Consider the following 72089-nt stretch of genomic DNA (forward strand, 5'->3'; position numbering starts at 1 on the left):
GGTATGGGCAACTCTCCACTCTCTCCACAACTGCCCCATCACCGATTGGGAGTTGTGGGGGTGGAGTGTCCGATGGTACAAAATACCCAGGCACACACACACATACACACGCACGGCGTCACGACGGGCAGCACCGAGAGACGGCGCTCGTGTTTTGGCCGAAGTGTACCTAGGGGAGGCTCACACTACGTTTGTATGCTTGCAAAAGACAAAGACCCCCCCGTCTCGTCCCGTATAACCTCAAAAGATTGGTGGGGCAAGTGCTGTTAGCGAGCACCTATGCAGGCCGGCACTGTGGCACACGAGGGGGTCGATTAGCCAGCACCACGTGCGGCCGCCTTTGTCTCACACTCGTAACAGCAGCCGTATTTGGCAGTGACTCACCACAATATTTGTACCAGGCTAGGTGCCTTGTGAGTTGGCAATCCCCCGCGCGCAAACGCACACACATACAACATTAATGTACGGTTAAGCTTCTGTATATGGCATAGAAAGCGGGCACGATATGTTTGGCGACACTAAATTCCCTGAAAAACGCTCACGTCGTGTTGCCAGTGGTTACCGAAGAGCTCGGGCTATCTTCGCCGCGCATCGCGCAAAGCCATCTGTTTAAAACCCTGAAATTAACTATCTGGCTGCTGCAAACCGCATTCGCCGAAGGGAGCGTGCACCGATGCCGTTTGCTGCCTTGATTGGAGAAGGATCGTTGAATAAATATAAATACGCCACCACAGCAGCGGAGGGGGAGGAGAGAGGTAACATACAAAGGACACACAAAGCGCCGTCTTCATAAGTCATCCAACAAGCGCCATGAATATTTAACAGCGGCATTTTCCCGCGCTGTTAGGCCAGCATTACGGTTATCAAGCAGAGTATTTCCCACTGCGCAAGCTTCCTTGTTGATGTTGTTGTTGTGCGCAAGCAAACGCCCACGGTTGTGTTGCACGGGCATCCTGAGCGGCGTGGGCAGGTCGACCGGCCGCTTGCCAAACCCCTGCGCGCCGTCGACCATCAAACACACTCCCCTCATCCAGCGGCATTCATTATTGGCAGGACGATGATGCCATTGATGTGTGCGGGCCACCATTGGTTGTATACAACAATACCGGGTGAAATCAATCGTACGACACGTGCATTATGGTGTCAAGCGCTGCGCCACAATGCCACCGCTAAATTGATACGCTCCGATAATTGTTTGGCGTAACTCAGGGGCGCTTTTTAACATTTCATAATGTGGCGTCTGGCTCCACCGAGGTCATTAAACATACATTGCCAGGAAGTTTTTTGTTGTTGCCACAATTTACATGATGAAACATTTTCCCTGAGAGAGTGATGAGTTTTTTTTGGGCGCTTTATATATTTATTTATTTCCTTCCAGGGATAAAAGAGACCGACAAAATATTCAGTCAATTCCATCCGTTAGCCATTTAATGTCTCGTGGCAGTTTGACCAAGAAGGAATTATCATAGGTGATCATAAAATGCTTCTATATTCAATCGGGCATGGTAAGAAATGACCAACATTATTAATTAAAATGCTACTATATATGTATACTGTATATATATACATATTTTAATATTTTAAAGAACAAAAAAAAACATTTTAATCTAATGCATATTTTTAATGGCCTAAATAAATATGGAAAGAGAAAACACAATCTGCGGAAATAATGAATGAAAGCCAGGGATAAAATTGCTTTTCTACAAGAAGCTGGAAGCAGAGATGGGTTAAAATGCAGAGAGGAGCTGTAATAAGCAGCGGAGGAGAAGGTCCGCCGGGTTCACCTCCTTAGCATATTAATGCAGAGGACAATTTTACGATTCACAGAGCCGCGCAGCGGGATACAGTGTGTGCCGATCAGAAACACAAGTGGGAGAGCAGCGGAGGGGCCGCAAAACAGATTAGTGCAATATCAGCGACGAGCCCACGGTAAGACAACGCAGCCTCGAAAATAGACGAATTTTCCACTGCAAAACGGCGACGTAAAAACAAAAAACGAATTTACGCGGATACTCACAAATCGAGTTCGGTTGCAGCCACTCCTCTCGGCCGTACTATACACAGCTACGCATGCACGTACGTTGAACTTCTTTCGCACCGTACGTAGCCCACCGTGCCGGTACTGGATGTGGAAATCCATTGAGGGCTACGTACTCTTAGCTCAAATTCTGCAATGTATCGTTTTTTATCTTCCAACGTAAAAAGAACATTTTTAAAAAACGACCGCAGAATAGGTGTAATAGTTAAAGAGGATGCTTCCTTTTCATTTTGGGCAGCGCAGCAAAATATTTGTGGGGTTTAAGCCTTCGGAAGATCACTGTCCCCAGGATGATATTTTAAAAAATCTATAGAATAGATCTTAATACCCCCTATGAACAGTTTTACTGCTGTCAGTACGCTATACATCAGTCTGTATTCACAAAGCTTTTTGATATGCTATTCTATATGCAAACTATCAATGAAGTGTTCATCAGTTTGTCAGCTTTTTGTTGTTTTCATTTTTTCGCAATAGATGTCCGTCTCATTGTTTCCATGCACATTGAGCGTCCGTGCTTTAATGAATGGTGCCGCTAACCGGTCATTGCCCACCAGTGACGTGTTGGCGGCTCCTCGTGCATCTCGGGCATTGGGCCCCTGTGGACAATGTCTGGAATTAGAGAAGTGAACACTGCACTGCATTACATTACACCGCTGCATTGATATGAAAAATATATGTTCCACATTAGCGGTGAACAGTTTAGAGTCTGATTGGTCTCAATCGCATTGTATACAATCAGGCTCTTAATTTCACCACAAACCAATCAAATTTCATCTTCATTTTTTCCTGAGCCGATTGGCCCGATAGCAGAATAAGCAAGCGATTTTTGTATAAGACTCTAGAGCAGAGCACTGCATGAATGAAATAGCAACCAAAAAAACCGTGGCAATTACATTTTTGTTTAAGTTTCATCAACACAAACCTGACCTGACTGAAAAGTTACAATTTGTCTCTCAGCAGACTCCATTCAGAATTGTGCAAAATAACAGTGTGTGTGGCTCTTTCTCGGCCATTATCCATGTTGGAGTTAATTGAGATTCGGTGAGGACGCATCACCAGACGGGATGACGATCGATGGTCAAGAATAATTATGGCGTGGCGGCCAAGAAACGCAATCGGTTGAAGAAGACGTCCGCCGAAAAGATGGAGCAATGGAATGAGCTCAGGCGCAAGGTGCCAGGTGGGTGACTGCATTGTGGGGTTGAGAGAGACGGTGGCAGCTTGGTAATGGGGCCCTCATCTAAAAGTGGGGTGATCATGGCTGATAACGATGAATCAAACACAAATGTTACTGCAAAGGAATATATTAAAATGCATTCCCTTTACGGCATAAATTTGTGGAAATGTGACAAATTACGCGATGTCAATGATAACCAACATTAACACGTTTAAAATTACGTGCACTTCAGGAAACTGTTTAACACGCAGGAGGTTTTTTGGGTACTATCGCGTAAATATAAATGTGTTGTGATTTCGAAACGTTGTACTCATTTTGTAAATGTTGTGGATTTACTCTCTAACACACTGGTGTGCTGTACTAGTAACAAATTGTCATGTTCTGTTTAGGTGACAAACGTTACTAATTGGCTGTGTTGGGTGGTGATGGGTTTAACGACACATTTATATTCACGTTATCTAACCCAAAAAACCTCTATTGAACTTAAGTAAACTATTAATCTTGTGTACGACAGCGAGTGGGGCAGTAGTTTTGTCACTGCACTAAGAACCCGATGACCAGCCACAACTGACAGAATATATTTCATAATTAAAGTATTTATTTACATTGGAGGAATCCGATGAGCTATCAAGCTTTTTCACAGATCTCCAGTAGGTCACAGCTATCCAGTAGGGTCTGTGGGCACTCTTTTAATCGGCACTGACCAGCATGGTGAAGTATGGTCAAACAACCCCCATGACTTATACGGCATGGGGAGGCCTTCATCCAGCTGTGTATCATTCATATTACAATTACCTTATATTATGACATACCATTCATAGTTTTTTTAGTATAAAAAATACTTCAAGGGGCCATTCAGAATATCATCCTGACAATCTGATCCAACACGATTTTTTCGTGCAAAAAATCAGTTGGGATCTGATTTCAATTAAATCCGACGATGCCCTCGCTGTGTAACAGCCACGTCAGCTTCAGATTTCTCGTTTCGTTCCAGAGATTATTTTTAGATTAACAGCGAGGAACAGCATGAGAGTTATTAAAATGAAATGTAACTTGCATAATCGTATGCAAGGGTTAAAGTTAACCACGCTGGGAGTTTATTCCCACCTTCTCCATTGCAGATGAGACCACGTCTCAGCAGACTTCTCACCTGGGTCACGATGAGCTAAATGACTCATTCATTCATTAATTTCCTCAGAGCTGAAGAACATGCTCTGCTACGTTGTTTTACAGGACAAAATAAAAATCACTTGACTTTAAATATACGAATAACGTGTGCACTTATCAAACATCCCTTTGTCATGCCCCTGATGGATGAACGCCTCTTGACACAGTGCTGGTCAGTTAAGATAGAATTGACCATACGTCACTAAACTGGAAAGTGTGGGATGGCGAAGGTGGCGGTGGGGGAGTGCGGGTGGGGGGGGGACGCAAGACCAGTTCAGATGTCACTCACCATTGATGCTGGTCATGACCGGTAATCAAACTCTGGTTGCTTGGCTGCATAGCGCAGTGAGCTCATCACTGTTCCACCCATCCATCCAGCTATTAACCGCGTAAAGAAGAGCACCACAGCGGTCCTCGTACTCGAGTCGTTGTCAGGAGGATCCTTGTTTTTGCCATTTCCTGCTTGGAGTATTTTTTTGCGTGGCAGGAAATCATACTATCTGCCGAAGACCAGTCTGTCCAAACCTACTTGCTGTACTCCCCTCCCGGCCTCCCTATGGGCACCTCGTCTTGTAAGTGGAGGTCTCAAGCACCTCCGATCAGCACGGTTAGCTACGTAAGGTGCGAAAGAAGTTCAACATACATAAATACAGACAAGCAGGCTCTATCTTTGCACACACGACTAACGCTTCATCCGAGTGTGCATTACACAAAGCGTGCCCCCTCCCCCCTCCCCGAACTCGGTCCTTTGTATACCACACTGCTCGATACGGCACGACGGAATGTCCCATCGGCAGGTGGGGTAAAGCGTGAGCATTCCCACCTCTTCCAATGTGTCTCGTTAGCGTGGAAAAGTAGGCCAGCATAGCTTCGATAGGGGATCTCGAGAGCTCTCTCTAGCAGGTGCCCTTTCACGGGAGCAATCAATTTCCATCACTGTACAGTATTTATGATAATCTAACATTTTGTGAAGAACATCGGTGTGACGGTGTATGCATTGTCCTCCAATCACAGTTGTCCGAGGGTTGATTACTGGCCGTGTTTATCAGCCGAAAGTTGGTATAATTATCCAGACAGGGTCTTCCGCAGCTTAAAATCCAGCCAGGACCGTTTGCAAGGTCTAAATAGCAGCTATGACAGGGCCCAGTCAACACATGCTGATAAATTCGTGCAAAATAAAATAAAAAATTAGAGACTGTATTTCTTGAATTGTAAAAGAGGCATTATGTTCAGCCAGCAAGCCTCTGGGATCTATATTTTGAATTTACAACTGTGCAACAAAATCTCAGAGCAGCATTCTTTGTACTCATCACCATGCCACTGTCATTTACAAAACTGCCAAATGTCACGCAATACAGTTACAGGTGAGATCTGCCGTGAATAAACGCAGAGTAAGCATATAGCTGTCAGGTATAGCTATCACATAACGCTGCAGATTCGGTAAGTAAAACACCGTATAATTGGCACGTCTTCCAGATATAACATAACCTTAATTTAAAATTGTGTTTTTAAATTCTTTGTTTTTGATTTAATGAAGTAACAATTTTATATTAAATGCAAGTGTATATTTCACACTCACGTTTCTAGAATTAAAATATCAGATGTGGCTTTTAGAACGTAAAGCAGACACTTTATTAAGCAACAGAAACACACATCCCAGTATCAAGAGTTTAAACAAGGCTACGTGACATTTGCTGAATGTGAATCTTTAAAGTACTGCATAGGATTAAAAAGATCTGCTCGTCAAATGTCACTCCCAAGTGCATTGCCACGCATTTTCAGAACCACCCAGAAAAACCCGTACATTCTATCGCAGAGATGATAATAATAGAGTAATCATGAGAGTCAAAAATCAAAAGTCGGCGTACCTCTGCATAAATGAGCAGTGGATGCCACCCATCAACAACGGCAGCTGTGACCCCGAACAAAAATGACGGGCCAAGGTGACCCTGAATTCACAACCTTCTGATCGTCAGCTAAGCCCTCTGGTCCACTGCAGCCACCTATGCAATACTTGGGCGTGAGTCACAAAGCACCCAGTTCAAACTTTGATGAAATAGGCAATTCTGTCAAAGGTGTAGAAATTAGGTCAAATGGTTGATATTCCTGGATGATAAATTATCTTCCCACCGACTCCTTCAACGAGGCACCAAGTCTATTCTGCAAAAGAGAGGAATGATTATTGAGTATAAAAAAATATAAATCCTAATAATAGAAAAGTAAACTCATATTTTGGAAAGTACAATGCAGATAACCCATGAATTGTGCAAACATACTGATAGAGTAAACAAATAGAACAATTAAATAATCATGAACACAACATGCGAACACAACATTGAAAGGGGTTAAACATGATGAAAGATCCCAAGTAATTAAAATTAGGCGCCATATGCATAAACTAATTGCATAAATTAATTGGGAAAATATATAGGAAAAAAGGGATTAAGGTCTAAACCTTTTTTTCCAGAAGCATTTTATTAAGGACATAACATGGACACATGTACACACAGACAGCAGTTAAATGTGTGTGAAAAAGGAAATAAAACATTACACCCACATCATTAGGTACTAACCACATTACAGACAAGCACCGATGTTAAGCATTGCAATCCTGCCTTCACTTTAACGCATCGAGTTCATGGTGAACCCTCAACGTTTGCATTGTTCCCCGTAAGGCCTAAAATAGACCAAAATATCAAGTTCGTGCCAAGAAAAACCATGTCGTTTTCACGGCGCTTCACCTGTGCAGATGCTGCAAAAATATATAACCTGTATACGTACACTGTACATACGGTCGTAAAGCGAATTATGCACGCACATTTTCTGTGCAAAATATAGACCCGAGGCAACCTGAAGACGTGTGTGTATTTCTTCCACACGCACATCCGTGCACATCGAGATGAGAACAGAATTTATAAAAACAGGTTGATTCTGGTTATTTTAGATAACAATGGCAGGGAGTACTCTCCAATCTGTACATTTTGAAGTATATTTTCACATAATTGAAGGTCAGTTGGCCAGCATGTAAACTCTTTCACTTACAATTTACTGAAACTACAATTAAACAGTGTCTCAGGACAACAATACAATCGCATTATTTCTCTCTGGTGAGTAAAGTAAAAATATCTCCTGTATCGATCCTATATAAAACCTTACAATTTCATCAAGAAATCGAATTTTAATTTTACGTGTCAATACCGCCCTCAACAAAGTTGGTATCAGTCAGTGCACATCACAACGGTACTAGACGCGCACAAAAAACCACATACACCAGCCAAGTCTGGATGTTACGTTTTGCCCTAATCTCGCCAAGGCGGTCCACATTGCTCCCCGGTACAGAGTGTGTCCGCAAATGTTCGGCATCGGAGTAACTAAAGTGTTAATCGTCGTGCAAATTATTGATGATGCCAGCAGCGGCGGCAGCACGGGGCTGAAACGCGCTTCGCACGGCCTCCGCCGCTGATTAATTGCAAATTGGCGAGGGCCCGTAGCGGAGGGGAGAGTATCATTACACGATACGTCTACATTTCCTGCATGCAGACGCCTCGTGTAACATTTATCAAAATTGCTTCTCCGGCTCGCCGCCATTTTGTGCGCAGCAAGGGGGGCCAGAAAGAAGATTTCAGCAAAAGTCGGAGGATGCGTCCAGAAATGTCTCGCTCGGAAGATGCCACAACACAAGCATCCAGTTATTATCATTAACAATATTATATATAAATTCAGACGGAGCATGTTGTTTTATTGTAATGACAAGACAATACAGCATATATTAAGAATTTTAAAGCGTGACAGTTATTGTCAGCCTTTTCAAGCAAATTGGCACTGTTGATGAATGTTGTTATTATTATTGTGACGTTATGAAAGTGAGATTTGTTTGCACCGAAATTGTATTTTGAAATAAATAAATTCCACCAGGACACAATTTGCTAATTTAAAAATAAAAATTCAGACTGTCAAACAAGGTCAATGTGAAATTGCCTAACCTTTAATAATTAAAATTTAAATTCACACTTGCCGATATGAACAATTACTGCTGACAGACAGATAAAAATCCTCTGCCTCTTGCATGCCCAGCCCTTTATCATAAAAGGATGATTGCAGCTAGGGTTCACCGATAAACGCGCTTTCTTCAAGTGCAATGACTCAATAATGGGCACAATTAAAGTAATCCATTATTCATTAGGATTGCCGTTAATCATATGGGTAGATAATTGTCCAAGAATAAGACACTACCTAGGCCACTGCAAAACGCTTGCATTAAAGTACAGCGTATAATTTTTTACAAGAAAAAAAATACAATAAATATACTTACTTTAATTGCAAGCAGATTTGAGCAGTTATGCACTTTTGTATTCCATTACCTGTCATTTTTCGTTTCCATTTTTTGAGACATTCTATTCAGTCGACTGCTAATAAAATAAATTACCGCTAGAGAAATGCCATTCTTTTGTTCAGCAAAAATAAGTAAGCTATATTTTCACAAAAGGAAGCCTTAAATAGAATAGGACAGCAAGACAGATATGATTGAGCGATTCCAAGAGAAACCCCCTTTGCATTTCCGGAGATAACGACAAAAGGGCAAGAGTTTTCTTTTTTCTGCTGGGCTCCGGCAGGCAGTCTCGCTCGGTGCTGAGCGGAGGTTAGATGAAGCGCCCCCCCCACTTAAAATGCCGCCCCATTTGGGGACAGCGTAGCGGGCGCCTATTCACCGCTAAAGGTTATGGCAGCCGACAAAAAAAAAGCAGAGCCCAAGACGTCAGCCCACAGCTTATCTCCAGACAGAGCGTGCCTGCGCCACGTAGCTTGCACTGCTGAAGAATTTGACAAGAGAATTAGCAAGGCAATCATTTTTCAGCACGATCTAGTGGCTTCCCCCCCTCCCCATCGGCTTTAACAATACTGAATGTCCGTCATGCATTTTAAATACTTGTGACTTTTTAATGGCATTCGAAAATCCGGCGTCTGGAAAAAATGGCATTTTAAAGTGCTACGTTCAATCAGCCAACAATTTTTCTGTTAAATCCTATATTTATTCATGACTGTTGGATAATCTGCAACCCAGTAGGCCTGGCTTTTAAATCCTTTGTGGACGAAATGTCTTAGCTGCCACATTTCCTGCTTTCTCCATGGCCATTGTTAGCAATGGCCAAGTGCGGAAGTAATCCCGCATTTCACACTCAACAGATTTCGTTCTCTGTCAGCTGATAATAGTTTTTTTAGGTTTTCCTGTTAATCAGCGGCATCCACACCACCGTGAGCCATTGAAGAGGAGCCACCAGCCTATCAAATACGGTGCGTACCTTTCTCTCGGGGTCACACATCAATCACCTCAAGTCCCACTGAAGAATTGTGCAATCACTGATAATGTTTGTACTGTTCACACTGCCCATCGCAGGCGGTCCTTCCTTAATTGTTTTACACACACACACGTACATAGCATGAGCACACACACAAGACCTCCGATTAGCACGGTCGGCTACATGCGGTACGCACGTGCACTAACATCAATGAGGTTGTGAAGAATACACGAGACTTGACACAAAAATGCAGCAACAACCGAATGTTACGCTTGCTCTAAATCCATATAAATAAACAATATACCATACCTGTGTAGTGACATCGCGGATGTCACTGTGTAATGCCGGCTCTAGTGAGGCACGGCGTGCGATGTATTGACATCGTGGGCCCCACGTATATGTGGGTGCAGTACCGGCCCTAGAGGGGCTCGGTGAGCGCTGACCGACAGTGCTGAGTGGCACCACGCTCTGCGTGCAGTGCCGACCCCTACAGGATGGGGTGTGAGAGTGCCGGCCATGGGAATGGGGTTAATAAGGGCCATGGCACTCTGGTTGATCCCGAAGGACACGTGACCAGTAAAGTATACACAGGAGCCCCAGGTGGGGGCTAGGGGTGGTCACGTGTCAGGGCCGAAATGCTGCTCGAGGATTCTAGAAGGTGATCGTGGCTAAGGGCGGAGCCAGCCCTACCACGGAGGATATAAGCCAGGTCTCCGAGCGGGACCGTCTGCTGTTGTTCATCCTGAACAATGTACGTTCCACGTTCTACGTCCTTCAAGAGTCACCAACACGTGGACCGGGACCCAGGCCAGGGTCCGGTCCGTCGTAGCCAACTCCAGTGTAATTAGTGTAGATAGCCTGGTGGTCCACCACCATAGGTTGTTGATGTATTAAGGGGTAGTACCCCGTGTGTTGGTTTTAATAAATGCGTTGCCTCCAAAAAGTGTCTGCGACTCGGTTGAACTCACTACACCTGTAATAACACAAGAAACAGTATACCAAACCTGTAATTTACTAAAAGCTTTTTTGCCCGTCCAAGGACGGGTGTATATTGCAGTAAATCTAAAATATTCAATAGAAAAAGTGAAGCTCATGATTATTAATGAGGGGGGGGGGGGGTTGCCCCATGTGGAGTGACATCACCCACTAATGGTTACTGGGGAGGGGTGGGGCATGTGGAGTGACGTCACCCGCTCATAATTTTAATGAGGGGTGCGGCATGTTTCAGTTTAATTTATTCGGTATAGCCCTGTGAGCCATGAAGCTCTTGACTCAGGTGCAACTGCAACAAACAAAACATGAAGAACATCTTAAAGTGACGACGCGCAACAGAAACATCTAGGAAAAAACAGTAAAATCTTCCAGAAAAAAACACCCCATGTGGAATGTGCTACCTTGTATGTTCGTGTAAATTTCCACGCGGAATATTCATGAAGGGGGGCCTGTTTTGCAGTGACGTCACGCACGAATGTAGCACTGTGCTGCGTAGATTTATTTTTTACCGTCACTTTCTGTAAAGAAACGTCCTATTTGAAGCGACTTTGCGTAATAAATTATTTAATCAGCTCGACCTTCCTCTGCGCGAGTGTAAAAATACACCCACTCATGAATATTAATGAGGGGGGTGGGCCTCATGTGGAGTGACGTCATGCAGGGGTGGGCCTCATGTGGAGTGACGTAACGTGCAGGACGGACACACATTTCTGGGTGATTATAGTAGGTAATGAGCCAAGAACGGCTGCGAGTCCCACGCGTGACGTCACTCCACGTCGACCAGCCCCCCTCATTAATAATCATGAACAGGTGACGTCCTTCACATGGACCCCCCCTCATTAATAATCATGAGCGGGTGACGTCACTCCACATGGAGAATCCCCCCCCTAATGAATAATTATGAGGTGACATCCTCCAAATGGACACCCCCTCATTAATAATATTTAGCGGGTGACGTCACTCCATATGGGGGGCGAGGTGCCTCCTCCCCCCTCCTCAGCGTTAACTTACAACCGTCACTACAAAGGCAGAACCCTCACGTCACGCGATCACCGTCATGCTGTTGAGACATCAAAGTAAAAAGGACGTCATGATGAACATGGGATTATAACCTTAAAATGAAATAAGTCTGTCACCGCGGCCTTACAAATTTCACACGAATGGATGCAATGAATATCACGTCACGGTCTGCTTTTCGCTTGCAAGTTTCAGATTTACTGCAATACACCCGTCCTTGGACGGGCAAAAGGCGAGTAGCACAATAAACAGTATACCATACCTTTAATAGCACGATAAATGGTAAACCATACCTGCAATAACACAATAGAATACCTTACCTATGTAGTGGATTCAACTGAGTCGCAGACGTACTTCTTTGGAGGCAACACATTTATTGATACCAACACAAAGGGGTAACTGCCCCTTCACCAGGTAACATCCTATGGTGGTGGACCACCAGGCTAACTACCCTAATTACACTGGGTGTAGCTGTAACGGACCAGACCCCGGCTTGGGTCCAGGTCCACATGTTGGTGACTCTTCTCGGACATCGAACGTAGATTCTTCAGGATGACAACAGCAACGCTGAACCCCGGTCCCCCTGGGGACCCGGCTTATAGCCTCACTGGACGTGGCTGGCTCCGCCCTTGGCCACGACGACCTTCTCGAACCTTCTATCAGGATCTCCCCCCGACATGTGACCACCCCTAGCCCCCACTTGGGGCCCCTGTGTAGACTTTACCCGTCATGTGCCTTCCAGGGTCAACCAGAGTGCCATGCCCTTTATTAACTCCATTCATGGCCTGGCACCCTCACACCCCCTCCTAAAGGGGACAGCACTGCACGCCGAGCGTGGTGCCACTCAGTGCTCTGTCAGTGCTCACCGAGCCCCTCTAGGGCTGGTACTACACACAGCACTGCACGCCGTGCCTCGCTAGAGCCGGCATTACCCAGTGATAACACAATAAACAGCAGACAATACCTGTAATAACACAATAAACAATACACCATACCTGCAATAAAACGATTAACGGTATACTGTACCTATAATAACACATCAAACTGTATACCATACCTGAAATAATAAAATAAATGGGATACCATATCTGCAACAACACACATACACACACATATATAATTTAAGTGAAATTTTTAAAGATGAAAACATGTAAGCACCTAATTATTATAGTTTAAAGAGCAGCTCCACCCCCACCTCCCCCAAATTGGATTTTGCAAGCTTTCATAAATGAGACATTCGTATTACTTGACATCCCTGCAGAGGTAGGCCAAGACAAAGGAAGCACGTTCTTGCCAGTGTTCTGTGTTGCAGCAATCAACTGATTGGTCCAATTTCCATCACCCACGTATACGAAGCCACCCTTCCCTACCCTCATTATTGGGCCGATGATGACAACAAAAATGAAAGTATAATATTGGCGACACAGAGAAAAAACAATATATAAATGCACACATGCCACCGTTGCCATTGACGGTCAGATTCCTATCACTATTAAATGTGAAATGCATTGACGTTTATCAGCACGCTCTTCCACGTCCCTAGCGAGCGGAAGGCGGTGGTGCTGCTGCATGGGGTCCCCTTCGCTCTTCACCGCTGCTGCAGCGGTGCAGCTGCTAGTGCTGCACTGGGTGTAACTGTGCAGCGTAGCGGTGACCAGCTGCATCACAGCCATCAGCACCGCGTGCACCGTTTATGTCATTGACCTCCGCGGGCCTTCGTAATGATGATGCATGGTTTACGTATCATACAGGCCAAAAATGTGGATTTGCATTTTCTTAAAGGTTTAACCCCTTCCGTGACATCTGTGAGATATATAATGAAAACATGAGGCTTTTCTCGAATTAAATGTATCTCAGTAAAAAATATGTCCACGGGAATTTACTGTATATGCTCATTTTATATGTAAAACCTTCGTATTTCCTACAGATAGTATTACTTTCTTGTATATATGTAACCGAGGCTTTCACTCGTATCTAATATAAGTGGGTTAAATCTTCACATTTTTTAATCTCCTTTACATGTTGTTTGGGGAGTGTACCCGTCTATTAGTATTAAAAGTTGTATTTTATAAAATAAACACTAGGCACTTTATCTTATTGAAAGAGAACATGTAAACTTTGCTTTGAGTTGGCTTTTTCAAAAAAAAATAAGTTGGTCGTAGTGCCGAGTTAAAATCTATATATTAGTCATTGCTAGTAATTGCATAAGACTAGGAAAGAGTCAACAAATGCTCCAGCTGACCAAATCACACTCAAATGTCCCTCCGTGATATACATTCAATACGCCTGTCCACTTTGTCTTGAGCAATCATATCATCAGAACCCAATGCTGCTGCATATCAATCTTTACAAATAGCAGTTGTTATATATTTTTTTTACACAGCATAATAGCTGACACAGATAGAAATACATTCGCTCACAAAAACACATAAAAACAAAAACATCCCCCCCACCATTTAACCTTTCGGCTGATGGACTGATGGGACAATTGCTGCTAAAATGCACACCTCTTAAGTCCATCATACCCACACAAGGGGGAGTTGGGCATGGCCAGAAACTTGCTCAGCCACCTTTGTCTTCCCATTGCTGATGTCAAAAAAATCACCAACGGCTGATTTTAGGCTGAGACAAATGAGCGGAGGCCTGGGCCTACAAGATATACTACCGGTGGCCCCAGGCACAGGTAACGAACCAAGGTCACTGTCAGCACAATACGTGCTATTCACCATGGCCCCACTCGTCCCTCCACTACCCCTCGACACACACTTTAGAAAAAGATCCCCCGTGTAGCCTTTAACAGACTGTTAGGAAAAGTGCTGTTATCGAGCACCTATGGAGGCCGGCATGGCACACAAAGGGGTGGGAGGCCAACACCACGTTCCGGCCGCCTTTGTCTCTCCAGTGGTGATGTTTCCACACCACACCAGGTACTCATTTGAGGCTGAGTCGACCTAGGGGAAGTCCAGGATCAGTTTGGATAATCATAATTTGTGTTTGCCATTAGCGGGAATTGAACTTGGGTCACGGGGTTTGTTGCGCAGCACGCTAACAACTCCGCCACCGCTCCCCCACCAACACACACTTTATACACACTCTTGCAGACACACACGTCTATGCATCCCTGCTTTCACAAAATTACAATCCTGCTTTCACATGTTTACATGTGGGTAATTTCCAATTACACAAGTAAACTCAAGTTCACGCTTACACACATTCATACATCAATGTGTGTGTACGCACACGTACAAAGATATCTACACAACTGCAGACATGCTGACCTATTACAATATGCAACGGTGCATGCTTTCACACATTCAGTCACCCTTCCTGATATTTGTACACACACACACGTTTACTACAAAAATGCTTCTTATAGCTCGCAGAAAGTTTTGTTCGTGAGCAGCTATTAGGACAACCTCAACACACAAGAGGTCAGCATTATACCCAGCCACCTTCACCATCAACAGTTTTAGGCTGAGTTAATCTAGGTGAGGCACTAATCGGATTCCGATACCATTTTTGAGGCAAGGATATGACACAATCCCATGTGTCTGGGTTTATAATACAGCAACGCATACAACAAAGCCGACATTTATCCTACACATGTACTCGTGCTCACAATGAGAGACACATTCTCACACGTTCACACATTAACAAAAATGCATGGGCTGCCAGGACAAGTGCTGTTAAGGACAGAGCACCTGTTAGCGAGTAAATCCCCCCCCCCTATCACACACACAAAGCAATCATGATACACTCGTTAACACTCATTCACACACTCACGCACTATACGATGCCTTATTAAATTAATGCAATAAGTAAAATTGCTCTGATGCTCAACCACAGATTCCCCCAAACACCCGAATTTTTTTTTTTACTGTGCCCTTTCAATGCTTAAAATCGGAGGACATGCACACAACGACCGACTGCACGGCTCATCACAAATACGTGACTAGGAACACCTTTGCACACCTTTACACATATACATGTACACAGCTTTACACGGACACATCTGACTCACAATGTACTCTATCTGCTCCCATGTTCACTCTTCAAAAACAAGTATTTACTTATCCATAACAGAGGTCTTTTTGTAACATCGAAACAAGATAATTTCTCTACAACTCTGGCTGTCGCCTGATGATGCTGGTAGTAATTCGCAGGGAAATGTTGTGCTCAAATTGTATATGTTGTGGATTTACTCTCAAATACACCGGTGTGCTGAACTAGTAAGGAATTGGCATGTTTTGTTTACGTGATCCAACCAAAAAAACCCTCGATTATGGATATTGGTCTTAAAAGCCTGCACGTTAAATTGCATTTATTTAGACCAATTTAGGCAAACGAGACAAAGATCCCCCGTAGAGCCCTGAACAGACTGTTGGGGCAAGTGCTGTTAGCGAGCACCTATGAAGGCCAGCACAGGACATGAGTGATGGATGGGTCGCCAACACCAGTCATTTTAAGATGGGGTGCCATGGTGGCTAGGAGATGTTAACTACCTCGCCTGGTATACAGGAGGTTGTGGGTTCCATCCTGACCTGAAACCTGTATATTTGGAGTTTGAATGTTCTCCCTGTGGCCGCGTGGATTTTTCTTCGGGTCCTCCAATTTTTCGCTCCACAATTAGTAACATGCGTTTTGAGCGGCTATAAATGTCCACATAAGCCACTTCTTTGAGCCTTACCTGGTAAAATAAAAAAAAAGTTGTTTTAATAGATGTTTTCAATTACTCTTAATTACAGTCTGAAGATCGATAACGAATTTAGATACATATTTTAAACTCTCCATTTCCCTTAATATATTGCAGATTTAAGGCTGCTTTACAGTGGAAAACTTCTAAGAAAAACTCATCATAATTAGGAAAACCGATTACTGAAACAAATGTATAACAGATGAATACATTTTAATTAGTAATATCGTATAGTATAGAATTACCAACATGCACTGTTATATAAGCATAACTCACATCGCATTATAATTATCACTGTAATGAGCAGTGCAATAGACATGGCATGGCAATCGGCCAGTGGAACCCACTTGCCACCCAGACACGTGCAGCAGGTGCAGCCCTGACAATCAGAGGTGGGAAAGTGGCAATCGCTGCTGGACTTTTCAAAACGCTCGATTGACAACTACACGGCTACAGCGGAACTGCAATCATTTAGAGACATGAAGGTGCAATTACGTGCTAAAACATTAATTTGAAAAACAAATCTCTTCATACGTGGCTTCGTCTATTAATATTGCAAAAATCAAAAGGGGCTTAATACATTAATACGGTTTTAAGTTTATCAATTAAATAATTTAGTCGATGCCTCCTTCAACATTCAAGTTATCAAAAGTGCACAGGGTACTGTTTGCACAGTACAATGAGAATACGTGTAATATTATAAAACGTAAATCTTAAACGCTGCGGAAATGCAGTGTGCTATCAGACAGGCCACTTGCCTGAAATGTGACCGAAGAAATATTTCATTCTTTTTAAGACCACGGAGGTATTGACGACGGGTGTGTAGAAAGACAATACTTAAAATAAAGTTTCTGCTGACAAACAAAATAAAAAATACACCGCGTACATACGATGTACTATATAATCCATTATTGTATTGCAATAATTACACGACTTCAATAAGGCTGATGTTTTTGTCAAACATTGCTGATATCATTTTTTAAGTACAAGAGTGAAGCAAACACTACGAAAACGTTATAATTGATTAACTTCTGAATGTACCTTGAATGACTATGGACATGAGCTTTAACTGATCACAACGTGGAACCTCCCGTGGCACCTCGTTACATTGGGGCTGAAGTGTGAGGATATAAAGTGAGACTCCTTCAGGGCACGCCACAGTCCACCATCTTCCAATTAAAGTACTCAACACACACACACACGCATGCATAATCCTGCAAGTGATTTGTTGAAGACTGGTGGGGCATGATAACACAGTCCGTGATCACCAACAGCACTCGCACCTCACAACTATATCACGCCTGAAGAAATAGATTTCAAATGTGAAACCACTGAGATGCGACTGACCTGGGTCGCCTACCAGACTGTGTGGGAGGCTTCGATGATTGGACTCTCACTGCCCACTGATGCGTGCAGGTAAGCGCCACAGCTGCAAGCACAATTACCATCGTTTTGACACATCTTTAATTAGTGTTCTTTGTTCACACATGAACAACTATGATTATGTCCACAGCTGCGCGACCAAATAAAAAGTCATTAATGCATAATAAAGCTGTGACCCGGTCAGACACAGCCGCATCATGTGGCCAGTTTGCACGGACATTTATAAACGCTAACCACAAACCAACATTAACCCCCCAAACTCCAATTACAGTGGGAGGAATACTCAATCTCATCCTCTTCTCTGTTCATCATCAACCGTGGTTGATCCACTACTGGACGAAGACCTCGTCAACCGGCCACCACTTCTCACGATCCCAAAATGTAACACAGAAGCACTTGCACACCGCTTGATTTCAATGCTCCATCTCCTAGATGAACGTCCTCTTGGATGCTATCCATGACTGTTATTACATTATAAATTAAATGTATGGAATTAACATAGAAGTTGTCGATACACGCCAGTGGTTATAAACGCTTGACACTTGACGGCTACTGTAGTGTATATATAGTGTGTTTCAATTAAGACATCAGGCTGCTGGAGCATGGGGTAGTGGGTTAAGAGATTAATGTATTAATCAATATGAAGTTGTCATGTACGATATTAACTTTGGTGGAGAGGTGGCACAGTGCTTACCACACCGCGCTATGAAATCGGCGACCTGAGTTTGATGCCTGGCTAAGGTGAGTGATATCTCAGTGAAAAAGACTTAAATGTCTGAATGAATTTCTGTTCTCATTGTTGATTGATAAAAAGTTTACGTGTATGAAAAGCATGAACAGCAACTGGGAGAAAGGGGTAAGGCAACAGATAGGTAGTCCTGTATTAACTTATAATATAGGTTTTCATAGCCCAGACAATGATCCATGTGTTTTTGGGTTAAGCCACATGGTAATTTAATGACAAAATGACAATTATTACAGATATTTTGGCATCAAACTAGTCCTGTATTATTATTAACTTCTCAAAATCGCATTCAAGTTACTTAGCTTGTACCAGTTAATTATTTTAACAAACACTTTAATTTCGAAATACAACTAAAATGAGGAAATGATCATATCATTGGTTTGTAGTCAAGCAGGAAATGCACGGAGATTTTGTGACAAAGCCTTCGACCCTAGCACAGTGTTGGGGAACTCCTTTTGTCCAATACACTATGACCCACGATTCATCTTATCCATGCGATCTAACCTAAAACACCTGTATTATGGATAAATGTGTCTTTAAACCACCCACCAACCGACACTGCCAATTAGTAAGGTTTATCACGTAAACAAAAGATGGCAACTCGTAACTAGTTCAGCACACCGGTGTGTTGGAGAGTAACTCAAATTGTAAATGTTGTGGGTTTCCTCTCCAACACACCGGTGTGCTGATCTAGTAACGAATTGCCATGTTTTGTTTACGTGAAAAAACGTACTAATTGGCTGTGTCGGGTGGTGGCGGGTTTAACGACACATTTATATTTATGCGATCTAACCCAAAAAATCTTTATTATGGATTCCAAGTACAGTCCTGAATATACAGCTTGGGCAAGTGCCCTTAGCTGTGAAGGCCGGTACGGCACACAAAGCGGTGAGTGGTCAACACCACACCCAGCCACTCATGTCTTCCTAGTGCTGATGTTTTATACATCGCACTCGGTATTCATTCAGGGCTAAGTCAACCTAGGGGAGCGCCCAGGACCGGTTAAAATATTCTCTGATGTTGGCAACGAGCAGGAATCGAACTTGGATCGCCGGGTTCCTAACGTAGTGGCGCTATCCGCAAAGTGATATCACACAAACGCGCGCACAGACCCCACACACTTAAGCATTCAGTTTCACTCATTGTTTCCACTATACATGCACATATAAAAAACACACATATCGAATTACCCAAAAACAAAGACCTCCTATATAGCTTGGTTAGTGCCATTAGTGAGCACCTATTAATCGCACACATCTATACTCATGTGCACACAGCTTAAATTAATTTGGCTAAAAAAGCAAGCAGGGATATACTTGCTTTCCCATTGTGGGTCTTGATATCCTGATCCCCATAAGTTGTCTGGACAAATAATTCAGACACCCTCCAAACCATTTCCATGCATTTACAAAACAGGCTTTTAAATGCTTGTCATTTTACTCTATAAAATAAACTTTTATTTTGGCAGGTAAGGCCCACTGAGCTACATAGCTCTTTATCAGAAGCCATCATGGCCATAAATGACAGCTCAACGAAGTGGCTTATGTGTAAATTTATAGCAGCCATATACTCAAAACGCATGTTACTAATTGTGGAGCGAAAAATCGGAGGACCCGAAGACAAATCCACGTGACCACGGGGAGCATATCCAAACTCCAAATATACAGGTATCAGGGTCGGGATAACATCTCGCCATCGCGAGAGTACCGTATTTTCCCGCATATAACCCGCGAGGTAGACCACTTTTTACAAACAAAACAAGACCCTGCGGGGTATATGGAGGTGCGGGCTATCCCAAAAATATTTTACACGTGTGACATGGTAAGACTATCCACTATGCAACACTTACCTTTGACTAAAGCACTGCTGAATAAACCACTAACACTAAAATTGCATATGTTATCACGTTTTAAATTATTCAAATTGTTTGTACAATGAAACGACACTGTTTGAAGTGGGTGCACTTTGTTTACCGTAATACTTTCAGTGGCTGTAGGGAGGTACAAAAGTTTCAGCTGAGGCTATGGATTGCACAATGGGAAGGGCCTTAACAAGCGTCTACCAGACGCAGAATCATAATTGCTGAGTCCCTTAGGCCGCTTTCATTAGCTGAGCACTATACAGTCGCGACCATGAGCTTTGTTTCAAACTTCCAATGGCTTTGTTGCCAGGAGGCAATGGCGTTACCGTAGTGCCGCTATTGTCTGCGCAGTGCGCAATCTACCAGTGCTAAAACTGTACTGTAATATGATGAGGTCGAATGCTGGTAAGCCTAACAGTACGCTTACGGTACTTATCTACCAGTTATGTGTTACTTATTTATTGGATATTTACTTTTGTTACTTATTTACTGTTTTAAGTTCACTCGTTTCCGGTGAGTTTGTTTTCTTTGTGCACGTTATGATTTTAATGTAAAAAATTGATAGTGGAATGTATTACAAATGTAAACTTCGTATTAATATGATGGAATTAAGCTGCGGTAACGACGTTAAAGATATGAATGCATGCGGGGTAAATGGAGGTGCGGGCTATCTGAAATTTGTTTCACACAAAACGCTATTTTTGCGGGGTATATGCATCTGCGGGTTATATGCATATGCAGGCTATATGCGGGAAAATACGGTATAATCGTTGACTGCAAACGGCACCGACACATTTCGCATGTACTCTATACACTTACACATTCAAGAAAATGAATACGCACCCCAACAAAAGCATCCGCACGTTAAAACACACACACATTCAAGTACTCACTCGTATTCGCATGCAATGCAGATATAGAAGAGATAACGTTATAAAAATCCTCCATTAAGTGACAAAAACTGTTTTGGGAAAATGTAATTACCCAACATCTATTTACTGGCAATGCATGGACATCCAGTATCGCTACCGTAGCCCTACAGACTGTTAGGCATAGTCCCCTTCGCAAGCCTATAAAGCAGGGGGGGGGAACGTCCGGCCCGCAGGCCGTATAAGGCCCGCAAATTATTTGGTCTGGCCCTGCCAAGGCAAACGCAGGCGGGACTCGAAATTCAATAAATCTAGGAGCAAACCTGGAAAAGCAGTTGCGAGTAGAGGCCGACCGAAACTGAATTTCTGGTTTCGGACAAAACCGAAACCAGACCAAAAGTAAAAAATTGACATTCGGCCAAAACCGAAGCCGAAACCGAAAGTTTAGCTACACTTTCGACCGAGACCGAAACAGAAAGGTATATAACCGAAGTTACCGAACACAAGATTTATGAAATATGTCATGATGCAATGCTACTTTAATTAAAAATAAATCTAGAACTAATCATTCAGAGCCTGCATTAAGAGTCGCCAAATATCAAATCTTTAGGTGTTACTTACTTAGTAATTATAATCCAAACAAACGAATGTTGTCGTTAAGAAACAACAGTTTTTCCGTATTAAGCCAGACTGGCTGCCGTCTGTTGACCGGTCGTATCTACATTAGCAGACCATGGTTGCGGCTGTAACCTCGCTTCCAAGCTGCTGCTGCTGCTGTGTGTGTGTGTTTGCAGACTATCGCATAGGATTGCCTAGCACCGACTGACCGGCCGATAGGCAGTGATAGATGTAGCACTAGCGTTATATTAAAAAAATAGCTCTTCGGTTGACGAATGACGACCGAAAGTCAATATCAGTTTCGGCCGAAACCGAAACCAGACCGAAAGTTAAAAATTTACTTTCGGCAAAAACCGAAACTATGCCGAAAGAGGCCATTTGCCAACTTTCGGCGCCGAAACCAAAACCGAATTTCGGTCGGCCTCTAGTTGCGAGTAGCAACATCATCAATACCAGCTAACATCACACGCCTCACCAAAGAGAAACAGTTCCAGCCATCACATTAGGGGCGAGTTAATTAAATGTTTGACCAAATATAACAGGCACATTTTTAAGTTGATAATTTTGTATGGCCCGCGAATGATGTTATAAATATCAAAATGGCCCTTGGCAGAAAAAAGGTTCCCCACCCCTGCTATAAGGTGTGGCACACCCCACAAAGGGTTGGCGTGGCTAGGCACCGCTCCGAGCTGCTTTGTCTTTCCATTGCTGACATTTGCATGTGATATCGGCTCTCCGATGTGTTGCAGGTTGTGCCCGCGGTGTTTGTTCGGCAGAGTCTCCAATGTTTCGCTCCCTGTGCGCTGGGAGCTTCTTCGAGGAACTAAACTGGAATGTTTGGCGTCGCGCTATACAGCCCGCAGTAACCATCGCAAAAGCTCATCGGAGAGTAATACAGCACAACCGCGAAAGTCTACGAAGTGGCGCACTGGCGACTGGTTTCGTCTGCATCTAGGGGAGATCAGCTCGACATTTGCATCTCTGTTGCTACTAATGTTGTGAATGGACAAGAATGGAACCAGAGCAGTCAGGAGTGTGATACAGTGCACCAAGCACATTCCAAATGCTCCCCACGCAAAGAGACAAATATCCTAAATCCAATTTGATAGACTGAAGACAAATGCTTCTAAGAGCACACCTATTACGTTTAGCAAGACACATGAGCGGGTCGTGTAGCCAGCACCAACACCTGGCCAGTCTTTATCTCCATACCAGGTATAGGCATATTTAAGGCTAAGTCAACCTAGGGGAGGCCTAAAAAAGGTTCAGATACCGTTTAACTACTGACGTTACACGTGGCAGGGAATCAAACCCAGGTTTCCCGGATAGCAGTATCGTGCACAAGCAACTTTTTCACCACTTCCAACAAAAAGACAAGGATCCTCCATGCAGCCTACAGAAGCAAGTAGAGCAAGTTCTCTGAGGGGACACCTATTAAATGTGGCATGGCACACAAAAAAGGATAGTGTGGTTCGCACCAGGCCCAAGCCATCTGTCTCATCACCGCTGATGTTTTCACACCGCAGCAGGTACTCGTTTAAGGCTGCGCCGACCTTGAGGAGGCCCAGAACGAGTTTAGAAAATCACCATTAACAGTTGGCCGGGTGCCAGGAATTGAACTCGGGGGGCCATCGGGTTTGCGGCACGGCGCCACTAACCACTGCGCCACCGCTCCCGACACGCACACGTACAGACACACACGCTCCCTCACTTTTCTTGCGGCCTGCTGTGAGCCACGGAGCTGTGTAAGATTCATTGCCAGACAGTCGTGTTGGGAGCTATGGTGGGACGGTGACAGGCAGACGTGAGAGGAGGCTCAGATGCCTCATTACATGGCCGCAATGGCTGCCAGGCAGTGGTGCTGCTCCATGCCTCTCGTTTTGTTCCCTCTCCCATGCACTGATTTTTTTGCACCTCAGATTTGTACACCAAGACAGAGAGAATCACTGTTACATAATGATGAAGCCAGTTTTAACCCACAATACTTGTATACAGAAATGTAAATTTTCCAATTTATCACCGTCAATTAATGCCACAACAAAGCCTCGATTTGGCCGACTAAATTTCACTCAAATGAATTACCCACATGCCCTTTAAAACGCATGACAATATTTTGCGTGGAGAACATTTGTTAAAATTGCTCACCGTGCGGGGTGGACATTTTGAGCGTGTTTATTCGTAATGTCACTGCTATTACTGCATTGTTATTTTTCATTACTCGTACCCACCAGACAGTATTTGCGAAACACAGTCGCATTCATCTGCACGCAATAGTCTTCATCTCACGGGCGCAATCCAACGTATTTTAATTTAGCCACGAACAATGCCGCTACATTTCAAATAGGCATACGTACAGTGTTCATAAAGGTGCCATGATACGTGTACGTTCAGCATTAACCGAGATATTTATTTTACTCCCTTATTTTAAAAAAATTCTCTAATTTCTGTGACCGTGTCACTTTTTCTTCTTCCCCCCACCGTTCGCGTCCCGCTAGTTGGCACGTAGCGTGCATGTTCATTCAGTCAAGAAGGATGGGGGTTTCATTGTGAGCGCCGCAGACGGAATTAATGAACCATTAATCCGACCGATTCATCAGGCTGATGACCTGATGGGGTTAATTAAAGAAAGACAATTATTTCTGTTAGGCACACAGCAGCGTCCGTTTTTTGTCGTGTTTGTGTTCTCGGGCTGGTTTCACTGCCTACACAAAACGCTCCCTTGCAGATACAGCCATATCACTTCCCCGAAAGGTTGCCTTCCTTTTGCTTCGTCAGAAAACGTGGCATAAAAAAATGGCATTTCAACTTTGTTCAGAAAGGTGAAATATGGAAATCTCTACAACGTGCCGTTTAAAACATTCATAAGGCGCGGTGTGGCTGTAACATGTTTATACAGTGTCTGAATTAATGAGAAATGGCCAGAGTGCTCAGAGGCATGCACAGATTGTATGATGAGATCGAGAGATCTGAAAACCGCTCACAACTGCTAATGTATTTCCTGCCCAAGCACAACGCATAAATGGCGCCTGCACTGTAACGCCGACGTGCAATGGGCGCGTTATAGTCTGGGCACAAGGGTGCGTTTGTAATTCGTACGACGGTTGTAGTCGCTCGCTTTCACCTGACAGCGATGCTACAGCGAATGCTACTAAGAATCTGCACATTCACTTAATTCAACATATTGCGCACGCAAATGCAAGTAAATTCGTTAGATCATGCGTAGATAGGAAAATAAAACTGAGCATTACAAAATTTGTTCAATTGACAATTATTTTTCTGCAAAGTGCAACGAAAGAGCTGACAATTCATGGCGAGAGACCTTGCTAAGGATAAAAAAAATAGTCTACTTGGATCATACACAGAATCCTCGAGCCAAAAGTGTCCTGTTAATATTTACATCCTACATGTCTCATGAACGCTGCGCATCCTGCATCACCTACATTATACACACCATGCAAACTCGCAGCCAGACTTAATTAATCTGTCTTATGCAGATGTAAGAACACAACTGTAAATGCTCCGGAACACACTGTCCCACTTAAGTCCTAGTTAAAACGTGACAGCATAAATGTACGCACTTATTTTTACACGGACAAGTAAAATCACGCATATATACCAGTTAAAGGCGTAAAGGCGTTTGCAATAGATGAAGTAATAGACAGCCATACAGACGTCGGCTGAATAATAATGAACGTATCAGCAAGGTAAAACAAATAATAATGTATTCTATTTGATGTATTTTCTACCTTCTCATCTCTATTTCAATGTACTACATGACAGGTCTTGGGCCCACTAAATAAATGAAAGACAAATAACTGACAACAGTCTTTTTATTCTCATTCACTTGGATTATATTGTCCCTTTTTAGGTAAACTATTGACATCGTGAATCTAATTCTCCTCGCACACCCCCCCCAAAAAAGTGCGCACAGCATGCAAAACAAATCCTCCATTTACGAGCATTTAGGCCAAATCGGCATCGCAAAGACCTACAAGTGCAACACAGGAACACATCACCTTGAGCGTGAAATGTTTTAAAGTGCTATCGTGGCCACGCATGCGCACAGCTAAAGCCGTTGCCTGATTTTTTTTTACACGTTGCTCTGACATTTCAGCAGAGCGCCCACCGAGGGCGGTTACGCAGCGCGCACGATCGCAGGCGCAATGCGGCAAATCGCAAAAAAAATTAGGACGGGTGAGAGCGCGGAAAAGAGAAGATGGAAAGAATCCCTCCCAGAGAATTAAACGGCCCCGCGTTCGTAATTGTACATCGGAGCACGGCGCGCGCGACCAAAATATAAAGGAAAACATTCAAACACCTGGATTTCCCATTCTCTCGCTCACTTTTACACAGCGGGACGTCGGGTCCCCCGTGATCAACGCTGGGGAACGGAGTGCTGCCTCTACCCGGACACCGAGCAGGCCGCGTTCACCAACCAGGCCTGCCGATACCAGCAGCCCTTAGCAGCAGCAGAGGCTGAGCACTGTGGGTAGATTCCCCTCCCCCCCCCGCTTAATTAGCTGTAATCCAATTTTCGATCGCTAATTCCTCCGTGATTTAATGTCTTCTCCTTTCATCCGCAAAATATTGTGCAGCTGCTATAATTATTGCCTTCTAATAGTTGGAGAAGAGGCCCATTCCGGCACGCGCATATGCACGAACATCACGATATTTTCCAAACGGTGCACAAATACTTCCATACGTTGGCGTGGTCAACTCTGTAATCCTTCGGTCGCCTTGCCAGAAGTGTAGCCATGTTGGATCCACGCGGCGCGCACAGTTCCAATGGAGATTTTTATAAAAACGGTCGATATTGCGGTTGTATTCCCAAATAATTCCAGAGCTGCGGCTTCAAACCAACATCCGAGCGCTTTCTCTTTTCTACAGCTGGCGTGGATGCGCTGCCAACACGCTCTCCAATTGTTTCCTCCGCGAGGGCACCGAGCGCACAGAAAACGCGCCGCCCGCCCGCCCTTGCCCGCCATTACGGGTGGGCATCGCTTTTCCGCAATTTTCCTTCGTTGTCTTTTCTGGGCGTATTCCATCTTCGTTCATGCCATCCACGGTGGGGCCGGTGCCATCTCCGCGAAGAAAATCTCACTTTTTTTTACACCTCTTTTCGCTCGTGCCCAACCGCCGAACATTGTACCTACGCGGAGCGATCGTGACTGGTATCCGAAAGCGCGATCGCAATGGCGCTCGCCGCTGCCGCCGCCGCCGTCGTCGTCACCGTCGTCGCTTGGCATGCCCCCGTGTCTTTGTCGGGGCGTCCCCGGCACCAGACAAAGACGGCGGGCGAGAACGATGCCAGGCTGTTGTCCGTGTCGCCAGCCCTGGGAGGGGTAAGGGGCGAAGGGGGGGGGGGGTTGGGGGTGGCGGCAATACAGTGGGCAGCGGCGAACCGGGCTGACAAGAGACGCGCAAACAAGGCGAAGTGAGAAATCCGCGGTTCAACCGCGATCAGTTGCGAGCGCGGTGGCACAGGCTGGCACACCGCAGAGACGCCACCCTTTTATACCGCCCCGCCGCATCGCGCAACTGCGAATACAGGAAGAGGGTCCGCCCGACGCACCAGAAGGCTGCGGGCATCGCAAATCCAGATTCGCTCGGGGGGGCAGGATCGGTGCCAACGGGGGTTTTTTTCTTGATCGTTTTGCCCCCCTCCCTCCGCTCTATCCCGGAGCGCCAAATGGCACTGCCAGCCGCTTTACGCGCCTCCACCTGGCGGGCGCAAAACAAAAAAAAGCAAAACGGCGCGACGCTCTAAACAAGGTTCGTTACGCAAACGAAGCAACTCGGAAGCGGGCGCGGGAAGGCTGCGTTTTTCACAGCGCGGGCCGGCAACGGCGGTCTTGCGTGCCCGCGTACGTGGCGCTTTCCTACAGTGTAGCGATTTCGCCAAAGCAAGCGGGCGGGCGGGCGCTGTGACACTCGGCGGCGAGCCAGTGACAGCTGTTCCCGGCCCCGGCGCGCAAGAATCCAAGGCGAGCCGAGCGAAAAAGAAAGAGACGCCCCAAGCCATTCCTGCTTCTTTCTGTCGTCGCCCTCCCTCTCGCCGTTTCGGATGGCACGGTGCCAGCGTGTGCCCCCTCTGCTCCCGGCCTGCTGCACTGACTGCTAATTAACAAGCAAGCTAATTGTTCTCCCCGGCGCCGTGAGCAGGAGCACGTTGGCCGATGTTCCCAGAGGGTACGGAGCGCATTCGCGGCGGCAGGCAACGAGAGGATCCTTGGCAGTGAGTTTTTTAAAAGAGCAGGCTGCAGTGATAAGAGTCTCACATATACATGGAACGCACATGCATACGCACGCGCACACGCACGCCCGCTTTTCGGCCTCGTGACCGACTCTGACGTCATTCTCATATTTCTTTTTTTTGTGTGCAAATAATCAATGAATTTTTTTATACGCTAAATTGTTTGCAACGTTGTCTCCGAACTCGGGACGCTAAACGAACGAAATCGGTCGCTAATTATGCAACGGGCAGTAATGGAATGTTTGCATGGCTTCATGCGCGGCTATTTATTTCGTATCGGGGAAAACGCTACATCCAAGCTCGCCGCGAAAGAAAGGCAGGTCGTCTATTTTGTGGCCGAAAACGGCCAAGCGAAATGCAATGGGCGCGATGCCATATAAGCATTTGAAAAGTTTTTCTCTGTCAATGTGCTTCATTAAATTAACTTACATTTCGAGGTGTGCCCAATCCTCATATTGCCGCTTTGTTCAAGTTTTCATTTGTTGCTCGCTCGGATCGCACTTAAGAAAGTTCCATTGTGCTGTGGGAAAAAGTAACTTTAAATGTGCCCATAAAAGTTTACTGAACTTTAAACAGAGGGTCTTTTGCATAATAAATAGGTCCTGCTTAGTATGCATAGGCTGATTGCGCATTGTACTGAGTGTGGATAAAGGGATGTCGGGCTCCCACAGACGGTAAAAGAGACAAGCAGACATGCACAACAGCACCACATTGATATACAGCCCTTATAACGTCTGGACAACAGTCTGGATGGCAAATAATTTCAACAAAATGTGTTCAACAGGTTGCAGGTACATATATGCCTTCCCACTCTATAGAGAACACAATCTAAGGTGTTTTTTTTAGCTTGTGCATGAGAAATAATGGGAACTGCTCAAATTTTTACCAAATCATTATCATCATCACAAACCAATTTGTAGCTCATTCCTGTATATAGTTTAACATGAATAATGCTCAGGGGCGTTTGTAGTAATTGTGGTTTCTGGCTTGATGCACATGGCACACGCTGCGTGCGATGTCCAAAGAGACCTAATTCATTTGTGGTTTAATTGGATTATTTATGCACTGCCAAGTTGTTACCTCTAATTGGGAATATATTTCATCTATAATAATTTTAATTGATATTGCAAGTCCCAGCTTGCCCAGGTGTTCCCATAAAGGAGCACATCCATTTAAATGTTATTCGTAGTATTTTAATTTGGGTTAAATCTATATTTGGAGAAACACTGAATTTTATGAGAAGTGTAAATATATTACCAGTTAAAATATTTATCATGTTTTTTGGGTGAAAATGAAATAAATATAATTTATTTTAAATTATGAAAGATTTCTTGTCAATTACAAACTATCCCATTATTTCATATTTGTTAAACTGTTTTACATTAACATATTTATACTAGTGATCTAATCCCATCTGTGAAGGATGTCATTCCTGACATGCAATATCCTGGAGTTGACAAACTAAGTTGCACCTGTGGTGATTGTTACATTGGGGAAACAAAACATGTCTCGAACTGTGTTCGCGAGCACAAGTCAGATCTGAAACACAGCAGAACTAATACCTCCGCTGTGGGCTCTCATGATATTGTTTTTTCCGAGACCAAGGTGCTCTGCAAACCTTCGGGCTACTATCAAAGGTTTGTTCATGAAGCCATCCAGATATATAAATATAGACATAACTTCAACCGAGAAGATGGATACAAATTGAGCAATCATTGGAAGGATGTTATTAACCAGGTAAAACCTTAAATGCTTTATGGTATTGCCTTCATATCCGCATCTCCAGTTTCTCAACCTCCCACTCCCGCCCACTCCCACCCCACTACATTTTGTCGTTCCTCGCCTTTTAATCCCTTCTAGCTGCTCTTCACACGGCAACGCTCCACTCCCCCTACCCCCCTTTGTCTCTCCTCCCTTTTGCCCACTTCAGCAATTGATTCTTGCTGTGGTTGTCCCACCTGATGACGGACGGTTGTGTTGCGCCCGAAACGTCGTGATTTAATTTATTGTTTTATTTTATACCTACGCGACTTTACCGAAAAAACCAAAGAGTATATTATACTAGCTTTTTTGCCCGTCCAAGAATGGGTGTATATTGCAGTAAATCTGAAATATTCAAAAGAAAAATTGTTCAGCTCATGATTATTAATTAGGGGGGGGTTGCCCCATGTGGAGTGACGTCACCCGCTCATGATTATTGAGGGGAGGAATGTAGCATGTGGAATGCTCGACCTTCTTGTGCGAAAGTGTAAATTTTCAGACGGGCATGAATATTAATGAAGGGGGGGGGGGCTTCTTTTGCAGTGACGTCACGCACAGATGTAGCACTGTGCTGCGTAGATACATTTTTTACCGTCACTTTCTGTAAAGAAATGTCATATTTGAAGCGACTTTGCATAATAAATTATTTAACTCAGCTCGACTTTCCTCTGCGTTTGTGTAAACATCCACCCACTCATGGATATTAATGAGGGAGGGTGGGCCTCATGTGGAGTGACGTCACGCGTGGGACGGACAGACATTCCTGGGTGATTATAGTCAGTCATGACAAAAGCAACTTTCAAAGATACAATCAATAAAAATATAATCAATTTATAATTTCAGAACTATTATTGTTTCCTCTAAGCTGAAGTGTTTTTGACTTGTTTTAATATGTGTAATACATTATTTCCATCCCAATGTCGTTTCCATCATAGGGTTGGCTAACCATAGCTCATCACACTGGTCAGTGCTTTAGATTTCACTTCCCACCAACATTAGCTGCATAGCAATGCAGGGGCGTCGTGGTGGTGAGATGTTAACAACCTCGCCTTGTATGCAGGAGGTCGAAGGTTCGATCTCGACCCTGACACCTATATATTTGGAGTTTGCTTGTTCTCCCCGTGGTCGCATTGCTTTTTCTTCGGGTCCTCCGGTTTTTACCTGCACATTTAGAAACGTGCGTTTCGAGTATATGGCTGCTATACATTTCCACATAATAAGTAACTGTGTAGCCAGATCGCTTCTGAAAAAGAGCTCAGTGGGCCTTAGTTTAGCTTTGACCACTGTTTTATGTAAAGTGAATCAATAAACATCCAATGGGTGGTGGCTATTCACAATTCTGGGTGATAAGGTGGCACCTGTGTCATAGCCAGAAAAAATTACATTGCGATTTCATATAATAATTGACACTTCTAAAGCACCTTTCACCCGGATATCACAAGGCCGCTGGATAAAACACACACACAAGCTTACCAATTAAATCCAACTCCAAAATAAAGGATTAAAAAGATAATAAAGGATAAAAAAGATAAAAAAAGTACTTTAAAATAAATGTGTCTTAGGGCGCGATTTATATAAAATGAGGGAGTCAGCAGAGGGAACCTCCAGTTGAAGTGAAAATCTGGATTCGTAATACAAATACGGAGAGTTATAATAAACACAATAATGTTATACCGTGTGCGTATTTTAGGAATCGAACGCAATGTTCGATTGAGAACCCATCAATCCTGGTGATTATCGGGAGATGCCATTACGCTATTTAATGTAAACAGTTTTGCACTTAATCTGGCCCTCCTTTCTCTGCTGGTTTACATCTCAGAAATGTCTGGCAGAGTGAGCTGATAACTTAAGCGTATTGCTTACAAAGTACAACCAAAGGTTGTGGTAAGATAAACCGCTGAAGGACATAACCTTTGAGGTCACTTCCAGATCATTTTTCTGATGTGACCTATGGCTGCTGTCAGAGAGTTCCAAAAACGTCTATACATCCCATCTCTATCTTATCTGATGGCGCACTTGAGATGCATGTAATTTGTAAAAAAAATAAGCCACGTGTACCTATATACAGCAATATAGGGTAAACATCTTGAGAGATTTTGAATAGAATAAGTATTGTACGTGGAAACAGAAGAGACGGTTGTTTATGTGGAACACGCGTGTTGGATGAAGGAGTGCAGGTTACCGCGACAAGCATTGGAGTGGCATCCAGGGTCTGTAAAGGCAAATCCCTGGTGGCTGAGTGTTGACTGCTCAACAGCCGAGGGACATCTCAAAAGCCAGGGAAGTGATGGTGATGAGTAGCGACAACAATTGTATTGACTGCGATGACGTCTTGATCCTGGTGGAAAATTCAAAAACGTAAAATAAAAGTAGAAGCCAATTGTTAAATTTATAATACATACAAAACTGCATTTCTGGAGGCATTTGTTTTGCTCTGTGTTGAAATATTCATACAGAGTTGTAAGACTCAGCAGGTTTGTTATCCTTCCACTAAATACCACTCCTCAAAAGCAATTCCTGCACGGCTGCATCACTACATGAGGGCAGCATTGTGTGCAGGAGGTGGACTCATGACTGCTTAACTTGTCCACTGGGGTTCACCTTGCTCCTCGTTCACTGTGGCACATCTACACGCTCGTGTGTCTGTGCATTAGTGGCTGACGACTCAGTTAATGGCTATGAATTACCGTACACTCTCATTTCCAAGAAGCTATTTTTCGAGCAATACATGCAACAGCTAAGTGCACTTAAATTGCTACTTGAAAGCACGAAGGTTCAGAGCATAGAATAGTATTTTGTAAAGTACAGTAGGTTCATTATTATGGATTGTTGCATATATGCACTATGGAATGATAATGTAATTTCTTTATGGACATGGGCTTCTGTATTTATTTAAAAATCTGAAGTGTAGTAAAAATGCAATTCGTTGCCAATATTTTTTTGTTATTCTGGGATGGAAGATTTCTGAATGCATTTTGGCAGCCTTCACCACACATTCACCTGCGCCGAGCGTTGACAATTTTGGCAAAAAAAGAATCCAAACATAACGCACGGGTCCAACGGTGAAAACAATTTACAGGACCAACGTGTCCAAACATGCAAGTGGACCAGTCTTTTCTATTCCATTTGAGTGCAGTAGCAGCGAAAGTGCAAGGAACCCTCGTTGTACTCTTACTGACAGTACGTGCAATATGCACTTACTGAAACAAAGTCAGATTCCATCCTGGACAAAGTAATTTTTGGGTGTGCATCATTGTTGTCAATTGTGATTACTTTCCTTTGATCACCGAGGGGCTCATTATTTCACTCTAAATAAATAAAACGTGATGTTGAGTGCTTTGGTGTGCCAAGTATGGCCAAAGGGAATTCCAAACTCAAATGTGGCCATGCAGCCTTAATGCAAATTAGTAGGCAGAATGTGAATATGAAAATGAGAATTATAAGGGCCTCTGATTTTCATTCCCCCAATTTCCAATCCAATTTCAGCGTGATTTTGAGTAGCTCTATTTTGTCTCTTCGTGCCACGTGATGAATATAAATGCATCACAGGACGTGTTGTCCGCACCACCTTGTTTGGAGTTCATTGCTTTGAGAGGGGGGAAAAAAGCGCATGGAATGGATAACGCCAGCACGCTTTCATGCAACAGCTAAGCCGCCAACATCGTTGGACCCGTTGGTATAAGGAAGTCTCTTGCAGTGTGCAGCTAAGGTACGGCGTATCACAATTGTGCACAACTATTGCAATAACAAAGTGCCATCGCTGTGGGAAAAGTTCCTATTCCAGGCAGTGCTGTCCCTACTTTGTTGGAAAGAGCCAAAGGCGAATGAGGTGAAGTGCCCACACCCCACCAGTTAGTTACTTGACTTGTTGCAGTGCTAATGCACTCACTACCTTCTCCAGTGGTGAATGGGCAACAGCTATGAGGATGGAGAAAAGTTTGAAATGTTTTTAATCGATAATTAAACATACTAACTTTGGCTTCCAACGCTGATTAACATCAAACGAACTGCAACATTATCAGTGTAGACTTAAAGCTTCGATTTAAAGCTTGCGTGACTGCAGGGATTCATCTTCTTGGTTCTTTCGGTAAAGTCACGTAGAAGGGAAGTAATAAAATAATAAAAATAAAACATAATAAAATAATTCTCACGACGTTTCGGCCACAACGCAAGCAGCCGTCCTCAGGTGAAGAACATGTCCGTCAATAAGACAGAGTCTGAACGGACATGTTCTTCACCTGAGGACGGCTGCTTGCGTTGTGGCCGAAACGTCGTGAGAATTATTTTATTTTTATTACGTCCCTTCTACGTGACTTTACCGAAAGAACCAAGAAGATAGACTTAAAGCTTTCGTGACTGCAGACATTCATACTCTTTGGGTCTTTCGGTAAAGTTACGTAGATAGAAAAATAATAAAAATAATATTTCTCCCTGCCTCAGCAGTCCGTCTGCTGTATTTTTTCACCTGAAGACGATTGCTTGTGTTGCGATCGAAACGTCGTGATTTTATATATATTTAAAAAAATAATTTTTTATATCTACGTGACTTTACCGAAAGACCCAAAGAGTATTATAAATGTATTTCAATTTTTTCTTCCACCGAATATGTATAAATTTTGTTTGCAAATATTTAATGTAAAATGCATTACATGTTGGAATTACATTGTACCTGTCCTAGATTTGCCACATTTTTCCTGCAGATTATGCTTCATATTGTATTACTGATTAACAAAATTATGAGATTGACTTTGTGGAGTAACAAAGTCAATCTCATAATTTTGTTTGTGCAATTCATCCCTACGAATTACATATAAGTCCTCTAAACATCTAACGAATGTAACTTGTATTTAAGATACAGCAGACATTAAATAATTTGCGATTCAATAATCCATGAATCCCTGTAATTCAAAGATTTGCCGGTTTGGGATTGTTCTGGGAATCTACGGTAAACCACGACTTGTAGAAGTGGGAAGGGTTAACGTGGAGGCAATATTTTATAAATGTTTCATCATGCATTTTTTTACGTCACACAGAATAGCTGTGCTGATTTGACTTGTTTAGTCGAAAAAGATGTTGCATTTTGGATATTATGCAAAACCAAATGCCAAAAAAACTCTTTATGGCAGATTTACACCATTGGGTTCATAGAAATACCCATCTCGTATTCCGCAAATTTATTGTGGATTAATGGAGCTGCTACTCACGTGCCGTGTTTCATCTGTAATCTGCTAAATTTGTTCAGACGGAGCCGCATTGTGAATTCCTCCCATAATCCAATGCACATCACTTCGACGCAAATATTTTTGTGCCGATTATAAGTCTAACTTCCATGGAATCAAGAACAAAATGTACTAAATAAATGAATGTCCTTCGCCAATTCAATGCTGAATACGACCTCATGACATTCCAGTAATGGGATTTGTTTCACTAATCTTAGCTACACTGATCGGTACGGAATGGTGACCGGTACAGATATCACTTGCCATTGATAATAAAACTCGCGGTTAATGGGTTGGTGCACTAACCATTGTGCCATTGCTCCACAATATTGTATCATTACAATATTAACGTTTAAATTACCAATTGTTATATTCTCATTTCGATACATTCAATCGTGTTCAAATATATATGTCCCGAAATATTTTTGCAAATATAAAAAAATCCAAATGGCCCGGAAAATAAATTGCTGTTGAATGTTTAGTACATTTAAAACTCACGTTTTTTATGCACTACTTGTGACTAAAATAGTAAGTGTGCAATACACAATAAAGCGAGCTGTGTAACTTATAGAAACTGCACAAACACATATATTTATTTAAAATTTGGGTTTCTTTAATTACATGAAGTCTTATACTAAAGGCTTGCCAAGAGGCGAGTTTGTTTGTCATGCCCTCAAATATACTGTATTGTCATCTGCCCGTGGCGTTGACAGGAATTACTTTCATCTACATAAAAGGCTGGCGTATTTGTATACATTAATTACTATCTGTGCTTCACCTCCACACTCATCATACATTGCCCTTTCATGTCTGTAAAGTGTCCATCAATATACCTGTGCATTATTCGCATTTACAAAATACTATTTCACAAAACATTGGCTCAAAGTGCCTCTTTTGTGGAGGTTGTTTAAAAGCGCCTCTTTGATGTAACTGTTGTGGGTCCTTGTCTGGAGGAAATGCTGCTTGTGGAGTAACACTGGGTGAATTATAAGCTATTGTGTGTTTTGCGGGCCACGGACAATGTAACGTTGCTTAGCATACGATGGCGTTACTCGACAATTCAAATCAGCTGTTCTGCTGCGCATTAATAACGTGAAGTTTGCGTTGGGCCAAATTGTAAAGTTGAAAATCTGCAATGGGTATGGCTTGCACAGATATGCCATCACAAACATTACCGCGCTTAATATTATACAATCTACAGATAGCTCTCGATCACTGCGCGTATACAAGTTGCAATCGAGTGCGATGGTGGTGTGGGAGAGAGCGCCCACATCGCGGATTATGGAACCCGCGGCGAGGTTTTCGTTCTCTCATCTCGTGGGGGAGGAAACAAAACATTTTGTACGTCAAGTGACGAAAAAATCGCCAATTATAGAGGAATCACAGAGCAGCCCCATCACTCCGCGATAAGTTTGAGGACTTTACGAGCTTTTATAAGGCTCTAAAATGGCGCAAACCTGTCGTACGTGTCTTTTAAATGGACAAAAAATACCCAAATCGCGTCATAAAAAGCCGAGTCTGTGCAGACGGTAAACCAATGAAACGAACATTTGTAATTGCCGATGATAATTGTTGTCTTGGTGCCGCACCGTACCTCGCCGTACCTCGCCGCGTGTCCTCCTCCTCCGCGCGCTCCGCGACCCCGCGGGGGGCCCCGGCTACGGGTCGCGGTGCGCGGCCCCTCGAGGCGATTTTCAATCCGCCGCGGTGCGACGCGAATTATTGGATCGTTTCGATTCAGTTTTTTCAGTTCTATTTATTAGGTGTATGACACAGTGAGCCATGCGGCTCTTGACTCGGGTGCAACCTCAACCAAACAAAAACATGAGCAATAAACATCTTAAAGTGACTGCACGCAAACATAAAAATACATGGCAAAAACAGCAAAGTCTTCCAGAAAAAAGCACCTCATTTAAACGCTGTGTGCAGAAATCCCAGTGGGATTCGAGTCAAACAATAACAACCATAAGACAATTTAGATTAAAGTTATCAGGCTAAAAGACAACGCATCATTAATACTTGCCAGTGCATGTTTTTGTTGTTGTCTGCATGTTCATCACGAGAACCGTGTGTGGTTAATGCGCATCACGATTGCTTGCAAAAGGTTTATGTTTGGTGTTTTCACATCTTAACACAACTCTTTTATTGCCAGAAAGGGTAAAACATCACTTTTTTTTATTCTGGCCAGGGAGGTCCCATGATGTATCTGCTCACCCCAAGCTCTCAATGTCCTGAGAGTGGCATTGTCTTTGTGCTGTTCAACTTTTGGCGTTGTCCTCTGGTCTAACACCGCTTGAGACGAGGCTCTCGAGAAAGCTGTCTCTGGTGTGGATCGATCAGTTTCAAAGCCAATGGCATCATATACTATCAGGGCATGTTTGTTTGCATGTTCACCACAAGTATATGTGGGCAATGCAGACATGATTCCTTGCTAAATGTTTCTGTTTGGTGTTTTAACATCTTAACCCACCTGGCTTATTGCCAGAAAGGGGTAAAACCTACACTCGTATTGGATCGTGTGGATCACGGAATTTGGATTTGTGCCGTACGTTTACTACTTTACTTGTGAAACGCCACTGCACCGCGTATACCGCGCTGGGCCACAAAGGAAGGATGAAGCCCTTTCGACGACTGTACCGCAAAAAAAGAAATCTAGGCGAGCGCAACGCAACGTTTGGTTAAAAAAAAACATTCCGAGTGAATGTTCCACAAACTTGCGAAGGTTTCTGTAATAATGCGCATGGATAATCGATGAGTCAAGTACGATGCTTGCTTTTGTTAATATTCGTGTGCTCGGCACTTTACATACTTGTATAACGAGGCTAGTTCTCCGTGAACAGTGTGTGTTGTGGTATCAGCTCGAGTAACCATTGCAGGAACAGTCTACACATACACTGCTTACACGTGGGTGGCTACGAGCCTCGTGGTCAGAGTTTGAATTCCCAGACACGGCGGACATCAGTGGCGAGTTGCAACCCTCAACCTGTCCTGACCCCACTGCCCCCTCTCGGCAATGACCCTCGGAGCTGTCCATCCACACGGTTTACTCCGTATTCTTGTACAGAGAAGTTGAGTTTTCAGGTCCATACGGCGGACAGCCGTTTCAATACGGGCACCAAAAAAAATGTGTCGATTTGTTTGCGTTTCTCTCCCTGTGATGGGACTTTGTAGGATGAACGTTGAGATTTATAAGGGCACGGGGTGACCAATAAGGTGTGGAATGGTTTGTAATAAGGTAGGGCACTGATAAGGGGTTGACAGGTAACGACACTTGTGGGGAAGTATGGTCCAACTACCCCCCATGACCAACGGAGTGATGATGCCCCCCCCATCCAGCAGTATGTAGACAAAAGGGCGTACAATGTAAATTTTTACTTTTATTCGTAATACTGAATAGTATATTCAAGACGTGTTACAGAAAACAAAAGTAAAAAAAAAGTGCATTCTAGAAGAAACTACCTCTCATAGACGCAGGACTCTGTATTCTGGTTGGTATGGCAACTCTGCATTTGACATTGACATTCTTATTAGGACATTTCCATAACACTTGAGGAACTGTAACTGCAATTACTGTGCAATTACCTGGTAGTTACAGTTAAACGCATGCGGTATAGGTAACAATTACTTGGTAATTGTATGGGCTTTCTTTATTCATTATTGGCATTATTTATTTGTTTTTAATGTTTATCGGTGGATGTCCCATTGGGAATCTCAGCGGTGCTTTCAGAGATTATGTTATTTTGCTATATCTGTACTGTACCGTTATTCGGTTAGCTTACGTTGTAAAAGCATTATCAGAATCTTTATTTATCCTGGAGAAATTCGATGAGCTATGAAGCTCTTTTTCACAGATATCCAGTAGGGGTGGGTCAGAAAGTTACAACAATGAACAATACGAGGAGTGATGGGAGTGCAAATTATAGGACACGTAACTAAATCATTAATAATAAATACATAAAATAAAGTATATACGTTCAAATTGCATTAGTACACAAATTCCGAAACTTGGACAAGGCAGCAATCCACAGCAAAAACAGTCCCAAACCATACCAAGACAACACACAGTCCCTCAATAAAATTGCACATATTGTGGAGTAACTGAATAAAGGGCATTTTATATTCAATAATTTAATGCAGTAAACGCATCTCATCCAAACTTATCTCTGACAAAACCTAAAGTATATGGTGCCCGCAGTCCGCTACAACTCTATTTCACCGGGGGAGGGGGGGCATCACTCCTAAAATTCGCGATTTTTCCAAAATTTGACGAGAGATAAATTGCACACTTCCCAAAACCCGCAATTTTACTGTTGACGAAACGAGTCGTGTGGCTAAAAACTCGCTCTTGTGCAAGAATAATGCGAGCGTGACCAGGTGACCATATTTAAATGCACGCACATTTAAACACGTCTCTACGAGTGCCATGCATTGCGCTACCGTCCCGTTGCGATCAGTGTGATTGACTCACCATCGATAGCCACTCCACTGCTAGATGAAGGTTTAGCAGTACTTGGGCCTGGAGCAAGTACATCGATGTGAGTGAGGGTTGCAGTGTGGAGGTGTCGCGGCACCCCCAGGGTGACACCAGTTAGTGTGTGCACCGGATTAACGCCACCTTTTAGCTTCGCCACCAAGCTCCTCCAGCTGTTGTTGTGAAGCAGAGAGTTTGGGTTGTTGCCGTCGGTGTTTGTGCAGAACAATCTATACATAAAGCATCGACAATTTCTACAAGTGGTACACGAACATCATGTGGTCCCCTAAAACAACAGGCGGGGTACAGCATTGGCTAACTAACACACGAACACAACTTTATTCTTGTCGTATGGCTGCTGATGTAGATGCACCGGCTGCGATGTCACATCGAGGTGGTGAAGCCCAGACAGCCGCGTCAGGAGCAGTAGCGGAGTTGAATCATCGCCGCGGTGTCTCCTTCGTGTGTTTGTGCATCGGGACATTGCGTGGTCGTCACACGTTGCCCGGTCTGTTCTGGATGACCACAGTCGCACACTACTACTGGAGAGGTTTACATTTTCAATTCGTGCATCGGGTATCCGCATCTGCCGTGGTCTGTGCAGTGGATGCGATTTAGGGCTGTGTTGGGGTCTTTTAGAACAAGGCGGTGTTTGTCTGTGAGTTCTTCAGAACTCCATTCAGCACTCCAAGCTTCATCGGGGTTGAACTCGCATTGGTGAAGTCGAGACGCGTGGGTCGAAAAGTGTTTTGCGTAACTGCAAGTGCTGATGCAAGCAGCACTCCCTGTGCGAGTCGTGGCAGTGTCAGTACTTGTAGTATTATCATAATCATCAGAACACCCCCCCCCACCTCTCGTGGTCATGCACACATTCTGTATTCTAACATATTCGAGCAAATGTTTCAGTTTAGCACGTTGCCATCTCGTGAAATACTCGACAGCAAGAAATATTCATTTATCTTCGTGGTTAGCGGGAGTGGCTCCAAAATATGCATTGCTATAAGCTCATTTACTCTGGAAACCGATCTATGTTGTAACGGTGACCGTTGAGGCTCACCCAGTTTGCTTACGCCTCACGCAGCTTTCACATGCAGCAATCCGCGACATCACATTACGAGACATCCTGAGCCATGTTTACATCTGTCTCATGCAAAGATATGTGCTTTGCACACCCTGGTGCCCTGTGCATACCGTACATGGTCATGCCAATTCTGCAGTACTGTTTCTCAAAGCTGTTTCGGAACAATGATACCATCCGCTCGTGAGCATCGATAATAACTACACCTTTACACGGGCAACATCAGTGCTGTGCTGAGCATGGTTGCATGCTCCAACACAGTCAACATGCGTGTTGGCCTACTCATTCCTGCGTTTCTTGACTGATGTTCGGCCCATCGCGTTAAGGTGAGATCCAGGTCGTCCTCGGAAAATACACCAGGCTGAACAACGTGTGCGGACGTTTCGTTTTGGCTTTACACATTGCATGCGTTCCACCATACACAGGAGCAGGACCTTTTCGTGGTTCGGGAATGCTTCAGCGTTAATACGAGACAGAGCATCTGCGTTACCATGAAGACTGCCTTCCCTGTGCTGTGGGACCATGCTCGACTCACCGGGCCATTTGGCCAGCGTTGGTCTCGCTCCATCGAGCGCTGTTGCAATTGCGTGGTGAGTTCGGCACAGGAATTCCCTTCCAAACAAACGCGGGCGATTACACTTTAGAAAAATGCACGAAAACACTGATATTCCTTTCCAGTCACAGCAGTAGCCGTTGCTCGGCAGCAGTGAGCACTCTGCTGCCGCACGCGATCGCGACCTCGATTGTCCATCATCTGAAACAACAAAACAGCGCCGATCGTTGACTCGCCAGCATCGGTATCAAGACTGTGTTTCTTTGAAAAATAATGGGAGGCTCACACAGGTGATTCGGTCAATTAGACTTGACACGTATCGGGCGCTTCTTGAGCCTCTCAGGACCAGATGAAGGGTGTATTTTTTATTTAGTCAGCTGATGAAGCAGGCGAGCGATCCTGGCAACACTTTGAACACATCTCCGGTAATTCGTTGCCAGATGCCATGCACTGGCGAACGTGAGTCACATTTTGCGAATGCATGCGCTTTTGGTCACGGTAATTAGCGAAGACGCAATTGCTCGCAACGTGGCCCAGGTATAGCACCTCAGGTCGGAAGACAATTTTCAATTTGCGTTACGCGTAAACTCAAAGACACCTCTTTTGGTCGTGACAAATGCTTCGCCTACATTTCTCCCTAAAACAATGACGTCAAATAGGGCTGGAGTCCCATTGTTGGCCTGATAAGACAATATCCATTAATATTTGAAAGGTAACTGACACATTTTTGTCAGGTCTATCGGGAGTACAATGTGTTCAAATAACACCGAGCGGGTGACTAAGGCAGTTTTCTCTCCAGAGATATCACAACCTCACACTGCCATAATACGCTCTTCAAATAAAGTGTGGAAAGTAACAATGCCACTGACAAGGCATCAATGGATTCATCGATATGTTGGCAATGGAAAAAGCAGCGGCAACGGTGGCCTTAATAGAAGCAAAACGTAAGTGAAACCATCTTTTTTTTTTCTATATTCTTAGGTTTTTTTTCGGTAAAGTCACGTAGGTAAAACATCAAAATTAATAAAAATAAAATAAAATAAAGATCACGACTTTTCGGCGACAACACAAGTCTCCGTCATCAGGTGGGACCGTCACAGCCAGATTAGCTGCATCAAGTGAGGCAACGATTCAAGATGTAATCCCTTAAAAGCGAGTTGAGGGGGGGAGGAGAAGGAGGCGGGAGCTCATCATAATGTGGTAGCCAATGAATGGAACGTATCGGGAGGGAGGGGGAGCGGGGCCAAAAGGGTGGGCGACGGCGTGGAAGCGTGGACTGTCCGATGTGGACATGACACCGGCGTCCAGAAAATGCTGGGCACATTCACGGATCGTGTCCTTTTCCACAGCACTAGTTCCGAACGGATTTTGACACAAAAGGTGGAGCATCACCGGCACGAATGCGCTGCCGAACTGAAACACTCCCCAGATCGGTGCGAGTTTTACTGAAAACGTTCTGAGAGTCATCTAAGGGAGCGTTCAGTTCTTTTGTCGACACGTAGCACCTCATAGGGGCACATTTAAATAACTGTTTCCAATCGGAAACACCGTCAGTCTGTGTCTCCACAGCACCAGCACTCGCACCAAGCGACGTCTCGTGTGCGTTCGAGCTGGCGTTAATGCATTCGTTGGCAAGATACGTGCATTTAGCGATCAAAATATTAGACCCTAACGTTATGCTGTCAAACGCGGGATTGAAATCTTGCATAAATACTGCTTAATGAAGACCCGTAGCGTTACCCTGAGCCCACAAGTCATAACAAGATGAAAGATCATCACAAGGCTGTACAATCCTACTAGCGCTCACGCCGCACACAATCTGTGAGACTGCAGTGACCAGCGGCAAGACGAATGTGACAACGACGTTGCACGTGAGTCTCACCTTGACCTCGCTGCAATAACTATCGCCAATCAGCGGCAGGAATCCCGTGACACCTTGGGGAGTCTCTAGGCATTGTTGGGACATGTTAATCTTGACAGGCGAAATGCTTCATGTGTCTGTGCATATTCCCTTTTTTTGACTGCTGTGATGTCATCGACAGGCCGGCCTCAGAAACTGTCCTGAAACGCTTGGATCTCCACATACTATTCTGCCCTTCATTCTGCACTTAATGCCCCACACAGAACACAACCGGTGATCTGTGCTTAAACGCAAACCTGACTCCTCTTGGCACTCGGAGACAGCGTCATTGGGCATCATTTATACTCCTCGTCAAGGAGCATAAACCATCACCGTGCGAACCCTGGTCATCCTCGCAGCAGCGGCTTTTGTCTAGCGAACGAACAAAGACGGTCACCGCATCGCGCGCTTTCAGATGCGCTTCTGCGGCCGTCTGGAACGTTCCTTCTTCCGATATTAGGAAGCCATTAGATATATGCGCTTTTAAATCATCTACATTGAAAACTAATTTCTGGAGAATTGATTTTTGTGTTTAGTTTGTTGTCCTTTCCCCGCACCTCCAATTAGCGAAGGTGGCTACGTACAATGCGAAATAAATTAATCGTTCATCCTCAAAATATTCCAAAACAAATACTAACGATTTTTATTTTGCCAGGTAAGGCTCACTGAGTAATGTAATCTTTGCTGCAATACATTTCCACATGATAAGTCACTTCGTTGAGCTATCATTGTGGCCAGATCGCTTCTGAAAAAGAAGCTAATAGCTCAGTGGGCTTTACCTGGTAAAATAACATTTTTTTTTGTCTAACTTGCTTTCCTTTTCTATACTTTGCACTCCTATCGTGTCTTGCACTGTTTGTTGCTGTAACGTTCTAACCCGCCCCTACTGGACATCTGTGAAAAAGAGCTTCATAGCTCATTGGATTCCTCCAGCAGCCTAAATAAAAATGCTGAGTCTCTCCTTCACCGTTAACCAGTTACGTTCCAAAAACACCGTCACTCATTTTCCTCACCGCTTTGTCCTTCTACCCCCATTAAAAATGTCACCCTCGCATTCTTCCCTTGGTTGCGTTCGCCAGAGATGGCGTTGTTGTCTCAATTGTCACACGTCACAGTTCAATTCGGTGTGGGTCACGTGGTGGAGACAGCGCCACTGCTCAATCCGCCAAACTAGTTCTCCTTTGAGTTTGTTTTAAAGGCACCCGGAGAATAGACGTACGTGGAGAAACAGAGACACGTGTAGAAAGAAAATCCATTCAGCCATCCCCATGTAAATAATGAGACTTTTGGCTAAGAAGAGGTAAAAACATGTGCTGTTGATTTGTATAAGTTTGCTCTGTGTATTGAGATGCTTAGATATTAAGATGTTGTATAAGCTAAAATTATTACAAAGACAAAGATCCCCCGTATTTTTGGGGCAAGTTCTGTTTGCAAGCGTCTATGAAGGCCGGTAAGGCACGCGAGGGGGTGGGTGGCCAGTTCCACGCCCGGCCGCCTTTGTTTCCCAAGTGACGATGTTTACACATGCGCACCAGGTACTCATTTGAGGCTGAGTCGACCTAGAAGAGGCCCAGAACCGGTTTAGATAATCGTCACTGGTGTTGGCCGTGAGCAGGAATCGAACTCGGGTCGTCGGGATCGCAGCGTAATGCGCTAACCGTTCCGCTAAAAAAAAGTATTACGATAGCAGCTCCACAAACATTTCTGCTTATATGTTATTGTCCACATTTATTTGATTAAACTCGCGGTCAAGAAGGCACTCAAATAGAAAACAGACACTGTCCCTATACACGTATTTTCTTACGTAAGTTTGCAAACTAGTGTGGTTTATCTACTGGTGTGATTGCATAACTTTCCATGAATAACACTGGAACGTTGTCGAGCTGAACAAGCTGTAAATATAACGACAACAAGATGTGGAAACGGATTGATGTAAATGTGCATTCTAAATGACTTCAAAACCAAACTGAGGCATGTGTTCTCACTTGAATATTGGTTTGTTCTCTCTTTTGGAAACTGTAGGCACATGAATGCTTACATGATGCTACTCTGCGACAAGTACAACACAATTATGTAACAGCCACAAAAGGTAATGTTTGCTCGCGTGTTATATACGTTTTTACTGATAGGTAAGTTAGCTACTGCTCAAAATCTCAGTTTCTGCATTTGTAAACAACACTTACCCTTACATCGGCTATTAGCATGGACAGGCAAAGCCCCTCTCTGGGACGAATTATTTGGTAAGGCTGCTGCATTGGGAGCGGTGCACAAAACACAATTGGCAAAAAACCTCAACACATTCGTTAATAAAACTGCCTTGAGAGGAAAACTATTTAATAGGCGACGTTCTGGGCAATGGCCCTTCTTCAAAGCACACAAAGATAGTGCATATTCATGGACTCTGTGGGCCAGCTTATATTTACTGCCATCCCATCAGCAAAGAGGGTGACAGCTTAGCCATTGTCTCACTGTGGTAACCTCATCTAGGCTATTCCAAATGTGTTAATAAACAAGAGAAATCGACCATCACATATGAGAGGCTGCATCTCAACCGTATCTACACAGTTTAACCTACGCAGCTTCAAGAGGATTTGAGCGACTGATGGAATATGAACCATTTACCAACAATAGGTTCTGGCTCATGCTGACGAAGACTGCCTTCCTTTTGGGTCAATATATCCCGAATTGTATCCCTTTCTGCTTTGCACTATGTCTGTGTCTCTGTGTCCATCTCTCCAATGCCTCTGTCTTTGTCCATCTCTGGGAGTGTGTATTTCTCTGTGTCTGTCTCCACCTACAAAGTCACACACTCCTGCACAGTAAACTGTCTGGTTTTTGAGAGGATTACTGCACCACCACAGCTACTATGGATGTATTATTACATTTTCTCTTCAGTAACCTGGATAAAGGCCAGTACTGCTGTGCGCTATTCCTTGACTTCTCAAAAGCCTTTGACACTGCTGACCACGATATTCTATTCACGAGACTTGGTCAATTAAAATATTCAGACAGTGCAATAAAATAGTTTAAGAGTTACCTCTTAGACCGTTTTCAAACGGTAAATAGTAATAACATCTCGTCCACATGTATTACAATAACAAAGGGTGTTCCACAAGGTTCAGTGCTGAGTCCAATTATGTTCTCATGTTTAAACAACAATGGACTAAATTTACTCAGAACTAAATCTCTTTGATTTCGACTTAATTCATGATCAATTGTCATCACTAAAATCTCTCATAAATAAAATAAAAAGATAATGAGATTTATTCAAATACAAATTCAGTTTCATTCCATTGAACGAACGGAGTGCTTCAAATACTTGGGTTTACCGATGGATTTAAAACTTAGGTTCCAACCCCATATTGATCACACCTCATATAAAATCGAATAAAAAGAGGGTTTTTATATTGAAACAAACATTTTTTCTTATATGATTGTACTTTCAAATTGTGGAAGCTATCATTCTACTACTGTTTGGCGACTATGACACTGCTTACAGATCAGCTACTAATGAAACACGAAACAGATTAAACCCATTTTATCATTCGAAACTTCGATTTTCACTGGATGTGCCATACAGGACCCACCATTGTAACCTCTACTTACAATCCAATCTAGACATCACTTGATGCAAGAATACATCTACATTTGGCCCTGTTCAACCATAAAATCCTTATTGGGAAATCTGCACTATACTTAGCGAATTCATTAACCCCGTTGTCAAACCCAATAAACCTAAGACGTTCATCTAATTGCCTTTTAATGATCCCAAAAACAAGAATTGGAATAGGTGACAAAGCCTTTGCCTTTGCAGCACCAACGTTTTGGAACAACCTTGTTTCCTCCCTTGACATCGCAAATCTTTCTTCTAAAAATATCCTGAAACAGAAAATTAGTGCTGGATACAACTGCTGATGAACAAATATCTAGTATTCTTTGGGTCTTTCAGTAAAGCCACGTAGATATTTAAATAATATAAATAATAAAATTATAACAATATCATGACGTTTCGATCGCAACACAAGCAATCGTCATATATCTATTTCCTGCCTCGTAACATTAGCAAAAACGAACGCTCTGAACTCGCGAACCTAAAAAAGAGAGATGATATAGTCATCCTCTCGGCAGACAAGGGCAATGCCACGGGCATCATGGATAAAGACTCATACAACAACAAAATCCTGGACCTACTTAATGATGGGAGTTACTCCAAAATTAAAAACGATCCTACTAACAGCCTAACGACAAAAAACTAACAAGATCATCACGAGTTCGACTTCCCTAATCGAACCAACCAAACGTCCCTCTCTAAAACCATCGGTGGCAAGACCTCCCAGACTCTATGGTCTTCCCAAGATCCATAAAGAAGGCACCCCACTATGACCCATCGTGTCGACGATCAACTCTCCTACCTACAAACTAGCCCGTTTTCTATCAGATAGTCTGCTTCCCTTCACAGGCAAGACCTCTTCGGCAGTACTCAACTCAACCCAATAAGTCTTTATGGTCAAGGACATGGTACTATCTCCTGATTATATCCTCGTCAGTTTTGATGTAGTATCGCTGTTTACCAAAGTCTCAGTGCCTGACACCCTAACAATAATTGAGGACTTGGTCCAACATGGATTTAATTCGGATGCACCTCCGCTGGTTAGGCATTGCCTCACCAACACTTATTTTACCTGGAATTGCACCTTCTACAAACAGAATAAGGGTACCCCTATGGGCTCCCCCTTGTCACCAGTGATAGCCAACATGTTCATGGAAAAGTTTGAATCAGACGCCATCAGACATCCACCCTGCGTCATTCCCTGTGGAAGAGGTATGTGGATGACACTTTCGTCATTTGGCCACATGGCCTCCCAGCATTGAACCACTTTTTGGACCACATCAATTCCAGACACCGATCCATCAGATTCACCATGGAAGTGGAGAAAGATGGCAAACTACCATTCTTAGATATTCTGTTTGAGAGGAGACCTGACGGATCCTTGGGACATTCTGTCTACAGGAAAGCCACCTACACAGATTCCTACTTGAAACATGATTCCCACCACCACCCATCTCAAAATAATTCTCTCATCTAAATGCTATACCACAGAGTTCATGGCATTTCTGACCAACACCACCTGGCCAGTGAATTAAGAGATGTACATCGGGCCCTCCATACATAGCAGGCATGACCAAAAAGATCTCTAAACAAACATAAGATCCAAGTCCGATTCAGCACAGTACATAAAATCCGTGATCTAATTCCATCTGTGAAATATGTCATTCCTGACTTACAATACCCTGGAGTCTAGAAAGTGAGTTGCAGCTGTGGTGATTGTTACATTGGAGAAACGAAACGTCATATCTCTGATCGTGTCCGCGAGCACAAGTCAGATCTGAAACACGGAAAAATTGAGTCTTCCGCCATTGCCGATCATTGCTACAACGCTGTGGGCTCTCATGAGATTGTCTTTTCCGAGACCAAGGTACTCTGCAAACCTCCTGGCTACCATCAAAGGTTTGTACACGAAACCATCCAAATATACAAACACAGACATAATTTCAACCGTGATGATGGGTACAAACTGAGTAATCATTGGAAAGATGTTATTAACCATGCAAAAAAGATTTAACTACACATATTTGGACCATCTTATTTGACAGGCACTATTCTTTAGTTACCGTACAGTTTACTGATAGACAGCCAGTTTTGTTTTATCATGTTTAGCTTTTTTCACACACTGGTTTCCTGCTTTAAGTTTTACCCACCCAGTAACATAGCAAGGGGCTGTTTCTTCCTGACCTGCTTTTCTGCTTCTACCATCTACATAACAAAGGCTCAGTCCCATTAGCAGCAGCCGCACCTTAACAACTCTGGCACCTCCCAGTTCAACCAGTCTAAATAACAAAGGCTCATTCCTAGCAGCAGCCTCAGCTGCACCAACCTTACCATAATAAAAAAAACTCCGATCCAGGGGCCTATCCTGGCTCCTCCCCCCTCAACCAGTATATATACAAGATCGGGTCTCTTGGAATTTCTTTTTACTTGATACAGCAATTGTGTTGTGACGGTTCCACCTGAAGAAGGAAGCTTGTGTTGCCTCCGAAACGTCGTGATTTCTATTTTACTTTAATTAATTTTAATTTTATTTTTTTACCTACGTGACTTTACCGAAAAAAACCTAAGAATATACTTTCGACGTAGTTTCTTTGCTCACCAAAGTGCCAGTGCCCAACACCATTGCAATAATTAAAGATTAAGTCCAACAAGGATTGAATGCTGATGCACCGGCCCAAGTTAGAAACTGCCTCACCAATACATACTTCACCTGGAAATGATTTTTTTTACAAACAAGTTGAAGGCACACCAATGGGTTCTCCCTTATCTCCGGTTGTAGCCAATGTTTTCATGGACAAATTTGAAACATATGCCATTCAGGCATCCACTCTACATCCGTCCTTGTGGAAGAGGTACGTAGATGACACATTCGTCATCTGGCCACATGGTCGACCAGCTCTGAACCAATTCCTCAACCACATTAATTTCATACACCCAGCCATCAAATTCACCATGGAGGTGGAAAACAATGGTGCTACCATTTTTGGATGTTTTAATAGAAAAGAGACCAGATGGCTCAATGGGACACTCTGTCTACAGGAAAGCAACTCATACGGATGCCTACCTAAAACCTGACTCCCACCACCATCCATCCCAGAATAATTCCCTCTACACCATAGAGCTCGATGTATCTCTGACCATCACCACCTAGCCAGTCAACTGAAACACGTGCACCAAGCTCTCAAGACGAATGGATATTTGGACCACACAATCCATAAAGCTATCACCCCAACCGTTGGGAAAGAACCATCTGAGGACCCAATCAAAACCATCACCTAGCCATACATAGCAGGGGTCACCAAAAAGATTTCCAAAATCTTGAGTAAACACAAGATCCAGGCTCGATTTAACATAGTACATAAAATTCGTGATCTGATCCCATCTGTGAAGGATAGGATCCCTGATATGCAATACCCTGGCATCTACAAATTAAGCTGTGTCTGCGGTAGTAGTTACATTGAGGAAATGAAGCAACATGTCTCGGACCGTGTTCGTGAGCATAAGGCAGATTTGAAACGTGGCTGATCATTGTTTTAATGCGGTTGGCTCACACGAAATTAATTTCTCTAAGACGAAGGTACTTTGTAAGCCCACTGGCTATCAACAAAGTTTCGTTCATGAAGCCATCCACATATACAAACACAGACACAATTTCAACCGAGAGGATGGGTACAAACTCAGCAATCCTTGGAAGAACGTTATAACTGGCTGTGATGTTCTCATTCTGCCACCTTCTAATGTTATTTTCCCCGTGGCTTCGGCTCTCTGATTTTATATTAACAGGTTCAAATTTGTTCACACCAACATAGCTACCTCCGCGCGCCGACCTCGACGCGGCGGCGGCTCTGCGATCTTACATTAACATGCTAATCTCTCATAATCAACGTTTTTGGGTTTAGATCGCGTTATTTATAAATGTGTCGTAACCCTCCACCACCCGACACGGCCAATCAGTAAAAAAGTGTCACGTTGACAAAAGACAAATAGTTCACTGCTTTAGCCCACCAGTATGTTGAAGCGTGAAACCACAACATTTACAATTTGAGTACAACGTTTCGCTGGTAATTACATCCAGCATCATCGGGCAATTCGCCAGAATGGTGAGGCTCTGCTCTGTCTCCCGTTCTTATATAGAGCAGCAGCAGGGTGACGTCATCATTAACTCATTAACTCATAAGGTGCAACGATTTGAGGGGGGGGGGGTTATTGTAATTATATACTAGATTAGTAATCAGGCAGTTGTTACGATGCGAGTTGTAGATTAGTAATCAGTTGGAATGTGTTTTATTGTGATTATGCTACGTTAGTAATCAGTTAGTGTTTGTTTCCCCTATAAGGAATTGTAATGTATCTTATTTAATAATACGCTTCCAGGCCGCACTAAGCCTGTAGCTTTCTGAGCGATTAAAGTTATTTCTGTTTCTTTAAATTTCAATGGATTCTCTAATTAGTCTTTGCCAGTGGTAACTAGTTTTACACAACACTTCAACGTTGTCAAAATCAATTGAGTGTCCCTGTTGGCAAGCATGTTCTGCCACTGCCGACAGTTGTGTTTGCGATAGTTTAATATTTCTCTGGTGTTCTTTTAGTCTTACACTAATGTTACGCCCTGTCTGTCCAATATAGCATCTGCCACATAAACAATTAATTAGCCCGTGTTTTGCTTTTGCAAAACACGGGCTAATTTGTCAGTTACTCCTGAGATAAATGGTATTTTTATTGTTTTAATAATGTGATCGCTTTCAGCAGTGTTGCTTTGCGATCGTGATTTGGCATTTCGTGCTCTGTTAATTTGAACATTATTGTAGCCATTCTGTCTTAGTGCTTCTTTAACATGTTGAATCTCTCTCACTAGACTTTCACCATCTGACACTGTTTTAGCCCGATGTATGAGCGTCTTGATAAGAGAGGATTTCTGAGCTGGGTGATGATGCGAATCTGCATTCAGATAGGCATCCGTGTGCGTTTGCTTTCTGTAAATGCTGTGTGTTATTTTACCATTTAGGCCATGCCCAAGTAAAATATCCAGGAACGGGAGTGTGTTATTCACCTCCATTTCTATGGTGAACTGAATGGCGGGGTTTTGTGCATTGAGATGATTTAGAAAATCGTTAAGTGTATCTTTACCATGTGGCCAGACAACCAAAGTGTCATCCACATATCTAAACCAAAAGGATGGTTTTAATGTGCTCGAGGCAAGTGCTCTGGTTTCAAAGTTTTGGAGGGTTACGACACATTTATAAATAACGCGATCTAAACCCAAAAACGTTGATTATAATATTGGTCGCGAAAGCCTATGTGTTAAAATGCTAATCTCTCACATTAACATCACTAGCCCTGCCCACTTCTTTTATGATCCTTGGGCTACACCCATTTAAAACTTATAAAACAGTCTGCCTCAGCAGCTTTCCCCCTCTTTTTTCCTCTTGATGACGATCGCTTGTGTTGTGATCGAAACGTCGCGGTTTTTGTTTATTTTATTTTTATTAATTTTAACCTATCTACGTGACTTTACCGAAATACCCAAAGAATATTATAGTGATTTGCTTGCTTTTTATACACTTTGCACTCCTATCGGTTGTTTGTATTGTTTGTTGTTGTAACATTATGACCTGCCCCTACTGGACATCTGTGGAAAAAAAGCTTCATAGCTAATCGGATTTCTCCAGGATAAATAGATATTCTGATGATATGTTACTCAACAATGGATTGACACAAGGTGCAGTACTTGTGCCAACACTATTCAATGTTTACACGAGAGACATGCCGCCAACCGCAACACGCAAATTTGTTTTGCGGATGACTTTGCTCTGGCAACGTAAGCAGCCAATTTTAACGACATCGAATCCACTCTGAACCAACACCCAAGTACACTGAAAGTGACCATCTGCGGCAACACTGTGCAGCACGACCCCACTCCAACCTCTCTCGGAGTGAAGCTGGACCGTACGCTAACCTTCCCCGACCACCTGAAAAAAGTAGCCACCTATCCCAAAACAAGGATCAACTTGGCAACCACAAGTTGAGGAGCTTTATCACCCTCAGTGCTATGGACATCAACGATGGCTCTTCTGAACTCTGTAGCCGAGTACTGTGCAGCAGTATGAACCAGAAGTAGTCGCCACTCCACTTGTTGATATTCAACTGAACACTGCAATGCGGTGTATCACTGGAATCCTCAAGTCGACCCCAACACCTTGGCTGCCTGTGCTGTCACATATCTCTCCTCCACCAATCCGTCGCGATGCTATGACTCTCCAGAAAGTCCTGCGAATTGAGGAAAACAGTCGCATTCCCATTGTCAGGACCTCAATACCGTCCCTTGACATTGCCCGAAGTCATGCAAGCCCTTTTGGATCCATGTACTTAACCTGAAACAATGCGAATTCAACCCTAATGATGCTTGGAGAGCTGAATGGTGTTCAAAGGAACTCACAAACAAACACCACCTTGTCAAGGACCCAACGCAGAAGATCCCTGTTTTGATCTTCCACGAAGCTCATGGTCCACCCTCAACCGCATCCTCATAAACCATGGCAGATGCGGATACCTGATGCACATATGAAACATTTTAAACTCTCCAGTATGGTGCAACTGTGGTCATCCAGAACAAACCACACAACATATAACGATGCAATGCCCTATCTATAAATATGAAGGAGACATCACAGCGATACACTCCCATGCCTGACACGATTGTCTGGCTTGACCACCTGAATGTGAAATTGTAGTTGGTTGCTCTGCATCTACATCAGCCAATATGAAACAAGGAGATTGTGTAGTAGACGGATATCTGGCATGACAGATATATCCTTGTGTAAGCCATTTACCTAACATCCAGATTGTCATATTACAGTCATGCATCACCTCCAAAAAATGCGTGCAAACATGCATGTGTAAAGAACAAACCATTCTCACGTACAATTATGTTACATAAGTGGTAATATTACATAAATAGACTACTTAGATATAACAGTACATGCACACAATCTTCTGCACTGCATATTCAAAGATGTGTATATCTCATTCGTAAATGCACATTAAAGACAAGCCGCAGTAGTAGTGCGATTGTGGCCATGCGACACAAACTATGGACCATGCAGTAAACCATTGCAAAACTACACCAAATCTCTCCTGAAGCACTCTCGTCATGGCGAGCAGACCTCAACATTGGCATTTAGTTCCTGACCGCAAGGCCGTAATTGTAATATATATTGGGGAGAGAGAGAAAGACAATATTCAAATATGCTCAAAATGTCCCCCCAAATATATTGCTATTAAAAATTGCTATGCTATGTAAATAAAAACAACAATTTGCTAAACCTTGGCCACAATATCTGGATTTGTCTTCATATACTGTAACAATGCATAGATTTATGTTTATATGATTGTGGTTATGGTTTTACTTTATGAATCCCTAATCTCTGCCATTACATACAATGAAACAAGAAATGGTAAAAAAGTAAAAACAGAGCAATGTAATACAATACACTATTAGACATTGTAAAAAATAAATAAAAAGTCCATCCCATGTGTTAGTGAATTTTTTAATATTTTAGGCAGGAAATTAGTTTTCAAATTTAGACATTTTTCTGGGTTGGGACCCCCAGACACCCTGGAAGATTTGGTCCCCCCCAATGTTGACTCCATGGCTATGGCCTTGCCTGACCGTATTGCTATCATACGCAATAGAATCGCTGAAACACAACCCCCAAGGCTGATGTGACATGCCAAAGGCCTTTGTCCATCAGACGATTGGCAAAGGGCTTGTACATTTTTTTTTATGAATAAAGGCAGTCATGGTAATGTGTTTATCGAAGGTGATGTGACTGCAATTAATTCGTGTTTGCTAATGCGCCTAAAAGTTGTGCACATTGAGCCTGCGTACCATCGAACAAGCGGCGAGGGTAGGAATCAGGATCGCGGTGGTCAAGTGCATTAGCCAGCAAATGTGTTAGTGGGTGCTTGTGATCAATGCTAATGGGTGTGGAGTTGTACGTTTTGTTGTCAACAAGTTAACATCTTAGGGGTTGAGGGGGCTTCTTAATGGGGCTGCTGCTTGGCACATGAGTTGGCATTTTGAATTGTGGGAAAAAGGCACGATATCAACTTAATCAATGAAAAAATATATTAATGTTCAAGAAGAATCCACTTCTGCAGGAGATACACATCTGTTTTTCAAAGCAGGGTGTGTAGTGTTGTTGTAACGGGTTTACGTTGGGGTGACATTGGTGATGCACTGAGGGTGATTTGTGATGAAGGTGATTACGACGATGTGAAGAATGGCGTGAGAATGGGCACATGGCCAGTGAGGACTTTGGCGCTGTGGGTGTGTGAGTGATGTACGGCTGTCAGACTGCAGTGATTGCCATGTTGGGCGGGCGCTGGGTCAAGGAGGCCTGGTAGCCAATCGGAGCAAGGGGAGAGAGAGGTCACGAGCAGAGGGCGGCAGAATGTTGCCAAGCGCATGAGTAAAAGTGTTTTTTTTTCGTTAAACGCCGCTCGTGGATCTAAATGCAACCATTCGGGAGAGAATATGATCTCAAAGGAACCAGGGATGGCAAATGAGAAAGAGGCAGGAGCTAGGAGATACCACCCATCTGGTGTGCACACCTAAGGGTTTAAATGCACTCCAGTGGGGAGAGAGTTGGGTTACCAGGAGAAGCAACAGTTGAAGAGCAAGCGAATGGCGCAAATTGAGAGTCACTGCCCATTGGGTATGCAGATGATCGGATCTTTATGTATATTTGAAAATCGAGAGTTGTATAAGGCGAGTAAATAAGTATGTACGTTGAACTTGTTTCGCAATCTACGTAGTGAACCGCACAAATCAGAGGTGTGGAGCCAATTGCGCTAAATCGACGATAAGATGTCGGCGGCAGGTCCAAGTCGCGGAACTAAAACTTCAGCAACTCGGGAAGCAGCCTCCGGCGTCAGGCAGGCAGGCCATTGCGCACACACGCAGAGCGGGGGGCACAGGGAGTGCGGGAAACCAGAAAGTGTTGGAAACGGAAGGGGCGGGCGGGCACGTGTGCGCCAAGAAAGACAGAGAAAGACCGAGAGGCGAGCCGACGAAGCTGCTGGCGTCGGCAAATGGTGAGAGTGGAAGAGATGCGAGCGCTGGCGGTGGCTTGCGTCAAATGCGCAGACGATTGGTCTGCAATGACGGCCATAGCAGTTCAATGAGTAGGCAGAGATATTTATATGCGTGCAGTCGGCAAAACACACCGGATATTGCGTTTGACAGCTTATTGTGTTGATACGGCGTTACAGCTCGTGAAAGGTTATTACGTTGGAAGCGAGTTACAGAAAGTGAGTACGGGCAGCCCTCTTGTTACGTTTCTGAGATCCATTCGTAAGTCAATTCGTTCGTAACTCAAAACTCAATATAGTGTTATAAAATGTGTTATGGTTCAACAACAAAATGGAAGCATTGTTAAAACTCTAAAAGAGAAAGAAATATGTTATTTTAACACGTAGGCTTTCGCGACCAATATCCATAAGAGGTTTTTGGGTAAGATAACGTAAATATAGAAATGTGTCGTTAAAACCCGCCACCACCCGACACAGCCAACTAGTAAGGGTTGTCACGTAAAAGCAGAGGTGTGGACTCGAGTCATGTGACTTGGACTCGAGTCAGACTCGAGTCATGAATTTGATGACTTGCGACTCGACTTGGACTTGCATAACAATGACTTTGTCCCACCTATGAGATGTGGACTCGAGTCATGTGACTTGGACTCGAGTCAGACTCGAGTCATGAATTTGATGACTTGCGACTCGACTTGGACTTGCATAACAATGACTTTGTCCCACCTCTGCGTAAAAGGAACGTGCCAATTCGTCACGAGTACAGCACACCAGTGTGTTGGAGAGCCAAGCAACAACATTTACAAACTGAGTACGACGTTTCGCCAGTAATTACAACTAGCTTCATCAGGCGACAGCCAAATTTGTGGAGAAGTCTTACTGTTTCGTTCCTTATTTAGAAGCGTTGATGTGGTGACCACCCTTCTGCGCTCTTGCACAATGTGGGAGGGGTGGGGGGATTACTGAGGCAACGTGCATTATGCGCTTAGAGCTTGTCCTTCCTGTCTATTGTGTTTATTAAAATAGCCGTACCAACGGTCATCCCTATTGAAGTACTCTGCCATTTGTAGGCATGCATTTAAATAATGTTTATTTGATGATTATCTTCCACGCAGCACTAAGATGGTAGCTATCCGAACGGTTTAAGTTATTTTGATTTCTTTCAATTTCGATAGATTCTGTAATTAGTCTTGGCCAGTAGTAGCTAGTTTTGAATCAATTGAGTGTCCTTGTGGGCACGCGTGTTTTGCTACTGCTGACAGTTGCATTTGGGATAATTTAACATTTCTCTGATGTTATTTTAGTCTCACGCTGATCATTTGTCCTGTTTGCCCAACATAGCATTTACCACACGTGCAGTTAATCCTGCACACACCGTCTGTTGATAGCTTCGGTAATAGATCTTTTGTACCAGGGTGGGGAGGGGCTGGGTGGGGAGGGTGGGGAGGGGCTGGGTGGGGAGGGTGGGGCTGGGTGGGGGGTGGGAGGAGTGGGGCTGGGTGGGGAGGGGCTGGTCACCCCGTGGTGCCCTTATCAAATTCAACGTTTAACCTACTCACGCCGGCTTGTGCCAACCCTCACAGTCGGGCATATTTGCGGAATACACCACGCCGCCGTTGACCCTGGCCATTGACCGAGCAACCCAACGTTCCTACCATCTCCCTCCGCAGGAATGTGTTACATCCACACACGTTATGCCTGTGTGTGTTTTTGGTCCATAATGTTGTTGGTCAGTGTTTTTTTTTTCAAGTGTGACGTAAATACGTTTAATAAATAAAGTGAGAAAAGTCAGAAGCTCATGAGCCCTGGATTTGTGCATGATGGATTATTATCACCGCGAACAGTGCGCTGTGGATTACTGTGGATTACAAGTACGGCTGAGACGGTCCACCCCAGAAAGGTGGACACAACAGTTTCATATAGATAAGCCTACCATATGTTTTACAAGTTAAATGGGTTGATGTCGACCATCAAGCAAGCCCAGTGAATATTGAGGCGTTCCCTGCTCGAGTGAGCAACGGATAAGAGTTTACCTCTATTGGTGGCCCTGAGTCAGTGTTGAGAATTTCACATTCCCAGGGCAGGGTGCGGGGGGGAGTCACTCCGTGAGATCGCCGCTATTGAATTCCCACAAAACTATACGATGAAATAAAAGATTTATATGTTTTACCAGGTAAGTCCCAATGAGCTATGTAGCTCTTTTTTCAGAAGCGACCTGGCCACAAATGATAGCTCAACTAAGGGGTTTATTGTGTGGAAATTTGTAGCAGCCAAATACTCGAAACGCGTGTTTCTAAACGTGGAGGGAGAAAAATCTACGTGACTACGGGGAGAACATGGAATATACAGGCGTCAGGGTCAGGATAAAACCCAAGACCTCCTGCATACCGCGCGAGGTAGTTAACATCTTGCCACTGTGGTACTCATTTTAATAGCACCGGTTAAATAATGGGCATGAGCAAACCTTGGTAGGATATGAGTTTGCAACCTTTCAAATGTGACCCAAGCACTTTAAACGGATCATCACCTGGCCATCACACACCGCTAGATACATTGAAACTGATATGTCTAACAAACTCACGCTAACAAATGCATTCCCTGAAACCTTACAATTATTTATGTATTTTTCTAGTCGTTTGAAATTGCCTGATGCCAACTGCATAATACAATCTGAAGCTATCATGTAGCTCAATAACCTGCACACTGAGAATGCATCCCAATCTATAAGGGCTGTAAGAAATTTGCACAAAGAGAAATATTCTACTGTATTTACAAATAATTATTTGCACTGCATTGATTGTTCATTTTGTGAATTCACAACATGCGTACAGCAGGGTGCATGTACAACACCTGCGTCAATCCACCCCAGGATGAGTGCCTCGTCATGCTGCTCGGGTCATGGGGGTTATTTGACCAAGCTGTAATTCACAACAGACATCTAGAATATCTGTGAAAGTGACGCTTGGTTCACGATCGTGCTCAGTGGATATATGTCAATGTTAGCCAGCGTTGGGCCCTTGTTGGAGCAGTGTCGGACATAATTGAACCAACATTGGCCCAATGGAGCACCTTAACTGGCTATAAGTGTTCCGAATCCTGAGTTTCCCACTGAGAAACCGGTGGACGTGAAAAATGAGCATAATTCCAGGTATAATTCACTTTGGGAAATGTAAAAAATACACAGGCAGCTTGCCTTCCTGCAGTGTTTGCTGCTCACAATGCTATTTTTTGCGGTTGGCACAAACTGTAACCACAATGGGAGTCCCGGCTACCCACAGAACCTCCCTTTACCACGGAAGCCAAACCAAAATTTATATAATGTAATAAAAGCCCTCCGATCATACAAGATTAATTGCTGCTTAGTGCAAGGCCTGCATGATGTCTCATGAATACAAATGGGAATTTGTGTAATAACGGGCTGCTGATTGAGATAAAATATAGAGATGGATGGTGTTGCCGCATGCATTGTAAAACGGCGGTTGATTTCTGCTATTCTCTCCTGACAAAATATTAATGTTGTACATGAGGCCAGTAGTGCTTTTTGCATGCGAGCCAAACTTGCCACTCCGAGCACGTAAAATGTATCAAAAATGTTCACTTGTTAGCATAAATCCATTTTTTGTGATCCTTTACACACACTTTATCACTTTGTTTTATTAGGTGTTTCTCCTCAATGCTAAGAATACAAAAAAGGCTGCTTAACAAGGTTACAGAAATGCGTGGAATGCGCGAAAATCGTTGCGCAAAAACTGCTTTAAATACCTCCTCAGTGGCATTGCTATTTGACTTCGGTGACCTCTGACTCGCAGCGTGAGGTGTTATTTAACATCCACCTTTGGTGCACCCCCCCTCTCCCCCATCTGTCTTTGCACAGCGGCTATTTAAAGTCGGGCACACCGGTGGTGAACACTCCTCTCCATGCGCTGCTTTGTACGCAGGTTTTAGTTGTTCACAACACGTGCAGAAAAGGTGGCCTGTGGGCAGGGCCGTCCATGTGTGCCCCCCACCCCGCCTTCAAACCGTGACGTTGAAGTGTAACCCTCCCCCCCCCCGAAGCGCGGGGCCCAGGGCGGTCGATTTCGATTCGACGTGTACCCTAAGGGACGGCTCTGCATGTGGATAGAGTAGGTGGGTAATGGCGCAGCCCTGCAACCACTTGCTCACGCCACTGTTGGCAGAAAACTCCTCCACTAGAGGGAGTTCTAGAGAGCCCTTAGAGGGTATTTGGCCTACTCTTCCAGACTGGTCAGATGTCTTGGAAGAGGCGGGAGTACCCACGTGTAACCCTACTGCATCGGACCTGCCGATTATTGCAACGTATGCTGCTGGGTGGACAGAGGTGGGGAGATTGAAGGACGTGTTCCGCTGCTTCACCTGCCATGCCGGGAGATTGAACCGGTGGCCTCTGTTTTGCGAATCCAGGGCGCTAACCATTACACCATAGCACCAACCCTTTTACCTGTGTAATGGATTCAATTGAGGCGCACACTTAACTTGGAGGCAACACTATCTATTAACAACGTAACAGACAACTTGAACACTATATACAAGGTGGTGACCACCGTTCCTATTCTAACTAACACTCGGAGGGATACTATATCACGTATGTATGTGTATATGTTGAACTTATTTCGCACTGTGTATAGTCAACCGTGCTCATTGGAGGTGCAGGGGACAACAAACTAAACATAAGAAGCAATTCTAAAGAAATTAGTTGTCATTCTAAAATCTATGCCAGTCTGTGGGTATCTGTGTGATGAGTCTATGAGTCTCTGTGGTACGTCTATGGGTCTCTGTGTGGTAAGTCTATGGGTCTCTGTGTGGTGAGTCTATAGGTCTCTGTATGGTGAGTCTATAGGTCTCTGTGTGGTGAGTCTATGGGTCTCTGTAAGGTGAGTCTATAGGTCTCTGTATGGTGTGTCTATAGGTATCTGTATGGTGAGTCTATGGGTCTCTGTGTGGTGAGTCTATGGGTCTCTGTGTGGTGAGTCTATAGGTCTCTGTATGGTGAGTCTATAGGTATCTGTGTGGTGAGTCTATGGGTCTCTGTGTGGTGAGTCTATAGGTCTCTGTATGGTGAGTCTATAGGTATCTGTGTGGTGAGTCTATGGGTCTCTGTAAGGTGAGTCTATAGGTCTCTGTATGGTGTGTCTATAGGTCTCTGTATGGTGAGTCTATGGGTCTCTGTGTGGTGAGTCTATAGGTCTCTGTATGGTGTGTCTATAGGTCTCTGTATGGTGAGTCTATAGGTATCTGTGTGGTGAGTCTATGGGTCTCTGTGGTGAGTCTATAGGTCTCTGTATGGTGAGTCTATAGGTATCTGTGTGGTGAGTCTATGGGTCTCTGTGTGGTGAGTCTATAGGTCTCTGTATGGTGAGTCTATAGGTATCTGTGTGGTGAGTCTATGGGTCTCTGTAAGGTGAGTCTATAGGTCTCTGTATGGTGTGTCTATAGGTCTCTGTATTGTGAGTCTATAGGTATCTGTGTGGTGAGTCTATGGGTATCTGTGTGGTGAGTCTATAGGTCTCTGTATGGTGAGTCTATAGGGCTCTATATGGTGAGTCTATGGGTCTCTGTGTGGTGAGTCTATAGGTCTCTGTATGGTGAGTCTATAGGTCTCTGTGTGGTGAGTCTATGGGTCTCTGTAAGGTGTGTCTATAGGTCTGTATGGTGAGTCTATAGGGCTCTGTATGGTGAGTCTATGGCTCTCTGTGTGGTGAGTCTATAGGTCTCTGTAAGGCGAGTCTATAGGTCTCTGTGTGGTGAGTCTATGGGTCTCTGTGTGATGAGTCTATAGGTTTCTGTATGGTGAGTCTATAGGTCTCTGTATGGTGAGTCTATAGGTCTCTGTAAGGTGAGTCTATAGGTCTCTGTATGGTGAGTCTATGGGTCTCTGTGTGGTGAGTCTATAGGTCTCTGTATGGCGAGTCTATAGGTCTCTGTGTGGTGAGTCTATGGGTCTCTGTGTGGTGAGTCTATAGGTTTCTGTATGGTGATTCTATGGCTATCTATGTATGTGTAGTGTGGTTCAAGGAGGCTTGGACGACGTAGTCGGAGGCACACTTATTTATTCCACACAGTTGTATCTACAGGCCGAGATATACAACACTCGGAGGGGTATCGGCCCCTCCACCCGTCTAACTGGGAGATCGACAACCTATGTTACAGCTAGCCTATTCCTAGGTCCTCCACTATCGGGCTAGGGGAGGCTAGCTAACCCAGCCCTGGTTAAGCTGAGATTACGGCACCCTGAGTTCCCAGACCGGCTCTTACAAGAGCATCGGCTCTGGGCTCTTGGGGCCACGCCACTGGCTGGCCTTGGTCGGTCCTGAGAAGGACAGCGATCCAAGGGAGTCCCAGGGCTTATCTAGCATGTCTTCTTGCTTCTCTGGTTAAAGCTGAACACTCAACCCCGAGCCCTCTGGCTCACCGCCTTATATAGCAATTCCCCCCTGAGGGGTGGGGCCGTGGGGGATCCCAGCGCCGTATTAGCCCCCCAGGCTAAACGGCGCGGACGTCGATGTAAGCACCTGCTCGCGTACAGACATAGCCACGCCCAGTGTGTTTGTTTCCCATCCGTATCAACTCTATAACACCCCCTCCGTAACACCTCTACATATGTGTAGCGACATCGCTGCATGTCGCTGTGTGTGGCCAGCCTGGAAAAGGCACGCCATGCAACATATTGCCACCACGGACACCGCTGAAGGGGGATGCAGTACCGGTCCTAGCGGGGACTCGGGCAGCACTGTCAGTCAAGAAATTGCACCACGCTCTACGTGTAGTGCCAGCCCCTACAGGATAGGGGGCGAGAGTGCCAGCCTCAGAACGAGATTGCAGGGGGCCATGGCACTCTGGTTGACCCCGGAGGACACGTGACCGGAGGTGTCTACCCGGGGACCTCCAAAGGGGGGGCTGGGGGGACCATGTGTCCAGTGGAGAAAACTCCTCGAGAGTTTGAGAAGGGGGTCGTGGCAAGGGGCGGAGCGAGTCCCGCGACACAGGATAAAAAGCCGGGTCCCCAGTGGAACTGGGTACTGTTGTCTTCATGAACAAATCTAAGTTCTACACCAGAAGAGGAGTCTCAAACACATGAACCCGGACCCGAGTTGGGGTCCGGTCCGTTGTAGCTAACTGAGAGTGTTAGAGTAGCTAGCCTGGTGGTCCACCACCATAGGTTATCTGGTAAAGGGGCAGTTACCCCTTTGTGTTAATAGTGTTATTGTTAAGTTTAATATATGTGTTCCCAATAGTAAGCCTGAGTTTCCGTCCGTACCCACTACATATGCACTATGTTGAATTTATTTCGCACCGTACATGGCCAACCGTGCTAATCGGAAGTGCGAGGGAAGGACAACAAACTAAACACAATGTACTTGATGAGGTAGTGCTTGAGGTGCTTAAAGCTGTAGCGCCCCAGGTGTAGACGAGGTAGCGCTCGCAGCTGTGCGGCTTGCCGGACAGTTCCAGGCAGCAAATTGAAGCTGAACACGGAGTTGCAGGCTTCAGAGTGTTTAAAAGTCTAAGTAGGCATTAGCGCTCACAAGTTGGTCGCTGGCAGCTCCAAAACCACCACAGTGTCTGAGATTTGTGCCCAGGATGTCAGCAGTGCTGACTCAATGCTTGGACCCCGAAGCTGCCTAGCCACTTCTAATAGAATTATATTTCTTTAGATATGTAGAGTTATCTCGGCCTCGCTGTGCACTGCGTTACACCGCTAGTCGAGTAGATAACCTTGCGTTCAATAAACCCTCGGAGCCAGGATGAACGTCCAACTCCAATCGTCATTTATTGATTGTAACAAGGTAAAACTGGTGAGAAAACACAGATACAGCATCTGTTATAATCCGGAAACACCAACACAATGAACACCACAGCATCAGAACATTGTCTTAGATAACAATAGATCCTGGACGGACCAGGCCCCTACATTACCACTGAACAGCTAGACAAGAGCACAAGCCGGTGCGTTGCATACAGGCACATCATGTATTCATCCCACTGCACCCCAAATGTACAGCATTACACATAACACTAAACTGTGGATGAGATACTTCGTCATCTTTACTCTCAGGATTGCAACATAGGCACAAGTCTGACTCGACCTACTAAATCACAAGTAACATCCACAATAAGGAAAGTCGCAGGCTTTGTTACTAACTAGGCCTCGTATTTACTACAATAACTTAACGGCACCATAAAGGCATTTACATCACGATAACGGTCATTCCAACATTACAACAGCATTGTCAATATTATAGGAATATAAACAAACTTACAGACAATGCTTCTTAAGCTCCCACAATGGACAAGTGCGGCTGTGGTCTCACTGAGATGCGATGCGTGCCGCATCTTGAATTATGAGTAAGATGGCCGTTGCCCACGTGGTTCACTGAAAATCTAACATCGTCACTTCCTGGTCACGTGACCAAAATTAGCAACAAAAACAGGAACTTCCTGTATACATACGCTCCACATCTGCCGTGAGGCAAGACACTCCTCGTCTGGTATCTAGGAGATACCACCATTTATTTCCTATCTCATAAACAAGTATATAACAACTTCAACGGGTCAACTTATTTGTCCATATCTTTGCGAGAGAGAAGTAGTACTATCTCGACTATGGGCCTGATGAAGGTTCTTGCAACACCTTGCTTCGCAATCATAACCTCGACCTTTCGAACTTTTCCATCGGCACTTGGAATTGACTTGAGGATGCGGCCCATTGGCCACTCATTCCGTTTGGCTTGGTTGTCCTTCAGTAGGACGAGGTCGCCTTCTTGGATGTCTGGTCTGTTAGACTGCCACTTGTTGCGCACTTGGAGTGTCGTAAGGTACTCGTTTTTCCAGCGACGCCAGAACGTGTTCGCGAAGCTCTGCACTTGTCTTCATTGACGTCTGTAGAGGTCTGCAGTGCTGGCCTCCTCGGTAGGTGCTGTGAGCACATCTGTCTTCTGGGTAAGAAGTGTAGCAGGAGTCAAGATGAATGGTGACTCCGGGTTGGTTGAGACGGGGATCAGGGGTCTTGAGTTAATTATGGCTGAGACCTCGGCCATGAGAGTGGTCAAGACCTCGTGAGAGAGCCGTGTGGACCCGACATCAAATAGCATGGAGTCGAGAATGCGTCGAGCAATCCCGATCATGCGTTCCCAGGCTCCACCCATATGTGAAGAGTGGGGAGGATTGAAGATCCATGTGCAGCCTTGGTCACTAAGGTATTTCCTGACAGAATCATCTTCGACATTCTCCGTATTGATCTTAAGCTCTTTACATGCTCCTATGAAATTGGTTCCACAATCAGAACGTAGTTGCTTGGCTGGCCCTCTGATGGCGAAAAATTTCCGGAGTGCATTTATAAAGCTCGAAGAGTCCATGGACTCGATGACTTCGATGTGCACTGCTCGTGTACTCATACAGGTGAACAGCACTGCCCAACGTTTGCTGTTCGCGAGCCCTCCTCTGGTGCAGGGGGAGATGACTGTCCATGGTCCGAACACGTTGATCCCTACAGAGGTGAAGGGAGGTTCCACACTGAGTCGATGGGCTGGGAGGTCTGCCATTTTCTGTTCTTCCTGTTTTCCACGTAGCTTACGACACCGGATACACTTGTGGATTGTGCTGGCGATGCACCTCTTTGCTCCAACGATCCACAGCCCTGCAGATCGGATTGCTCCTTCTGTGAAGTGCCGACCTTGGTGCTTGACCTTCTCGTGATAGTGGCGCACAAGTAAGATTGCAATGTGGCTCTGGCTTGGGATTATGAGGGGGTTTCGTTCATTCTTATCTAATTTAGCATTCCCTAGCCGACCACCGATCCTGAGCAAGTCATCTTTGTCCATCCTGGGGTTTAGCTTCCTGAGGGTGCTGACCCTAGGAAGGTCTTCTCCCTTGTTGATGGCCTTGATCTCACTTGCATAAGCTGCCTGTTGCACACAGCGGAAGATTGATTTCCTTGCTCTGGAAAGCTCGTCTTCAGTGCGTGGCACTGTGCAGTGATGCCATCCATTGCAGCTACCAGTGGTGCCTCTCATCGGGCGATGGAAGCAGTCTGCGATATGCGTTAAATGTGCTATCGCTCGCACGAGCGTCGTCCATTTCGAGAAATGTTCAAAATGGTGTGGACTCGGTGGACTTCTTGGTCGCACATTTGTTACGAAAGTTGTCACTTGAGGACGAATCTCCTTGCCTGACTCGGGCTCTACAAGTCCAAAGGTCTCTTTGGTAGTACATGGGCCACCGTCTCGTCGTCAGAGGAACGCTGGACCCGTCAGCCAGATGGTTTGCTTCAGCAGAGATGCAGGGACAGACCTAGTTGCGAGATCTGCTGGATTCTGGTCAGTTGGAACGTAATTCCATTGCTCCGGCTGCGTCGATCTCCTGATGCGTTCCACCCGGTTGCTGATGTAGGTGTAGAACCTTCTCGTTTGGTTGTTTATGTAGCCTAGTATGACCTTACTGTCCGTGTAGAACTTGACCACGTCCAGTTTGACGTCCAATTCGTCTAAGATCAGTTCCGCCATTTTTGTAGCTAAAACAGCTCCACACAGCTCGAGCCTTGGGATGGTATGTTCTGGTTGTGGGGCCTTGCTGTGGAACTCCTTCCAGGATTCCCACTCGGATGACAGCTCCGGGTCTAGGAACGGAGATGCCACGGTTACAGCGACCACCGCCACGACCACCAGCAGAGCGACGAGCAGCGGCTTCGTCTTAGTATTCTTCCCGTCAGTCAGGACTGGCTTGGAGAAACGTGGAGGAACAAACTCCAGCGAAGACGGTGGATGTACAAGCGAAGTCGTGGTGGTTTCTTCGTAAGTCTGCACGGTACAACCTTGACTTCTCTCGCCGAATTTCTCTTTCAGCGTGAAGTGGTTGGGGCATGGTTTGAAGTGTGACGTGCGTCCATTCATGAGCACACTCGTTCTGAATGTGCTAATGTGGTCTGGTTTGTGTGTTCCATCGAGAAAAACGTCACCTACGATGACCCATCCTAGGTCGAGTCTGTGGGCGTAGGGAGCGTCGTGAGGTCCATTGCGTTGGTCGCGAACCTTGTGGACTCTCAGCATGTCCCTGCCGAGCAGAAGTAAAATCTGTGCCGCGTGATCGAATGGCGGGATGAACTCTGCTATGGGTTTCAGGTGTGGGTGGTGACGTGCAACTTCGGGCGTGGGAATCTCACTCCTGTCGTCCGGTATCTCGTTGCACTCTGTCACCGTAGGAAGGGCTAGCTTCATGGTGCTATCTATGGCTTCCACCATGAGGCCGCTCGCTCTTCTTCCCGCTGTCTCCATCAGTCCTGAGCATGTTCTGAGCGTGTATGGAAAGGAATTCCTACCTACACTTAGCTGATCAAAGAACTCTGACCTTGCCAAAGACCTGTTGCTCTGGTCATCCATTATGGCGTACATCCTTACTGCCCTTTCAGGATGTCCTTTGGGATAGACTCGGACGAGGCATATCTTTGAGCAAGATCTTCCTTTGAAGCCTTCTCCACAGACTTCTGTGCATTTGGTTGTGATTGACGAAGTGAGTGCGGCGGTCTCGCCTTGCTCCCCGCCGTGCTCTGCTTCGGGATCGGAAGCCTTAGTGCCACTGGGTTTCGAGTAAAATGTGTGCAGAGCAGTTGCGTGTTTGTCGCTGCCACATTCCTCGCACTTCATATCTGCCTTGAAATTCTTTGCAAGGTTGTTTGTAGAAGCACAGCATTTGAAGCACACTCCAAATTCTTTCAGCATGTTCTTCCGCTCTTCCAATGGCTTCCTCCTGAACTTACGGCATTTCTGGAGGGAGTGAGGTTTATCATGCAATGGGCATTGCTTCTCTGGATCCTCTATCTTTTTCTTTGTGGTGGTTGCCTGGACGGAGTTTGCGAATGTCGCAGGAGAGACCTCAGTCTTGTGTACGGAAATTGGCACTCTCGCTGTTCCTCGTTTCGCCATCGTTCTTTCCATTTTTGGGAGATCTGGACTGGAAATCCCCGTGGTGCCAAACATGAAACTCGGGTCATTTCTAGTCTTAGCCAGGTTGCGGATAAACATTGAGAAAAAAGAGAATGGGGGGAATGCAACCTGATGCTCTGACTTGTATCTTGAACCCGCTGTTCTCCATTTTTCCTGCACGTCAAATGGCAATTTCTCTACGATGGGGTTCACGCCATGGTAGGCATTCAAGAAAATGAGACCTGGTAAGTAGGGGTCAGCCTGGGCTGATTCAAGCTCCATCAAAATATCTCCAAGCTCCCGTAACCTTTTATTGTCTCGACCAGAGATTTTTGGAAAGTTCTGCAACTTCTTGAAGAGAGCCTTCTCAATGGTTTCTGGACTACCATAGCACTCCTAGAGCCTCTCCCACACCGCATGCAGGCTTGAGGTGGGGTCGTCAATGTTTGCTGACCGGATCCTCTTTGCGTACTCTACAGATTCATTTCCTAACCATTTCACCAACAGGTCCAGTTCTTCACTTGCAGAGATGTCTGCATTTCGGATTGCATTCCTGAAGGTAGATCTCCAGGCTCGATAGTTCTCAGAGTGGTCATCAAACTTAACGAGTCCTGTGTTGATTAGTTCGCGGTGAGCCAGGTACCTAGCAAAGTCCCCTAGTCCTGCTGCTCCAGGGTGTGTCCATACTGGCGCTTGTGAGGTGGCATTATTGGCTGTATTGCCTTGCATGCCGTCATTTGCGATGGCGTTGGACTGTGGGCCCAAAGGGTTTCGATCACGTTGGTTGGATCCCCTTATGTGACTGTCTGGAATGTGGGTCTGACTTGGTGCATCCACGTCTGACCCCACGTGCGCGACGCTGAGTCGGCGACTAACTCTCAGGGCAGGATATGCATTTCCACCATTCCCGTAGTCAGCATTCATGTTCATTCGGTGTGGAGATGGCGAAGCCTGAACGTCCACCCTTTGTTCAGTATTGTTTGGTGGAGGAGCATTGATGCATTGTTCAGACCAGTCCAAAATATGTTTTCTGGTGAGTTGATCACGGTCCTTGACAGGTATCTGCGTGCCAAACTCACTCCAATTCTCTTCCTTATCCAGGTTGGCTGCTGCTTCGAGCACCTCTGCCTGGGCCCTTGCAGCAGCTGCTTCCCTTTTGAGTTGTAGGGTGCTTAACTTAGCATCCAGCTCAATTTTCTTCCGTGTGGCAGTAGCCACTAATATACTCTCTTGCTCTTCAAGCTCTGCTTTCTTCCGTGCGGCAGTAGCCACTAATTTACTCTCCTGCTCTCGTGCGGCAGCAGTTGCTAATATACTTTCTTGCTCTGCTTTCTTCCATGCGGCAGCAGTTGCTATGCTTGCTTCTTCTTGTATGCAAGCCTTTGCAACTAGCATGGCTTCCTCTTCAGCCATGTAGGCAATACGGGTGTTTGCTGCTTCTGCTGCTGCACGTGCCTGAGCTGCTGCCATACTAGTAGATTATGTCTGTGAGTGCACTGAGCCTTTAGTCTTGTGGTGGAACTGGATGAGACAGAGTACTGAGATCGTGTCTCTCTTAAGCCATCCACACGGTCCATTGCCTCTTGTATCACTGCCTGCACATTATCATCCAGCAGTTCAAGGAAGTGCTCTTGCATACGCACTCCCTCAATGCCCTCATCTGTTTTCACCTTCATCAGGAGGGAGATGTATTTATTTGCCAGCAGCTTGTAGCTTGAGCTGCTCACCTTTACACGCTGGATGGCCCGCTGAATTGAGGCCACTGTGTCTGAGGCGTTTGAAGCTTCAGATAAATCTGCTTCAACCCGGTCCCATGCCCGTTGTATCCTGGCATCAAGGTCCTGTTTCTCAGCATCATAGCTTTCCAAGGCCCTTTGTGTCAACCTGACCTCCCTCTGGGGCCTTGAACTCCCTTGGTCCTCTTGAGGCAGGATGGGAGGTCCTGGATTACTTGGTTTACCTTCAGCATCTCTCCCTGCTGAACTGTGGCTTTCCATGCTGCGATGCTTGCAGCACGATTTTAATGTAGACTCGCTGCAGAGCTGGCTGCAGAGCTGGCTGCAGGGCTGGCTGCAGGGCTGGCTGCAGGGCTGGCTGCAGGGCTGGCTGCAGAGCTGGCTGCAGGGCTGGCTGCAGAGCTGGCTGCAGGGATGGCTGCAGGGCTGGGTGCAGAGATAGCTGCAGGCTGGCTGCAGAGCTGGCTGCAAGGCTGGTTGGAAGCTTCAAGAAGACTGTCTTTTTACTATCTCGGCCTCGCTGTGCGCTGCGTTGCACCGCTAGTCGAGTAGATAACCTTGCATTCAATAAACCCTCGGAGCCAGGATGAACGTCCAACTCCAATCGTCATTTATTGATTGTAACAAGGTAAAACTGGTGAGAAAACACAGATACAGCATCTGTTATAATCTGGAAACACCAACACAATGAACACCGCAGCATCAGAACATTGTCTTGGATAACAATAGATCCTGGACGGACCAGGCCCCTACATTACCACTGAACAGCTAGACAAGAGCACAAGCTGGTGCGTTGCATACAGGCACATCGTGTATTCATCCCACTGCACCCCAAATGTACAGCATTACACATAACACTAAACTGTGGATGAGATACTTCGTCATCTTTACTCTCAGGATCGCAACATAGGCACAAGTCTGACTCGACCTACTAAATCACAAGTACATCCACAATAAGGAAAGTCGCAGGCTTCATTACTAACTAGGCCTCGTATTTACTACAACAACTTAACGGCACCATAAAGGCATTTACATCACTATAACGGTCATTCCAACATTACAACAGCATTGCCAATATTATAGGAATATAAACAAACTTACAGACAATGCTTCTTAAGCTCCCACAATGGACAAGTGCGGCTGTGGTCTCACTGAGATGCGATGCGTGCCGCCATCTTGAATTATGAGTAAGATGGCCGTTGCCCGCGTGGTTCACTGAAACTCTAACATCGTCACTTCCTGGTCACGTGACCAAAATTAGCAACAAAAACAGGAACTTCCTGTATACTCCACATCTGCCGTGAGGCAAGACAAGAGTACTGTATATATTACCGTGAATATATAATAATACCCCGATGTACGTCCTCCTTCTTTGACGTCATTTAACTAATTTGCCGTCACTTCATGAACACCGCTATTGATTTGCGTCGCCTTAACCCACACTTGCGTCGCTGACAGCATCATCCATCCTTTCTCGTATCTGTCGCCTCAACCTAATACGCAAACTATTTAGCATTACGCATGACTAAATGTACTGTATCGTAGAGTACAATACAGTATATCATTTAAATACTGCATTTTGTTGATTTGCATAGCGTACTGTATCTTATTGCACCCTGTATACATTCGTTCGTTTCTCAATCTTCTTGTCCTGATGAGGGTCCCGGCAGCAGCATTTTGAGTAGGGTGGTCCAGACCTCCCTTTACCTCGTGACCAACTCTAGGTCATCCTAGGGAATTCCCAGGCGTTTCCAGTCCAGCCGAGCGACATAGTCCCGTCAGCGTGTCCTGGGCCACCCCTGGGGTCTTCGTCCAGTGGGACGTGATGCCCGGTAGAGTTCCAGGGGGAGTCTACCATGTGTGGCACATTAGGAAGGGACCACTCTTTTAATTATATCCTTGTGCAGCAAGGGAGTAAAGTGTGGTTCTGTGAAAGTCCTGATGTGCTGTGCAGTGCATTAATGCATGTGTGTACAGCAGCATGTGATGACTGAGTTGGGCCTGTAGGTGGCTGGCAGGGTTAATGATTAACCGGACTTGGACACGAGTCACATGGTTAATGGCGACTCGGAAGAATTGCTGTGTGTGACACACGTGCTGGTGCATTTTACAGAGTGATGGTGCTGTTCTTCTCAAGATTACAGATTAACCACAATAAATGTGTCTGCCTTCGATTTGGAGCACCTGCCCACGTCCTTAATTTCGAGTGTGCAACACATGGGGCATCCTTACCAGGTACACGAACCACCTCAACTGGCTCATCTTGATCCGGAGGAGGAGCAGCTCGACTCTGAGGCTCTCTCAGATTACCGAGCTCCTCACCCGATCACGGAGAGTGAGCCTGGCGTACCCTGCGGAGAAACCTAATTTCGGCCCCTTGTACCCGCAATCTCATCCTTTCGGTCATTACCCAAAGCTCATTACCATAGGTGAGGGCGGAAACGTAGATCGACCTGTAAACCGAGAACTTGGTTCAAGAACTCAGCTCCTGCTTCACGACCATGGAATGGTACAGTGCCCGCAACACTGCAGATGCGGCACCGATCCGCCGGACGATCTCCCGCTCCCCCTTACTCATCACTTGCGAAAGAGACCCCGAGGTAGTTAAACTCCTCCACTAAGGG

At 44.7% G+C, this 72089-nt stretch overlaps 1 protein-coding gene and 1 long non-coding RNA gene across 2 annotated transcripts; both read right to left on the reverse strand.

Annotated features, from left to right (window-relative positions):
• Window positions 1–1014: 1014 nt before the first annotated feature.
• LOC144723374 (uncharacterized) lies at window positions 1015–10110 on the reverse strand. Its single transcript, XR_013586153.1, has 3 exons — window positions 6251–10110; window positions 4672–4994; window positions 1015–2647 (listed from the first exon to the last, which is right to left on the reverse strand). It is a non-coding gene; the product is annotated as an uncharacterized LOC144723374 (long non-coding RNA).
• Window positions 10111–20417: 10307 nt separating this feature from the next.
• LOC144723375 (uncharacterized) lies at window positions 20418–36758 on the reverse strand. The gene is made up of 4 exons (XM_078602117.1): window positions 36686–36758; window positions 32055–32210; window positions 27431–27579; window positions 20418–27191 (listed from the first exon to the last, which is right to left on the reverse strand). The coding sequence occupies exons 2-4, from the start codon at window positions 32064–32066 to the stop codon at window positions 27008–27010; spliced, it is 345 nt and encodes a 114-aa protein (XP_078458243.1). The 5' UTR covers window positions 32067–32210; window positions 36686–36758; the 3' UTR covers window positions 20418–27007.
• Window positions 36759–72089: the final 35331 nt, after the last annotated feature.

Source organism: Lampetra planeri, chromosome 17, assembly GCF_965212315.1.
Source record: "Lampetra planeri chromosome 17, kcLamPlan1.2.h2, whole genome shotgun sequence".
In the NCBI taxonomy this organism is placed as follows: Eukaryota; Metazoa; Chordata; class Hyperoartia; order Petromyzontiformes; family Petromyzontidae; genus Lampetra; species Lampetra planeri.

Coding starts and splice junctions, on each gene's coding strand:
- LOC144723375 (XM_078602117.1), bottom strand. Junction 27,192..27,430: donor GCGATGCCCGCAGCCTTCTG/GTGCGTCGGGCG, acceptor TACCCCTCCCAG/GGCTGGCGACACGGACAACA.